This window comes from Urocitellus parryii, chromosome 7 (genome assembly GCF_045843805.1).
Source record: "Urocitellus parryii isolate mUroPar1 chromosome 7, mUroPar1.hap1, whole genome shotgun sequence".
NCBI classification, from domain to species: domain Eukaryota; kingdom Metazoa; phylum Chordata; class Mammalia; order Rodentia; family Sciuridae; genus Urocitellus; species Urocitellus parryii.
In genome coordinates, this window is record NC_135537.1 from 127,030,828 (window position 1) to 127,096,020 (window position 65,193).

General features: G+C 39.2%; 3 protein-coding genes across 7 annotated transcripts; 2 read left to right on the plus strand and 1 right to left on the minus strand.

Moving 5' to 3' along the window:
* The first annotated feature begins 14,629 nt into the window (after positions 1-14,629).
* On the plus strand, positions 14,630-29,156 carry Tmem220 (transmembrane protein 220). The gene is made up of 6 exons (XM_026390600.2): positions 14,630-14,731; positions 15,373-15,402; positions 19,967-20,027; positions 22,164-22,287; positions 23,860-23,919; positions 27,839-29,156. The coding sequence occupies exons 1-6, from the start codon at positions 14,639-14,641 to the stop codon at positions 27,972-27,974; spliced, it is 504 nt and encodes a 167-aa protein (XP_026246385.1). The 5' UTR covers positions 14,630-14,638; the 3' UTR covers positions 27,975-29,156.
* A 3,218-nt stretch (positions 29,157-32,374) lies between these two features.
* On the minus strand, positions 32,375-43,235 carry Adprm (ADP-ribose/CDP-alcohol diphosphatase, manganese dependent). Of its 5 annotated transcripts, none has more exons than XM_026390656.2 (5): positions 43,079-43,235; positions 36,448-37,074; positions 35,105-35,221; positions 32,892-32,961; positions 32,568-32,784 (listed from the first exon to the last, which is right to left on the minus strand). In XM_026390656.2, the coding sequence occupies exons 1-5, from the start codon at positions 43,233-43,235 to the stop codon at positions 32,661-32,663; spliced, it is 1,095 nt and encodes a 364-aa protein (XP_026246441.1). In that variant the 3' UTR covers positions 32,568-32,660. The 5 variants fall into 5 exon arrangements, with proteins under 5 accessions (XP_026246440.1, XP_026246442.1, XP_026246441.1 ...); XM_077800604.1 differs by lacking the exon at positions 32,568-32,784 and adding an exon at positions 33,731-33,837 and having other exon boundaries at positions 32,891-32,961; XM_026390655.1 differs by lacking the exon at positions 32,892-32,961 and having other exon boundaries at positions 32,375-32,784.
* Sco1 (synthesis of cytochrome C oxidase 1) lies at positions 43,234-57,142 on the plus strand. Its single transcript, XM_026390659.2, has 6 exons — positions 43,234-43,518; positions 44,475-44,565; positions 45,966-46,163; positions 46,822-46,914; positions 51,148-51,263; positions 56,261-57,142. Exons 1-6 carry the CDS (start codon positions 43,234-43,236, stop codon positions 56,393-56,395), a joined length of 918 nt encoding a protein of 305 aa, XP_026246444.2. The 3' UTR covers positions 56,396-57,142.
* Positions 57,143-65,193: the final 8,051 nt, after the last annotated feature.

Sequence of the window (65,193 nt, forward strand, 5' to 3'; positions counted from 1 at the left end):
CAACCAGCAGTTCCTGAGTTACACCCAGGATGAAACTGCCCACTGATGGCATTTACACCACACTCAGGTCTGCTCCTCTAATTCTGTCCATTTTTCTTCATAAAAGACCATTTTTATGGTTATCATCATTATTTTGTGGGTGTTTTTTTTTCTAGGCCAAAGCATAGAGTTAGGTGCTTTCCCACTTATTTATCCACCCAGCACATCTTTACTGTCAAGCTACGGGCTGGAGCCAGGCTCTGTTGTAGGTGTCAGGAGATAGCCAGGAGGAAAATATTCAAAGTCTTCTCTTGCCTTGGGGGCGTATGTTCAAGTAGAAAGAGACAGATAATTTTTAAAAATGAACAAATAAATACACAGAGGCAAGCAATGAGGAGCACCAAGAATGTAAAGAGAAGTTGACGATTGTAAACAGGGTAGTCAGGGACTGCCCCTCTGTCTTGGAGCAATTTGAGAAGAAATCTGAAGAAATGAGAGATTCAGCTCTGTCCATATCAGGAGAAGCACAGTCAGTCCCAGTGCAGCACATGGCCCTGAGGCAGAAGCTCTTCAGTCTGAGAAACAGCTGGGAAGTGAGAAGGAAGAACCAAGTGACCAGAGGGAAGAAGCAGAACAAGAGACCAGAGGTCATAGCGACAGGGGACAGACCGACATGAGTGGTGGGAATATGAGGTTAAAGGAGTAAGTCTGTAAACTGGCCCCACTGTCCTGACCCCCACATGCTTTCTTTTCTAAGAAGCAATTTATCTGCATCCTTGCCTGGCATAAGTGGGGCATGTTACATTCCTCAGCAAGCTACCTGTTATCTGCAGGATAAATGCAGGTCTGAAATTGTTGTAGGGACAGACAAAGCAAGGCACCAAACATAGCCATGTTTGGCTGCAACCGGGCTCAGAGGGCGCAGCTTTTGCTGTAATCCATCAATCCTCTGAACCCCAAGTTCAGGTAGTTTCAGAATTTTATACCCAGCATGTCAGGGGAGGGGCTCAGAAGTTCACAGTCTGCAGAAGTTCACATAAAAGCAGCTTCTTCTTTCACTGTTCTGGGCAAGTTAACCCTTCAAGGATAACAACTGAGTAGGGGAGAGCTTCTTCTCCCCTTTCTTTCCTCCCGCTGTCAGCTCTTACCATGGAGCCCAACGGGTAACTTATCTTAAAAATGTAGACACCTCTGTGAAGCCCAGCTCAAGGCCAGAGGCCTTTTTTACACATTTCTACAAACGACTACACTGGATACGTTTGTGAAAAACTAGTAAAGGGGGTGTCCAGCACTTGGAGTGCTGATTTGTTCCCTGCCAGTGGCCAAGTAAAACAAGGCAACATGAAAATTGGAGGTTTATCTACATAGTACTCTTTGGTAGAGACTCTTTTGCTGACAGTCCTAAAATCAGCCATGGTGAAGATTTCTGGAGAAGCCCAGTTAAGACCTTTCTGTGGAGAAAGGGGGTGCCACTATAAAATAATTCCAAAAAGAGGAACCTAAATTACCCTGAAGGGGGACTTGTGTGTTTCTTTCACAGACCAGATCCCAGAACTCAGGGAGATAAGGATAATTCCTTCTAACCATAAAGTCTGTATGAAGAGGTTTCAATTAAGATCTAATTAGAAGTTTGACTGACAGGAGGATGACATCAGATTTTCAAGTTTGGGCTGCCATGACCACTATAGGTCATTTTGGCCCATGCTGACCAGTTCTAATAGGATTCTTAACAAAAAATTCTTTCTTTCTTTCTTTCTTTTTTCTTTTTTTTTTTAAACCAGGGATTGGACTCAGGGATATTTAGCCATATCCCCAAACTTTTGTTTGTTTTGTTTTGTTTTTGTTTTGAGACAGGGCCTCACTACATGGCTGAGGCTGGCTTTGAACTAGCGATTCTCCTGCCTCAGCCTCCCAAGCAGCTGGGATTACAGGCAAGTGTCACCGTGTCCTGCCTAATCATAAATTCTTACAGATTTTATGGTTAGGAGGAATTATCCATATCTCCCTGATTTTCAGGATCTGGTCTGTGAAAAAGATCACAAAAGTCACCCCCTTCAGGGTAACTTGGGTGTGTGTGGTGCCATTTATGAACCCAAGAAGACTCATTGGAAGTGGATGTGGTTGGGGAAGGAACAAGAATTGGGCTTTGGACAGGTTAACATGCAATCAATCACTTAGGGGTAGGAGGTACAGAGAGCCAAGAGAGTGACTGGGAAGTAAAAATTCAGAAAAAGAAGCTGAACAGTCAGGCAGATCAGGAAAGGCTGAAGGGAGAGTGGGGGCCACAGGGCCAAAAGAAGCAAGTACAGCTGTCCCTCAGTTTCCACGTGGGATTTGTTCTAAGAACCACTGTGGATAGTGAACCAAGGTCTGAAAATATTAATCTATGTTTTGAGCACATTTGCATCACTTTTATTACAGTACATTGTTAATCCTGCAGATGCTCAAGTCCTTTATTTAAAATGGCAGAGTGACCAGGCATGGTGGTGCACACCTGTAATCCCAGCGGTTTGGGAGGCTGAGGCAGGAGGATGGTGAGTTCAAAGCCAGCCTCAGCAAAAAACTAAGGTGCCAAGCAACTCAGTGAGACTCCATCTCTAAATAAAACACAAAATAGGGCTGGGGATGTGGCTCAGTGCGAGTGCCCCTGAGTTCAGTCCCCGGTACCATAAAATGAAATGAAATAACATAGTGTTAACATAACCTACACACACGCCCATATACTTTAAATCTTCTCTAGGTTACTTCTAATACCTAATGCTATGTAAATGCTATGTGAATGTTTTCTCTGATATATGGATGCTAACCCCAAACAAGGGAGGGTAAGGATGGAAAGAATAGAAGTTCACTGAATTGGACAAAGGGTAATAAAGGGAAAGAAGGGGAAATGGGAATAGGAAAGACAGTAGAATGAATCAGACATCATTTCCTATGTCCATATATGAACACACCATCAGCGTAACTCCACATCGTGTACAACACAAGAATGGGATCCTAATTAGAATAAATTATACTCTATACACATACAATATGTCGAAATACATTCTACTGTCATGTAGACCTAAAAGGAACAATAGTTGTTGTACTGTATTGTTTAGAAAAGAAAAAGTCTGGACACGTTCATCTGGTGCAGACACGATTTTATTTTTCAAGTATTTCTAATTTATGGTTGGTTGAATGCACAGATGTGAAACCCTTGGATGCAGAAGGCTGTCTGTATTTCAAGGTAGAGGGCCTGATCATTTATGTCCAAACCCACTGGTAAATGCATCAATGGCAGACTGAGGTATGAGCTTGGATTTGATAAGGCACAGCTGATTCTCATACAGTCATAATTTGTAATCCTGATATCAACCCTGCCGGCTAAATATTATTGTCTCTATGTGACAGATAAGGCACCTGGGGCCAGGAAAGGTTCAGGAACACGCCCAGAGCCACATCACCAGTCAGTGTTGGGGACCAGATTAGAATGCACGTGTCTACCATTACAGCTACCACACCCTGGCCTGGCGGGCAGGGCCTGATGTTCCTGCCCACTGGGAAGTGTCCACCAGCAGATGATTTCACCAGGTGTGGTGGTGCACACCTGTAATCCCAGCCACTCAGGAGGCCCGAGAAGATTACAAGTTAGAGTCTTTCTGGGCAACTTAGTGAGACTCTTTCTCAAAATAATAAAATAAAACAGCTGGGGCATAGTTCAGAGGTAAAGAACTCTGGGTTAATCCTCGATGACCCACCCACTCCCCTTTTAAAAAAAAAAAAAGTCAGCTCTCTAACTGGATCATAGGAGGAACAAATTTTGAGAGTCAACTGTGCTGCCAGTAAAGCCAGAGGAGGCAAGTGTCTGCCCTCAACTGTCCCATATTCTGTAAATTCTCTGACCTGGAGGGGATCTCACCAGCAGCCTCTTCTTTCAGACCCTGCCAAGGGTCAGTCCCACCTGGTTCCCACACTCTGCCCCTTCTCTGAGTTCCTCCCTGATCATCAGCTCCTTTAAACTACAGTTAGCTACCACCCCTCACCCCCACCCATCTGTGTTTTGCTTCCTACAGTTTCAAGCAACCATAATGAACCACAGTCTGAAAATATTAATATCTATTTTGAGCACATTTGTATTATTTTATTTTTACTTTATACTTTTATTACAGTACATTGTTATTCCTGCTCTATTTTATTATTAGTTGCTGTTTGTTACTCTCTTGCTGTGCATATGTTATAAATCCAACTTCATCTTAGAGAATTCTACGTAGAGGAAAACAGTATTTATAGGGTTTGGTCCTATCTGTGGTTTCAGGCTTCCCTGGGGGTCTTGGGACGTATCTTCCATAGATAAGGGGGACTTATTATAATGTAAAACAACAGTAAGTAATTTCCTATCCATGTACCTTTAGACTGTCTTATTGATCACAATGAATGTTGGCGACTTTTTAAATATATGTTTCAGCTTGATGTGTTTCATTTTTTTCCCCCACATTTTATTATGGAAATTTCTAGACATAGAGCAAAGTTGGAAAGTATTGTGCAGTGCACACCTATTGCCCCCCTGCCCCCTTGAGTCTACAGGAACTCCTCACTCAATCTGTCACACATCTGTCCGTCCATTCCTCCCTCGGAGCACCATCAGTCATCTTACTTTTAAGCCACAGACTTCAGAACACGTCACCCCTAAACACTTCAGCCTGTGGATCATTAACTAGATTTCAGGATTGTTTTTTTAAGGGCTTATTTTTTTTGTGTGTGATAAACTATGCAAACAGAGAAATTCACAAATCTCATGCATGCAGATGCTGAGTGTGAGCAAATACACACACAGGTAGATAACTGACACCTCCTTCAAGAAACAGAACAACACTGTCACCTGGAATACTCCCTCGTGCTCCATCCCAGTGGCAACCACTGATCTGATGCATTTACCCCACATGGCTTTGCCTGTTCTAGAATTTCACATGAGTAGAATCATACATGTACTATTTCAAGTCTGGCTTCTCTAGGTCAGGATAACGTTACTGCAATCCATGACTATAATTGTGTGTTATTAGTAGCTCATTTCCTTTTGATGCCAGCAGTATTCCACTGTATGAATATATCATAGCTTACCCATTCTCTTGTTGATTGCAATGATTATTTCATAAAGAAAATTATTATTTGTTAACGAATTTCTAGTTAAGATATGCTCCTGACTTTCTGTTAAGAATTCTCTCATCATCTAAAGCAAACTGGAGTCTGAGTCATGGCTGTTAGGAGCCTCATCTTTGAAATCAGAAAGCTCTGGATTTCTATTCCAATTTCACCTGTTACTCACTGGGTGACCTGGGGCCAGATACCTCACCAATGCCCTTTCTCTGTCTATCATCTGGGAATAAAAATACGTGCAGACCCATAAATCAAAAGGATTTCTATACATCAGTGATGAATCCTCTGAAAGAGAAATTAGGGAAACTACCCCATTCACAATAGCCTCAAAATAAAATTAAATATTTGGGGATCAACTTAACAAAAGAGGTGAAAACAGAAATTACTTACTGTTGTTTTACATTTTAATAAGTCCCCCTTATTTATGGAGGGTATGTCCCAAGACCCCCAGGGAAGCCTGAAACCACATATAGGACCAAACCCTATAACTACTGTTTTCCCCTATATACACATATTTTCTACAATGAAAACTACAGAACATTGAGGAAAGAAATAGAAGAAGACCTTATAAGATGGAAAGATCTCCCTTGTTCTTGGATAGGCAAAATTAATATTGTCAAAATGGACAGACTACCCAAAGAACTATACAGATTCAATACAATTCCAATTAAAATTCCAACATCATTCCTTAGAACTAGAAAAAGAAATCATGAAATTCATTTGGAAAAATAAGAGACCCAGAAGAGCCAAAGCAATCCTTAGCAAGAAGAGTGAAGCAGGAGGCATCACACGGCAGGCCTTAAACTATACTACAAAATCTATAGTAGCAAAAACAGCATGGTATTGGCACCAAAATAGTAAACCAATGGTTACAGAACAGAAGACACAGAGACAAACCCACATAAATACAGTTATCTCATACTAGACAAGGAGCCAAAAACACACATTGGAGAAAAGATAGCCTCTTTAACAAATGGTGCTGCGAAAACTGGAAATCCATATGCAGCAAAATGAAACTAAAACACTCTCTCCTCATGCACAAAACTCAACACAAAGTGGATCAAGAACCTAGGAATTAGACCAGAGACCTGTGGCTAACAGAGGGAAAAAGTACACTCAAATCCTCATCATGTCTGATTAGGCCCTGACTTCCTTAACAAGACTCCTAAAGCTCAAGAAATAAAATCAAGAATTAATAAATGGGATGGATTCAAACTACAAGGCTTCTTCTCAGCAAAAGAATCAATGAGGTGAAGAGAGAGCCTACATTTGGGGAGCAAATTTTTGCCATACGCACATCAGATAGAGTACTAATCTCCAGGATATAATAAAGAACTCCAAAAACTTGACACCAAAAAAATAAAATAAAATAACCCAGACAGTAAATGGGCTAAGGAGCTGAACAGACACTTCTCAACAGAGGATATACAATCAATTAACAAATATATGAAAAACAAATATATATTTCTCTAGCAATTAGAGAAATGCAAATCAAAACTAGGATTTCATCTCACATGAGTCAAAATGGCACTTATCAAAAATACAAACAACAATAAGTTTTGGTGAGGATGTAGGGGAAAAGTCACTCTCATACACTGCTGGTGGGAACTGCAAATTGGTGCAACCTATATGGAAAGCAGTATGGAGAATCCTTAGAAAATTTGGAATGGAACCACCATTTGACCCAGCTATCCCACTCCTTGGTCTGTTCTCAACCCAAAGGACTTAAAATCTGCATACTACAGTGATACAATCACATCAATGTTTATAGCAGCTCAATTCACAATAGCTAAACTGTGGATCCAAACTAGATGCCATTCAATAGATGAACCGATAAAGAAATTGGGGTATATATACACAATGGATATTACTCAGGATTTAAAAAGAATAAATTATGGCATTTTCAGGTAAATGGATGGAGTTGGAGAATATCATGCTAAGCAAAGCAATTCAATCCCCAAAAGACAAAGATATTTTCTCTGATAAGTCAATGCTGATCCATAATGGGAGGGAGGGAATGGGTAATATGGAAGAACTTTAGGCAAAGGTGAGGGCAGAGAGGAAGGGAGTCTGGGGGCAGGAAAGATGGTGGGATGAGATGGACATCATTACCCTAGGTACATGTCTGACTACACATATGGTGTGACACTACATCATGTACAACCCAAGAAATGAAAAGTTGTGCAGCAATTGTGTACAATGAATTAAAATGCAATCTGCTGTCATATACACCTAATTAAAATAAATGAATACATTTTAAAAAATACCTAGAGATTTCCACATAGCAATGGCACCATACAATCTGACCATAAGGACTGGAAAGCTGTTGTGAATATAATGTCTATCATAGTCAAAAATAGTATTTTCCCTGTAGTTCTGAGTGATTTAAATGAGACTAAGCCTTCTGTACTTTGTCACAAAAAAAGTGGGTTTTTCCAGGTGACTATTTTGGTGAGTGTCAAAATAAGAATTTATGGTACTGCTGATTCATTTGGAATTTTATATATACACACACACACATATTAAAGGATGTGAGATGCTAGCTAGGATCAGAGTAGTTCATTCATTCCCTGTGCTCCTTCCTTTACAAATAGCACTGCTATGTTCTCGCTGTGCCAAACCTGGGAAAGCAACCGGAAGCTAAAAAAAAAAAAAATTGTGCTCCTGGGGTTTTCGGTGAGTTACACAGATGCCAAACCACTTCTAATTACACGATTCATTATTCAATCGCCATTGTGATCAGCCAAAGGGAGATGTGACAGATGCTAAGGGTGTGTGACGGGGTTGCTCAAGGAGGCTGAGCTCGGAAGATGAGGGGGAGTTAAGGAGGCGGTGGGGAGAAGGACCCAGTGACCAAGAGCTCTCTGTAGGAGGCAGTACGGCAGCTAACCTGAGGGCCAGGTGTGGGTACCTGTGAAGAGCAGGGAAAGAGGTGAGCAGGAGAGGGGTGCAGCTGACCAGGCCAGTCAGTGCTCCAACCAGGCAGGACTTTGGGGACTGTGTTCAAAATGTTGGTCTTTAACCTGGGAGCTCTGGGCAGCCAGGAAGGCTCATGGGAATGCCCCATGGCAGTTTTTTGTGCCATTGCTGCCAAATCCCTAGAGCTGTGCCCCAGGTCAGTTGGTGGAAGGGGAAGAAAAGGAATAAGGGAAGGGGTAGGGAAGCAGACAAGGAGGGAGGGTTAGCTTGAAGCAGAAGTCTGAGATGTCGGTCTTACTTGCATCACTGGCTTCAATGTGGGAGGAAGGCCAGGAGGTGGATCGCCTGCTCAGGCTGCCATAACAAAGTCCACAGACCCGGTGGCTTCAGGGGCAGACACTTGTTTTCTTATAGTTCTAGAAGCCGGAAGTTCAAGATTAAAGTGCCATCAGAGGCGATGTCTGGTGAGGGCTCCCTTCCTGGTTGCCTCCTCCTCAGAGTCCTCATAGGGTCTCTCCTTTGTACTCAGGAGGAAAGAGAAAGGTATTTTTGACATCTCTTCCTTTTCTCCTAAGGACACCTGTGCTCTCTGATTAGGTCCCACATTTAATGACCTCACTTATCCTTATGAAGTGGCACCCCCTTTCTCCACAGAAACGTCTTAACTGGGCTTCTCCAGAAATCTTCACCATGGCCGATTTGGGGACTATCAGCAAAAGAGTCTTTACAAAAGAGTTCAATGTAGGTAAACTTCCTATTTTCGTGTCGCCCTGTTTTACTTGGCCACTGGCTGGGAAGAAATCAGCACTCCAAGTACTGGACACCCCCTGACTAGCTTTTCAAAATCATGTATCCAGTATAGTAGTTGGTAGAAATGTACAAACAAGGCCTCTGGCCTTGAGCTTGGGCTTCACAAAAATGTCTACATTTCTAAGAGAAGTTACCAGTTGGGCTCCATGGTAACAGCTGGCAGGGGGAGGAAAGAAAGGGGAGAAGAAGCTCTCCCCTTCTCAGGTGCTGTCCTTGAAGGGTTAACTTGCCCAGAACAGTGAAAGAAAAAGCGGCTTTTACGTGAACTTCTGCAGACTGTGAACTTCTGAGCCCCTCCCCTGACATGCTGGGTATAAAACTCTGAAACTCCCTGAAATCAGGGTTTAGGGGGATTAATGGATCACAGCAAAAACTGTGCCCTCTGAACCTGGCTGCAGCCAAATAAAACTGTTTCCTGCTATGTTCGGTGCCTTGCCTCGTCTGTCCCTACAACATTTTGTTATCTCCTAAAAAGCCCTGTGTCTGAATATTCAACATATGAATCCCCCTGCTCCCCTCCCTCGACTGCACAATTCAACCCGTAACACCTTAACAGGGATGCTGGGGAAACGGGGGGATTCTGCAGTCTAGGAGTCATGATGGTGGCTTGGACTAACTGCTGGCAGTAAAGATGTAGGAGGCATTGAGCCACGGGGTGTATCAAAATCAAAGGTGGGTTGTCTGGGGCCTGGTGGGAAGGAAAAGGTGTCAAGGGTAGCTTCTAGCTTTCTACAATCAGCATAGTAGATCAAATAGTAGTCCCCCAAAAGATACGGCCCGTTTCCTAATCCCTGAAACCTGTAAACATGACCTTATTTATATATATAAAAAAAAAGGTCTTTAAAATGTAATTCAACTGAGGATCGAGAGATGGGATCATCCTGGATTATGTGGGTAGGTCTAAATCCAATGATGAGTCTCCTTATAAAAATCAGAGGAGGACAAGTCACCAGGACTCAGAAAAGGCAAAGTGAAGACAGGATGGTTGGAGTGGTGTGGTCCCAAGGAGCCACCGGAATCTGAAAAGGGCAAGAGAGGATTCAAAGCCTTTGGAAGGAGAGCAGTCCTGCTGACACCTTGACCTTGGAATTCTGGACCCCAGAACTGTGAATGAATCTCTCTACTTTTAAGCCAGCTAATTTGTGCTAATTTGCTAAAGCAACCCTAAGCAACTAATGAGAAAAGCACTTTTATAGGTATTCCAGCCATTCATGGAGAGCGGGAGACTAGAGGAACCCAGGTTTTTGTCAGATAAGAGGAAAAGCAGGAATTGAGATTTAGAAATGTAGAAATCGTGGTAGCTTTAGGATGTCCAAGAGATAAAGGGCAGTAGCCGGCTTATAGTATACACTCCACAATTGACAGCTATTATCATATAGACTTTTATATTAGAGGAAGTGATTGCTCTTCGCAAGCATATCTAATTTTCCTGGAATCTTGGGACTGCAAACAAGTTTTAAGTTCTGCTAACACCACAGCAAAGCTTAGCTTGTTCTTTGCAATACCTGTCTCTGAACGTTAAATTAAAAAAAAAAAAAAAAAAATCCTGGTACAAAGTTCTATTTGTACTTCTTCACCTCGGGCTGATAACAACTTCATATCCACCCGGAAAGTCTACATCACAAAAACTGGGAGAGCCAGGGAAAAGCAGAAGCCCGCCATTTCCTCCTCCTTGCTTCCCCACCCACAGGGCTCCATCCGCAGCAGACGTGCCCCATCTTGTGGACACACGTGATTCCAACAGCCCAACAGCCCGACCCTAAACCAGAAAGTCAAGACTGGAGAGGAGGTGGAGGCTTGGGTCGCTTAACGTTTTTTTTTCCTACCTGCAAATATAGTTTCATTTAACTGTATTTTTTCATTTAAAAAAAATGGCATGGGTGAATCCTGGTATTTAAAATAGCTGAAGGGTAAGAAAAATGATACCAAAGCAGACTCTCAGAGTATCACCCCCCAATATTGGCAAAATTGAGACTCTGGTCTATAGATGACCCCCAAAGTCTCTCCAGGTCATGGAAGGAAAGCAGCGGTTTAGAGAAATGCTTCATTCTCATGGGAGAGAAGGTCTGCTCTATGTACCACTTTCATCAACCCATAAGAGTCCTCTTCGTAGGTTTGGAGAGTCTGAATTCAGGCTCCACTTAGGTATTTAAAAGCCATTCTAACAGAGGAGGGAGTTCAGGAGGGATGTGGAAAGGCTGATCAGTTGTATTTAAGTAGGAGTAAGAAGTTCTAGTGTGTCATTGCACACTAGAGTGACTATAGTGTTCTTGTCTGTGTATCTCAAAAAGCCAGAAGAAATAATTGTTTTGATTTTTGTTACTGGGGATTGAACCACACTTAACCACAGAGCCACATCCCTAGCCTTTTTATTTATTTATTTGAAACAAGAACTTTTTAAGTTCCTGAAGCTGGCCTCAAACTTGCGATCCTCCTCCCTCAGCCTCCTGAGTCTCTGGGATTACAGGTGAGCACCACCAGGCCTGGCTCAAAAACTTCATTTTGTTACCCAAGACTGGACCTGTTTTCACGCGTGATCCTTTTGGGTTTATCTCCTCCGTGTTGCTCATCCGAGCTTCCTTCTCTCCAGGATCACTGCTACTCAACCAGCATCATCTCTTCCCTGGCCAAGAGACGGATGGCCAATCCCTGCTTCTCCTCAAGGGTCCCCACAGTGGTTCCTTCACACTGCCATGGAAGCATGCCTTCCATCATCCCAGCTCTTCAGTATACTCAGGACAAGATCCAACTCCTCACCTGCACCTGTCTCTGAATGCAGCCCTGGCTCACTGCCCAGCCCCGTGGGGATCTTCAGGACCTGGGGCTTTCTCACACATGCTTCTCTCTCCCTTGGGCACTGGTCCAAGTGGTCCTCACCTGCCTTCACCAACGCATCTTTCAGGGCACAACTGAACGTCCCCTTCTCAGGAGGTCAGATGCCTGGGTGGAAGCCCACCCTTTCCCTCCACTCCCCACCGTCGCCTGCTGTGATTGCTTGCTTCTTTGTGTCATGAGTGCTTAGTCTGTAGGTGCCACAAGGGCAAAACTATGTCTTCTTTTCTCGGGGAACCATCTTCATTGATCAGCATAGCACCTGATGCACGGGAGGTCCTGAATATCCAGTGGTTGGAGGAGCTACGTGGCCCAGGGAGTGCTTCACACCAGTGACAAGTACAGGATGAATATGCACCCTGTAGAGGGGGCGCTGAACTGGACTCCCTGTCCATTGGTGTAAGAGGACATTTGAAGAACGAGACAGGTGTCCTTCATTGTCCATCAATATGAGTGAGCGTAAATGCTGCTAAAAGTAGAGCCTGAGACCAGATGAGTTTTGCAGAAGCACATCAGTCCTTGGGGTGGTGAGGTGTGTGTCTGATTTCGGCCCTGAGTAGCCCCTTTCACGGTCCTCTTCCAAAACCTTCCCTCCCCCAATGTTTTCTTCGTCTGGGATCAGCCGGCTGGAGAGAACAGGACCTGGTGTGATGAACAGAGGACCATATTGGGCACAGGCAAGGATTCCTGATCCCTGTCATCCCTTCTTCCCAAGTGTCACCAGTACCCACACTCTGATACCCTGCAGGGAGAGGGTCCACGTACCCACGGTGACCCTGCTTTAGACTTTGCCCACCTAGCCCCACATTCCAGAGTGACTGACAACTTCTGGCAGGGAGGATAATGGATACAGCTATGAGGTAAAGGAGGCTACAGAGGAGAAAGGCCTTCTGTCTATACACACTTAGAAATACCGCTGGCTCCGTGAGCCTGTGGTGCAGGCAATAACATTCCGTCCATACACCCTGAGAAATACGTAGTTTGTTGGCCGGTGTTGGACCAGCAGGTCAATGCTGTCTCCACTCTTTTCAGAAGAGCTGAATGTAGGAAGCTACATTCTGTGGAATGTTCTAGAATTACAGTCATGAAGGGGCAGAGCTTGTGAAGTGTCTCTAAATCCGGGAATGGAGGGAGCAGGGTCAGCCCCATGTTTCACGATTATCATTACAGGGAAGCGGGGTCCTCCGGAATAACCAAGATGCCGATGCTGATCCTAGAAGAGGAATGAACCCTACACACAAAAAACAACCAGTGCCCACTATGGTGACCTGGAAAGTCCCACTGTCATCTGGGATAGCTCCAAGATGGTGTGTGGCACACAAAAGCCTAAATGCATCTTTATACCGTTCTTTCTCTGCAGGTCTATAATTATTCCCTGTATTAATTTGCAAGAGGTAGCATAACAAAGTACCGTAGATTCAGAGCTTAAACAACAGATTTTTTTTCCCTCCCTAATAACTGGGGAAGCTGGAAGTCCAAGATCAAGATGTGGGCAGGACTGGTTTCCTCTGAGACCTGTCTCCCTTTGGTGCTCTTTGGAGCCTTGAGTGTCTTCCTAATATTGTTCCTCTGTGAGTGTTTGGGTCCCACCCTCCTCTTCTTATGGGGACACTAGTTCATTGGAGCAGGATGCACTCTGGTGATTTTATTTTCACTTAATCATTTCTTTAAAGCTTCTTATTTCCATATAAAGCCACATTCTGAGGTGGGGGGATTAGAGTTCTGCATATAAATTTGGAAAGTTGATTCAATTCAGCCCATTACACTCCCTCTCTCCTTTATTTATCCATGTAAGAAACAGGACACTGAGGATGTGTGTGCCTTGTCCCCAATCCCAGGGCTGTTCTGTGGAACTCCAGAGGTGGTCCCTGCTGTCCCCACCACACTCTGATAATGTGTGTGCCCACTGACTAAGCCAGTCACCAGGCTCCCCCTCCTGAAGAGCACATTGTAAATCCACCTTTGTCTCAGCGCCTAGCACAAAGCCAGACACCCAGCAGATGATGCTCTTGAAATTATTTCTTGAAAGGGATGAAACAGAAAAGAAAAAAAAAGAAAAAAAAAATCCTTCTAAACAATTTTAAGAGATCTAACTAAAAGGGAAAGAGGATAGGCACACAAACTCATGATTTGAAGAGATAAAGACTCTTTAGAAGGCGAAAAATGATGAGCCCTATGGATGTGTAAATGAGCTCCAGGAAGAACTAATCAGAAGGGCAAATTACAAAACAGAAAAAGACTCAAACAAGTGAGGGGAGAACAGTGAATATTTCAGTGTCTTTCGTTCATAAGAAATTCATGAGCAACTTGTGCTGGAAATTTTGTTGGTTTTGGTGGTGGGAGAGAATTGTAAATATGTATAATATGTAAATACCTCTTATAATAAAAGCTCATGAAGATAAATGAGCCTGTCTGCCGTAGAGATGTGAGCCGTATAAGATGTTAATATAACTGCCGTCATTCTAGAAATTACCATAATGCTTACAGGACTTACAAAAAATGCATAAATACCAGAAAACACACGCACACAAGCCTCTTTTTTTTTTTGTATCTTTTTTCCTTTTTTTTTAATTTTAATTTTTTTTTTAATGAGAGAAAAATAACCTTCACTTCAGTGAAACCAGACGACTTTGGGAGTTGGACCTCTATGGGTTCATATATGATTTCTTTTCGCCACAAGTGGCGCGACCTTGGCAAGTCCTCCAGGCCTTCTGGGACTCACTTTCCCCATCTGTGAAATGGAGACAGGATGCCTCCACACGTTTGAGAAGGGCTGAACCGGGCAGCAGGTCCGGGCAGGGGCCGCGCTCCTTCTCTAGGCGCGTGTCAATCAACAGCCCCGCCCGGCGCCCGAAGACTGAGCCCGGGGGCGGGGCGGGGCACCGGGGGCGGGGCGGGGCACCGGGGGCGGGGCGGGGCGCCCGCCGCGACGGAAGGGAGGAGCGGGCCCCCGGGCTCTAGAGCAATGACGCCTGCGCCGGGGTCCGGGGCGCGCACCCTGTGGAGGGCCTGCAACTGGCTCATGGCCGCCTTCTTCTCCCTGGCGGCCCTCGTGCAGGTCAGGCTGGCGCTGGGCGGCGGGGAACGGGACCTGTCGGGCTCCGCGCTCCGCCCCCAGGCCCAGCCTGCAGTAGTGACCAACCAGTCCGCAGAGTTGCAGGACTGGTCAGTTTGTGGGGAGGACAGGAACTGAGATCGAAGCTTGGAGAACCCCAGGGTCTCCCCACCAAAGACGCGGATGTGTTCACATGTGCAAGCCACACACCAGAGAGCCTGACTGGTTCAAATGCTGGAAGGAGCGGGGTCAGCGCATGTCACTTTGAAAGGGACCTCGGGGAAGCTGCACTAGTGCTATTCGAGACATTCTTGGTAGGGGAGCCTGAACAGATCCAAGGGCTGGGGAGAGAAAGCAGAATAAAACTCCTTACAGCCTCAGGAAATCTGCTTTCGGATCCCCTTTATGAAAGGGATAGTTTGCCTCATTTCTTGAGACTGGAGGGTCCTTAGAAAATACCCATTCTAGGTTTGGTGCGTCCTCTTCAGAGTTCCCGAGCAGTTTCTTTTTAAAACCTGCTGTGTTCAGCCAGAAACCCCTTCAGCGGTCCTGATCAGCTAGACTAGCACATGAATAAAGGAGCAGACCAAACAGGAATAGACAGGGCGGTACATCTGCTAACGTGTCCTTGTTTTGCATTCTAGGTCAATGATCCAGACGCAGAACTGTGGGTGGTGAGTATGAGCCGCTTTCAAAATTTTCCTCCATTCAACAGGATTGTGTGGCTGCACAAAACACGCGCTCTTATCTCTTTGTCTCTCCTCTCTGCTTCACTTACTTAAAAACTTAGAAATCAAAACCTTTGTCAAGCTCTGTTTCCCTTGTATTTTTAGAGGGGGGAGAATCAGTGTGATAAGGTGTGGTGTGGTGGTGGGCGGGGCGGGGTTAGGGGTGGAGAATTCCAAACTCTGAGGACAGAGGTCTTTTCCACATCACCTTAATTATACTAGACTTAATAACAGTATGACTAGGTATCATTTGCCAAGTGCCAAGTTTTCTAGTCACTTTCCATGCATTATTGCTAACCTTTATGACAACCATCTAGAGGGTGTGTGTAGATTATAGGCAAACACCTGAGTATCCACAGATGTTTAGTATCCTGGGGCTGAGGGTAGGGGTGGTCCTAAAACCAATTTTCATGGATACCAAGGGACAGCTGTATTCCCTTTGAATAGATGGCCTGAAGACCCTGTTCTAGGGCCTAGAGGAGACCTCTCAGCATCCAGTAAACTAACTGTTCCTTATGAGTTACCATCCAGAAACTCTAGCAAGCATTGGAATGGGGAATGATAGGCTTTAGTTCTGTGGTTCTGTTAACTGAGTGAATTATTTTTATAGAAACTAATTAAACTCCACAAAACCTAGAGCATTCATTTAACCAGTGCTCCTGAAACATCTACTACATTTCCTGAAACATCTGAATTTTGCCCAGTGTCTTTGAATATAGAAGCACAAAGCTGTAGAGCATCACAGGGGAAATGATTCTTAGATTTTGGAATAATGTTGACCGTGTACAGAATGAGCAGCCAACGAGAGCTCTGGGAACTGTATGTAAAATTCTAGTCCTTTTTTAGTGCAGTAGAGAACCACCTTCTCATATTGCCTGTAATCCAATTTCACATTCCCCTGAATCAAATCAGATTGTCTCTTCCTTAGCACTTTGGTTCATATCCTAGGTTCCAAATATTATTTCCCTGCAGACAAATGTCAGATTTCAAACTTAATGTTGAATTTCTGAAAGATTGCAAGATATATCTGCCTGTATATCATGCTACTCCTCAAATATGCCGAAGCTCCTACCCATATCTTTCTCCCCAAAACTCATTCCTCCTCCTGACTTAGCCATGTCTATTAGCAGAATCATTCACTGAGTCATCCTTGACATCTCTGTGTTCCTTACCCACTATCTTTGAAATCCCCTCAACAAACAAAATAAAAAGCAGTTTAATGAAAATAATCTAGGTCCAATTGCTTACCTGTGTAGTGCCTGTACATTTTATCTTTCACTTCAAGTTTAGGATACATAATATGAAAAACAAATTTCATGTCCCCAAAAATCTCCCTCATTCCCAGTTCAGTCCTCCATTACTTCTTCTGTAGGCATTTTATTTATTTATTTATTTATTTATTTATTTATTTATTTTTGGCAGTACCTGGGATTGAATTTAGGGCCTTGCACATGCTACGCAAGTGTTCTACCACTGAGCTATATCCCCAGCCCCATTACCTCCTCTATGGACCCCTGGATTGACTTCCCAACTCTTCTGTTTACTTCTAATCTTCTATTCCTAGAATATTTCCTGTATGTCACTGTCTGCTCCAAAAACTTTTGTCATTTCTCCATCTAAGTCAAAACTCCCCAATTTGGATTTGAGGTCCATCATAGTACGGCTCAGCCACCTTCCAATCATGGTCCAGCAAGCATGATTACTGTACCTTGACCCTAGAATTTCTGTATGTCATATTCTACCCAAGCTTCAAGGACTGTCTGTCCTCCAAATGCTATTTCATCTGACAAAATCTGCCACCTTCCCAAAAGTTCTGACCATTCTTCCTTTGCACCCTATTACGGCACCAACACATTCAGTTTTGCATTACAGTTGGTTTTGTGTATCCCAGGAGGACAAGGGCAGTTCTTTCCTCTCCTTGGGACCCTTTAGGCAACCTAACATAGAGCCTCCATTATAGAAATTCTTTCTGCATTGATTGACCCTTAAATGGATGGGAGAATAAGTAGATGCACAGATGAACAATTACTAGGTCATTGTACCTGGCGGGCTGGTACTGTATCCAACTCATTTCCTCGTTCCCTAGGATGGAAAATCTGATTAGAATATCTCGCTTAAAAAGTCCGAAGATAGCTGATCAACAGTGTCATCAACAGTCTGAATTTTCTTCCATCCTCATGTTTAGAGAATGGCTGCTGCAACTCTGCAAACATCTCATCTCCAGAAAAGTGTATCCCAAGTAGGAAGAAGCAAAGCAGAGCCAAATAAGCTTTCTTCCTGTGCTTTCGTCACTTTTATGAGAGAGAAAAATGTTTTCCAACAAGTCCCTTGGACAGTTTGTACATATCAGTATTGCATATTGTCAGGGCTCCATTCTATTTGGGCAGCATCCATACATACTGGTTGCTAAATGCTTTTTGTATATTATTAGCCTTACCCCTGGAAGATGTCTCCTTATATTTCATTGCTGGAACATGAACACTCAGAGCCCTAAAAGAGACTGGGAAAATGGTTTTTGTAGGGACAGGTGGACAAAGGAGAGTGGTATTAGGAATGACTGCCATGGTAATAATTGTGTGTTGAATTAAACTAATTATTGCAAATGAATAACATGATACCCTTCATTATTTTTCTTAATTCCAGCAAAAATATAAAAGACCATTTCAAGTGGGTTCTACTGAGTTCATGATTACTTTTATTATGCAGTTTTAACTTGTGTACTGGAAACAGTTATTTTCAGTCTTTCTGCTCTCCATAATTTTTTATCTAATTCAAGACAGAGAAAAGCATCTAAATAAGGATTAATGTGTCACAACTGCCACGACAAACTGTTATTTAAAGGACTGTTTTGTTCCTATGTTTCCATACACTGAAATAAGGTTTTAGCCTGCTTAATCTATTTATGACAGATCTCCAATGAATTGAATGTCTCTAAGTGTGGTCCTTGGCAAAACAGCAGTAGCACCCATGGGACCTTGTTAGAGTAGCAGGATCCTGGGTCCTCCCCAAACCTGCAGAATTAGAATCTATAATTTTAAGAAGATCTCCAGATGATTCCTATGCACATTAAAGTTTGGACAGTGCTGTTCTAACCTTAAGTAGCGTGATCCTCCACCTTAAGAGATTACCTGATTTGCAAATATCACTATTAGGAAAGATGAACACAGGGTCTGTAATCCAAATGTTCTCTCTGCCCAAGCACAAGACAGACACTTTTATAATGAAAACAAATCACATAAAATGTACAGCTCTCACAACTTCCAAATAAACTAAAGGTTTGACATAAGCATTGCAGTTGATGTGGGTAAGCAACTACATTTCTAGGAAAGTTCCCATGCTTCTTATAAGACTACCTTTCCTACTTTTTCTGTGTCCACAACACAAATACACGGTAGAAAGTTTGGCCACAGTCTGCTTGCTACAAATGAGGCTTGGGAACAGGGCTTCTTTAGGGCCAGTCTTCTAATTTCCAAACAATTACCTGTTTCAAAAAGAACCTGATCTTAATGTTGGATACAATCCATAAATTTTTAGAATATTTGATGTGGCCTCACAGAGATGGTCTATTGGTTCATCCCAGCAGGGCCATCTAGCTAATCATGGCTGTCCCTGCTCTACTTTTCAAAGAACATTTCTTTTATACAAGTGGGGAAGGTCATTTGTGCCAGGTTTCTGTTTGAGACTAAAAGGCTCAGGGGTCACTCCAGGAAAATTGGGTTAACTGGGCTGTGCAAAATAACTACACAAGAGACACAAATACCTTTTTCTTTGGGGTCGCTGTGACGGCTCCTCTGACTTTAAGGGTCCGCAGGAAGAGAGAGAAAGAGGACATGCACTAACCTCATATTTTATAGAGGAGAAGCTATTCAAATGAGGCAAGGGGTCAGGTTTCAGGGTGCTGAGTGTATCTTCACGATGTCCACTGTCAGCAGGTTGACTGACACCTGGGTAGGCCACACCCAAGGGCACAGTAAGAGAAGGGGACACACATACAAGGCACTTCATGGAAGATTCTATCCTAAACAGGGCAAGGGGTTATATTACAAAGGAACAGGTGAGCATAGCTCCACCTATGGGGCTATAGGAAGACATGCCCAGGCACGAAGACAGTCACTTGAACCATAGAAGAGCAGGGCAGTGTAGCAGCATGGGTGCCTGACGCCACGTCGCCCAGCAGGAGAATTAACTCAGTCACGTGCGTGCGAGGTTGAGGTTGGTCTCCCACACATTTGGGCCTCAGATTTTCTTAGAAGACACTGGGGAGTCCACGTGTCTTAAGATCCAGATTTTATGCTCAATGATAGAGCTTGAAGATGAATGAGCCTTTCCTGAAATAGCTGAGGGTAAAATTACAACCCAACACGGTCATCAGGTTATACAAGCAATTCATTCTGAAACCTAGAGGTGAATAACGGCTGATTTCATCTTTGTTTTTATTCTAGATACATCTGAACATCTCATATGCTGGGCATACATCTTAACCCATATATCTCCTCTTTTTTGCTAACAGGTGGTATATGCTGTACCTGCAGTACTGACCCTGCTTGTAGGAGTTAACCCTCTTGTCACAGGTATGACCGCTGGATTCTGAATAGAGATTCAGCAAATCAGATTTTCTTGTAACAGTGCTAAACTACCTGCTAATCTCCCAGGAAAAGCACAGGACTCTCTAGGGATTTCTTCTCATTTCTGATAACAAGAAGGGGCTAATGCTAATCTAGATCATCCTTACCAGTCTTAGGAAAACTTCACAAGGACTCGAAATAGTAAGCTATTCTTTATCAATTTGAACCCAAGACTTCTCATGCTGACATAGAATAGTGGTTATGTCGTTTAGCCCATAAGAGAGAAGAATTGCAATCACTGCATTGATTTCTTAAGCCACCACACTAATATAAAACCAGCACAGACATAAATGCTTATCCTGTGTTCTCATACTCAGTGGCAGTCAATGCCTACTATATGTTTATTATTTATAACCCTTTGTGAACTCATTTTCCTTACAAGTTCTTTGTAGGGTAATATCACTCCCATGAATTTTTTTTTACTTTGAATTTATTTAAAATCTATATGTATGAGGTGCCGCTTATGAATAAATTGTTTATAATGTGTATCATAAATCTCTATGTATATCATTTCTAATCTCCTTAAATATCATCATAGTACCTGTAGCAATGTATTGTACATTTTTATATTTCTTCCTACCACACTTCTTAAAAGTAGGTTTATATCATATGCTTTTGCATAAACCTAAATGTATACAAGTCTTAATCCTTTCAGGTTGCTATACCAAAAGTATCAAAGACTAGGCAGTTTATAAGCAATAGAAATTTATTTTCCCAGTTCCGGAGGCTGGAAAGTCCAAGATTAAAGCACCAGCAAATTTGGTGTCTGATGAGAGTCCTCCCTCCATGGTAGAAGGGACAAAGAAAACTTCTAAGATCTGTTTTTATAAGGGCACAAATCCCAGTCATGAGAGCTGTACCTTTATGAACTGATTACTTCCCAAACGCCCATCTCCTAATACTACCATCTTAAGGGTTAGGATTCCAATGTATGAATTTGAGGGAGACACAAGTATTCAGTCCTTACTTATATGGCCAGGCATACAGAAGGTACTCAATGGTTGCTGAATAAAAGAATGACTGTAAAGCAGAGCTTTGTCATATATTTATTCTGGAACCAGCTTCTTAAGATTCTCTCTCTCTCTCTCTCTCTCTCTCTCTCTCTCTATATATATATATATATATATATATATATATATATATATATATAGAGAGAGAGAGAGAGAGATGGGTATATCCCGGGGGTGTATATATGTAAAAAATGAACTTAAAATAACTGGTTTATTTTAATAACTGGTTTGTATTGCCTATAGACTACCTAACTCAATGCAACAGTATCTTATAATGAAAAAAAAATGTGTGTGCGTGTTTTTTTTTTTATTCTTTACTTTCTCTACAACAGCTTCTAACTAGTAGGGCTCAGATACTTTTAGAATAAAGACTAATGATTGCCATGTTGAAAAAGTCTAACTCCTTGGAAGCTCTGGGCTCCTCCTATAGGCCCTTAGATCTGTGTCTGCATCTTTAAGGTGAATTGGTTAGGGCTCCTTTAGTGATAAGCCAGAAGGAACAGAACTCTCAAGTGTTATGACCCAAGAAGAAACATACTGGTACAGTTTGCTGGAAAGGCTGCAGATGGTGGTGGACCCAGAACTTCTCTCCATCTCCCTTTCCACCACCTGCAGATCTGACCTCACTCCTGGGCTCCACTTGGTAGCTCTGCAGCTCCCCGGTCACTACATCAGCACACTAAGTCCAACAGAATAGATGTTCTGTTTCTGCACCCTACAAACATCTCAGAATTGTGTTATTGGCCCTGATGCGTCATCTGTTTATCCTGAACCAAATCACTGTGCCTAAGGGAGTGAATGCTTTGGTGGACCTATCTAAGGTCCAGTTTGCTGGCACACATGGACTAGGGGTTGAAAAGGATGGATCCCCAAACAAAATAAGGGTTGGCATCATAGGAAGGAGAGATGCTAGGCAACCAACCAAGAAAAGTCCATTGATGTTTACAATTAATGCTCTAACCTATGTTGTCCCTCAAAAAGAAAGTGTTTTGTTGTTGTTTCTGAATGCCTTTCTTGAAAGCAGATTATGACAATACAAGCACAAACAGGTCATCAAGATATGAATTTTTAGGTCACTTTATTTGGAAGAGTGTCTCTGCAGTCCACATATCGTTTTGCCTGGTGTGGGCCGCTGGCTTGGCGTACCACTTCTTACTTCACACCCAACATAACATCTTACATGAAGAGGAAGGCAGGTGAGTAGGGACTTTGGCTCTTTGGAGGGGTGGAGCAGAACTGAGAGATCTTTTATTCTTTTACAATGCCACCTTATCTATGCACAGTGATGATTTCATTCCCCCCACCACTATACCATAAGGAGCAGGGAAGGTATTATATCCTCCAGAAGCTAATGAAACTGAGGAAGTGGTGTAGCCAGGATTTAAACCCAGCACTCCTATGAGACTCCATGATCACCATTACCCATAGTCATTACCTAATCCATTATATAACTGTCAGGTAGTTGACCTTGATCTCCTTATAAAGAGCAAGGTTACAATACAATAACAGTCTAATCTGATAAGGTGATAACTGCTAGTATTCTGACTCAATTCTGATGAAGTCAAAATCATGTCTACAATTGTGAGCAGCCACCTCAGAGGACAATATTTTAAATCAGCCTCTGCTAGCCCTGCCCTGCTGTGTCTTGTGTCATTTTCTTCCTTTTGTCATAACCATTTGTTCCTATTTTAGCAACAGTTCCTTCACATCCTTCCACCCTTGATTCTCAGTCATATTAAGAGCCCCTTTATTTTATTTTCTACACCCTGTTGGCATCTGCCAACATTGACCCTCAAAGACCTGTAAGGCATCCCTGATATGGTGTGGCTTTGCCATGGTAACTTTATTTAGGATCTCTTACTGGAAAACTGGAGAGCAAATCCAGCTTGGTCTGTCAACCAAATGGGTTAAATTGCTTCCAACTTGAAGCCCAGGAGTTATGCTGAACTCAAGGTGGGGCTTCCAATGTACTATGGCTAAATGATTTTATTTAGTACTCTTTGTAAAAAGTATGTGCTTATAATATTACATATCTAGAAGCATATATCCACCCCCAAATTGTTAGTGTGATTCATTCTAAAACCCATTCCTCTGCCATAAGAAGTGTCCCAGTCTCCTGCAGTATGTATTATAAATTATGCATTGGTTTGAGCTCATCCACTGAAAGCTCTAAAACATGTAAAAATAATGATTAATCAAATATGAGATTACTTTCTGCATTTTACTGTCCTTCCAGTAACCTAGAGTAAGAATCTGAGTGTTTTCTTGTTGTTTGGTACTGGGGACTGAACCCAGGGGTACTTTACCACTGAGCTATATCCCTAGTCTCTTTATTTTTTTTATTATGAGACAGGGTCTCATTAAGTTGCTTAGGGCCTTGCTAAGTTGCCGAAGCTGCCCTTGAACTTGTGATCCTCTTACTTCAGCCTCCTGTGTTGCTGGGATCCACAGACATGAGCCATTATGCCCAACTCTGAGTGGGTTTTTAGATACTTAATTCTGGAGGGCACACTTTATAAATTTAGGCAACAATCATGGATCTCATATCTGCCCCTTTATTTGAAACATATCTTCATATAGGCTTTAAATTCTGAAATAAAGTAATTTATGAATCATGAGCATATTTGAAAATATCCTATAGATGCTTTATATTTTGAGGGAAAGTTACCTAATCAGAATGCACTATCAAGTGGTCATGGAGACAATGTGCTAATACGTTTCTCACTTGCAGCCACTTCAAAAATTTGAAATATATGCTATTTTTACAGGGAGCTGTCTGGTCTGGTGATTATCACAGCATGGATGAGCCTCTGCCACAGTTCATCAAAGTAAGTTTTCAAGTCATTAAAGTCAGATACCCCTAGGGTTGATAAAATCAGGTAGTAAGTGAAACTTCACCAATCAATGAAAAAAGGAATCTTCTGAAAGAAATTACTCCTTTTCCTAAGGAAAACTGATCAATAATCAAATAATAGTTGATTCAAATGTTCATAATAATTCATATGATCATGAAAACCATAGTTTCCTATGTACCCAGTTGCCAGACTAAAGAGCATTCTTTAAGAAGGAAAATGACCTCTGAAGGAAGCTTGAAGATTCAGGAAAGCTTTAATAGTATCTGCATCACCTTTTAATCATGGCAAAATCTCTAGTGTCTGTGACTTCAACATAGCTGATTTATCTTACAATACAAAATAGCAAATTTTTGTTGGGTTTGGAGATAGAATCCAAGGGCACTTTACCACTGAATACATCCCCAAGGCTTCTTTGTTTTGTGACAAGGTCTCATTAAATTGCTGAAGGCCTTGCTAAGTTGCTGAGGCTGGCCTCTAACTTCCTCTAATCTTCCTGCCTCAGCTTCCCATACAAAATAGCACTTTAATAACAATTCTCAAAATAACAAGTATGGCTACTGAAAACAGGTTTTGTGTTTGTTTTTGTCATTAGGGTATATCTCACTAACAGATACATTCAAATTATCAGGATAGTTCAGGGATAGTGGCTCTGTGTATTGATGCCACCAAAGTGAATACATAGATTGATTTATTTCTGGGGATAATTTTACTAAAAATTTATTGATTTTTCTAATTATGTAAAATACCCACATGGTTCCAAAGCTAAATCTACAAAATAAGATATATTCAAAGAATATAGCTTCTCTATCCCCCTGACCCTATATATCCCATGGTTTTACAAGTGTAGCAAATTATGTGCATTTATTTGTATTCCTACTCATCTCAGTTGCATCCCCTTTGCTTTCTCACTTACTACATCTTGGAGCTCATCCTATAGTATCACATAAAGAATATTCCTTTGAGAGATACCTGGATTATTCACCCAGCTTTTTCCTTTAGATGATACTCAGTATTTTGCTATTGAAAAATAGTGCTGCACTGTGATACAAAGAAAGCATTCAATAATTACTACTTTTAAAAAAATAAAAACTAATATCTTTATTCTTGTATCTAACATATTTTTACTGTCATGTCTTTGGAATGAATTCCTGGAAGTGGGACTGCTGGGTTCCAGTACAACTGCAGAGTTAATATTTCAGTGTGCTCTTGAATTCTCCTCCATTGGAGCTGTTCCATTTTGTATCCCCCCACCACGCCCCAGCCAAGGGTGAAAGTGCCTGATCCTCAGAAGCTTCTCCAAAAGAGAATGCTATCAAATTTTTAAATCATTACTAATTAGATAATTAAGAAAGGTATCATTTTAACTTGTATTTCTCTTATGAAGAGCAAAGGTGGGAACATTTTCATATGGTTAATATGTTAAATAAAGATGTTATATACTTCTATCACAATATACATAGCACCTATGTGTATTTTTAAAACAAATTTGAATTTTCTATGAAATGTTAGTTTATCTCTGGGAGATACAGGATTAACCTGAGTCTTCCTCAAGTTATTAGTCTTCTCTATTTTTAGAAGCTTTTTATATATTATAGCTAGTGAACTTTTTCTCTAAGTTAAAAAAATATATATATATATATATTGTATTTTCTATTGCACTTTATTTTGTTTCTGAAAAGTAGCATAAAAAGCTTGTTGTTGTTGTTTTAGTAAAACCAAATTTATCCACTGTTTTCCTTATTAATTCTGCATTTGGAGCCATAGTTAAGAAAATATACCTCCCTCTCAAGTTGTAAAGCAACTTCCATACATCTTCTTCTAATTCAGATGTGGTTTCACTTTTGTATTTAAGTCTTTAGAATTTATCCTGGTGTAATGAGATAAAGAATGGGACCAACATTTTCTTTTTGCATATAGTTTTCTGTTTATCTCAGCACCATTTATTAAAAATTGGCTTTAAGATGCCAAAGCACTTTTTAATGACAAAAGTTTCCCCTCATCAAGGCAAACAGAAAAGGAGAAAACAATTAAATGAAAACTTGACCTAAAAAAAAAAGAGAGAATTAACAAGGCCAAATTTATAGATTCTCTAAAATGATTTATAACATTGATCTGCCCTGGCAAGACGAAAATGAAAATAAAAAATCAAGAGGAGGCACAAATAACAAATACCAGGGATGAAAGAAAGAACAGTATGACATATCTAACAGATATTTTAAAATTTATAAGAGGATATAATGAACTACTTTATGCCAGTAAATTTGAAAATAAAGATTAAGAAAACAAATTCCTTAAAAGTACAATTGACCAAAACGTTTACAGAAGAAATACAAATCCCATAACTATGAAATAAATTGAATACAGAATTTATATTTTTTCCTAAAAGAAAACTCCAAACCTGGATGGCATAGCTGGAAAAATCTAACATTCTTGGAGAAATCATACCCACAATCAACAAAGACTTCCAGAAAAAGTAAAAGAAGAAATGCTTTCCATCTCATTTTATGAGAGAAACTAGTAATCTTGAAACCACATCTTGCCAAGAACATTATAAGACAAAGAGAATTTTACAGTACTCTTACCCATGACCACAGATGGAAAAATCTTGAAAAAAAAATAACCAAATCCTACAATATAGAACCCAACCAACAAGTTGGCTTTATTCTAGTAATTATAATTAACACTACAAAACCTACCAATGTTTTCTACATTGATAGAGTAAGAAAGTGAAGTATCTTGAACTATACAGAAAGAGCATTTGATAAAACTCAGTATTCAATCATGATAAAAGCTCTTACAATATAGGTTTAGAAGGGAAGTTAATCTGATAAACAGTATCTACACCAATGTATGATAGTTGATGAACAGTAAACTTTTCCTGTGAAATCAGGAATGAGATAAATTAGTTATTTCTGCGATTTCTCAACACTGTTTTAGCTATTGTAGCCCATACATTAAGGCAAGAAAAGGAAATAAAAGGCTCAAGGATTGAAAACAAACTTATTTGTTGGTGATATTACTGCATATAAAGAAAAAAGGATCTAAGAGATTATTAAAATTAATAAGTGAGTTTAGCATGATGCCAGGTTTCTAAGTAAATATACAAAAACAAACTACATTTCCATCAGCAATTAGCAGAAGGTGGTAAAAATGAAAAGTTACTATTTATAAGAACATCAAAGTAATAAACCTCCTAGTAATAAATTTAGGAGAGATACAAAAACATTGCATGCAAAATTATAAAGAAAACCTGAAGAACTAGAGGGATAAACTACTACTGGCAAAAGGATACATAAACAAACTAATGCAACAGAGTAGAATCTAGAAACAGATCCATATGTATGTAGACCATTGACTTATGGCAAAAGTAGTACTACAGTGTAGCCAAGAAAGGCAGACTTCAATAAATAATGCCTGGACCATGAATGAAATTCCAATATGGAAAAAAAAAAAAAAACGAAACAACTTTTACCTCACAACTTTCCTAAAAATCAATCCCAGGTGGGTTATAAAGAGGAAAAACAATAAAGCTTCTAGAGAAGATAAAAATATGTTCAAGACCTTTCTAGAGAAGATAATATCTTCAAGACCTTGAGGATCTTAAGCAGGACATAAAAATCATTAGGAAAAGATCAATTTAACATTATCTAATTAATTAATGTTCTTCAAAAGAAACCATTGAGTGGAAGAACAAGGTATTTTGAACATATATAAATAAGGATTTGGTTTAACTATAAAGAATTTCTACAAATCATTGAGTGCATTATATTTTAAAATTTGAGAAGAGACCAATTAAAATGTAACTTTAACCAATTCAATCCTTACACTTGTTTCCTAAAGAATGTATAACTTTGATTGAAATTTTTAATAAAAATTTTATGTGTCTTTATAGGAATCCAGTTGGTGGAAGAATTCAGTTGGTTGTTGCTACTGCAATTGCTCTTTTCCCACTTATCTCCTGGGTCTATGTATATATAAACAAGGAAATTCGGTCTTCCTGGCCAACGCACTGCAAGACAGTATTTTAAATGAACCCAAGAATTGTATTTTAAATGAGAAATTTTAAATGAGAATTTTCAACTTTATTTTATAAACATTGGGGGAACAGGACAATTTCCCAGTTTATTTCAGGTAATTTGTGCTAATACTGAAGATGATGTTTTAAAAGTCTTTAAGAATTTTCTAAGATTGCTTACAGTACAAGGTAAGATTGGATGAAACAGTAAGAATGGGGATTCTCCGGATGCCTTTTGTAAAGGGTGTTCTTCCATAATATAATGAAAAGGCACTAGAACAAAAGTTGTGAACCATGAGTTCTTCCAGGCATCATGATGCATGCTTGTGGTCCCCACTAATCAGGAAGCTGAGGCAGGAGGATTACTTGAGGCCAGGAGTTTGAGGCCAGCCTAGGCAACACAGCAAGATTCCATCCTTCCAAAAATAATAAAGTAAATTCAGTATCTAAGTGACTTGGGCAAATATATATAGGAAATTTCCTTATCTATAAAATAGAATTAATATGTGATGGGGCCCTACTTATACAGTTGCTATCATCAAACTATGAAAATATTAACTATTTATGGATTACAAAGGGCTATCCATGAGTAAAATAGAGGAGAGCAGAGTTTGGGTAATACATTGAAGTAGAGGTTGTTCAAGAGAGGCCTATAGCCCTGAACTAATCACAGGAGAGTAAACTGGTACTGTGGTACGAAATAAATGAGGACTCAAGAAGCCAATGAACAGGCATAACTTGAAAAGAAAATGAATGAGGATTAAAAAGGAATTTGGGACCAATCAAGAAAAAAAGCAGGATATTAATTATTCATAATTACTCATTATTCTAAATGAAAAATTTATACTACTTTTTAAAAGGAATATTCAAAGTAACCCCAAGGAGAGGATTTTAGAGCTACACTCTCCCAACATGGCAGCCACTAATCACATGTTGCTACTGAGCATTTCAGATGCAGTTAGGGTAACCAAGAAAGTAAGTTTCTAATTTTTTTCTACTTACTTTTAATTTAAAAATTGACATCCAATTATTGGAAAACTGTGAAAAGGTTTTAGAACAACTTGGGCATGGGAATCTTTTTCAACTATCAATTTGGTCTGTATTTGATATCTAAATGCAGATCAAGCATTCCCAACAAAACTTTAGTATCCAAATGTAAAGTACACAGTAGATTTTAAAGACATTGTACAAAACGAGAGGATGTAAAATATTTTTATATTAATGTTAAAAAGATAATATTTTATGATAATCGGGTTAAATAAAATATGTTAATTTTACTTTTTTAAATGTGTCTATACAGTGTGTTGAATTTTGTGGTTCACCTTGCATTTCATTTGGACAGTGCTATGAATATCTGGATGGCAACTTTTTAGCTTATGCTAGCATAAAATTTGGATTTCATCTGATTAGTCAGATACTCAGTTTCATGAGATTTAGGAAATACTTTACTCAAAAATAATTAGTGGGAAGAATTAGTACCTACTTGTCAGAAAAACAAAAATGAATCTGATAGTTTTTCTTTTTATAGTCTTAAATACAACAGTAAGTATTCTATAAATATCTGTTAAATGAGGTAGGCAATTTTTTGCACGGGGGAGGGGTCGCGATGTTTTTGATACAGTGGCCACTAAACAGACATAAATTCTTCATCAACGAAAAATTAATCAAGTTGGTATTAAAGCAGCTAAAATGCAAAAGTGTAATTTATTTTAAAGGTCAATAAAATGCATATAGTACATTGGGTTTTTTTCCAGTGTCTATTTAGCTTACATGTTATTTATGACTTTTATACCTCCTTTCAAATAAGCTATTAAAGACACACACAAAGGAATGGACTCTTCGTAAACTCTCTGTATGTCCTGCTACTCCAAGTTATGCTTGATTCCTGTGCTTAAATGTTAGCAATATCCAAGATATAGTTTCATAGCATTTGCATTTCCCTAATTAGACTATGAATTCTGCAAATATTCATAGTAATGTTTGCATCTCAAATTAAGTATATAAAAGACAATAATTTAGCCAGATGAACACCAGTAATCCCAACTATTCCAGAGGCCGGGCAGGAATAATGCAAGTTCAAGGCCAGCCCGGGCAATTTAGTGAGAACCTGTCTCAAAATGAAAAGGAGAAAGGGCTGGGGATATAGCTCAGAAGTACAGCATTTATATACTCTGCAGGAGGTCCTGGGTTCAATCCCCAGTACTGGAAAAAAAACAGAAAAAGAAAGAAAGCAAGCCCCAACACTAACTTTTGGTGGAGTGCTCATTTTGAAAAAAGAGCCTGTATTAATGAACTCATTTTTAAGCTCTATTTTCCTACTGAATTTATGAATTATTTTTAATTCAGCATTAAGAGAATAAAATCATGGCATTTACAGGTAAATAGATGGAGTTGGAGAATATAATGCTAAGTGAAATTAGCCAATCCCAAAAAAAACAAATGCCGAGTGATTTCTCTGATTTAAGGATGCTGATCCATAATATGCTGCAGGCAGGGCAGGGATGGGGGGGGGATATTAAATGAACTCTAGATAGAGTGAAGGGAAAAAAGGGGAGGGAGAGGACATAGGGGTAGGAAAGATGAGGAATGTGATGGTCATCATTACCCTAAGTACATGTCAGAAGACAAGAAGAATGTGACTCTACTTTGTGTACAACCAGAGATATGAAAAATTGTGCTCTAAATGTGTAATATAAATTGTAATGCATTCTGCTGTCATATAACAAATTAAAATTTTAAAAATCTGTCTTCCCAAACCTGTCTTCTTCCCATTGTCCCTCTTATATACCAGATTCTTTTTTTACTGACAAATAGATGTAATTATGTTTTTCTCAGCTCAGAAACCCAATAACCTTTCACTGAGTCCAACAAGAGGTAAATTATCATTCTTGGCTCATCATTCAAGGGTCTTCACAATATAGCCTGGTCTGTCCTCCTTTATTTCTTACCAAACCCCTGAGCATCTATGGGTGAGTCCTCATAGCATTACTTGCCTCTTCTAAACTCAATCTTTTGATGCCTCTGCTTATATTTTTTCCCACTTTTTCAAACCATTTTTCTTCCTTTTTTTCATGACATTTCTAATCCCTTCAAATGAAATTAGTATTTTTCCTCCACATTCCTAGTCTTTTCTTTATATGACAACCAGTTTCACATATTCATATTTATGGATGCCTTTCACTCCCAATAAAGGTCAGTGAATACAAGAGCACATTATAGTCACCTGTGTGGCAAGCTGAATAACAGGCCTCAAAAGACATCTAGGTCCAAATTCCTGGAACCTGTTAGCTTGTATTGCAAAGTAATATGTGAAGATACTGGGAGGGGGAGATTATCTGGATTATCCAGATCCAGATGGGCCTTAAGTATAATCATAAATGTTCTTATGGCAGAGAGATGTGATTACACAGAAGAAGGTGATGTGACAACCAGAAACTGGCTTTGAAGGTAGAGGAAGGGGCCATGAGTCAAGGAATTCAAAGGTGCTGCTTGAGACTGGAAAAAAAATTCTGCCCAGAGCCTCCTGAGGGGATGTAGCTAGCCAATACCTTGACTTCAGCATGGTGAAAATTATTTTAGACTTCTGACCTCCAGAACTTCAGAGAACAAATGCATGTGGTAAGTCACCAAGTGTGTAGGAATTTGTAATAGAAGCTGTAGAAAGCAAATACACCTCTACAGTACTACAGTACCTAGGTACTCAATAAGCACACAGTAACAGTTGACTAGTATTTCTTGTTTTTGGTCCTCAAACCTTTTCTATACTTAGAACAGTTTCCATTTTCTATTTAGTACGGGTTTCTGCAAGTAAGCCTTGTCACAACTGATTCAAACATTGCCCGTTTGTTCAGAAAGTCCTAAGTAAGGGTGAATCGACTGACCAGCCCGAGTGTGGCCTCACTGAGTACTAGTGGGTGGGACACAGTAGCACTGGCACTTGGCTTTGCTTTGGTTAGAATCATAAAAGGGCCCCAGGACTTCTCTGTACACCCCTCTTGGGGATGGAGATGCCATACCAACTGTAAAATAACGACCAAAGGGGCTTTGTTCACAAAACAGGATTACAAGCCTATAAAGTATAGGTATTCTGAGCTAAAACTGTCCAGAGTTCACTCACACTGCAAGGTGAAAGGAAAAGTTATCCTGAGCTTTATTTATTTTTATTATAAATTTTAAGTTCTGTAGTTAACACATGAATATACTCACCTTGTAAAATGAATTTAAAAATATGGTAAGGTCAAATAAAGTCCCTTATCAGTACCAGATGTCCCCACCATCAGCCCCTCCCTGGTTTATTCTCTTTCTGACTTTCGGCACTAGAAATATTATCCAAAAATACACTTCTGAATATTTTATCAACTAACACACTGAAGCCAAGTATACATTTTGTTATGTAAGCAGAATACAGAACAATGGGATTGAGAATTTTTATTTTGTTTTCCTTTTTGTATAGTAGGGACAAATACAAGCAAAGTCACTCTCTTCCTTCAAAGGCAAATAAAACAAGTCAGACTAAAAGTTGAGGGCTTTTTCCTTCTTATAATTCATAATTCGGTCTGGAACTCTGCCTCTCCCTTTCAACACCATTTTGTCAGGATAGACGTGAACTGTGCCAAAGGCTTGGCTGACTGGAGCTGTTTCAATAACTCCTTCTAGGTTGACATGGTGCACACCAAAATGATCCTCACAGTAGCCACCATCATGAGTGTGACCAGCAAAGAAACACACTACACACTTGTGAGACCAGATGACTGCCAGAGCATCTCTGTAGTTCCAGGCCAGGCACACATTGTCGGAGGCCTCTGGGTAAATGGGAAGATGGCCTGTTAATTTAAAAAAAAAAAAAAAAAAAAAAAAATTGTGAGCCAATTAAGAAATGTTTTACATTAAAAAAATAATAGTACTTACAAAAAAAAAAGTGTATTGCTACCTCATCCAAATGGACTGAGACCACAGAAAGTCCACATATGTGAAGTAGTAGGCTATCAACACCCGGATCTCTGGAGCATAGAAAGGAGGGTAAAAGTTTGCAAATGAGGTGGGAAAAGCTACTGAACAGGCAAAATCTTGAGATCGCTGAGGCCTATATATAGTATCAAGTTGCACAAACACCAAGGAAGATCAAGGGCACTTATGCCAAGAAAGTTTGCAAAAGCAGCCAGAAATCAGGCAGATGCTGTGCAGGAATTCAATTTTATTGAATTTCTTCAACACAAATGTTATATATACAGAAAGATATAGTACTAATAAAAGAACAGTTTAGGGACTGACTATGGATTATGTGTCATTTAAATAAACAATGCCACAGAACTGAATCACAAGACTTTGAATACCCCCATGAGATCAGGTGGCCATATCTAATTCACAGATAAGAAAACTGATTAAAGCAGGGAGGATTATATCGGGCCCCACAGGAGATATGTGGAAGTAGAGCCAGGAGAATTTGAATCCCTAATGTCAACACATCTGTAAGTCTAGACCACACAATCAGGCCACAGTTTCACTTTGAAGTTCAGATATCATGGCTCATTGATCTCTGCTTCTTCCCAGTAAATCGTTTCTTTGTCCTGCTACTGTTCATTTTTATTCTGAAATTTAAACATGCTTTTGCTTATTATGTACTTATAATACAAGTAAAGGGGGTGAGGGTAACAGAACCCTAAAGCAGTTAAGAACACATGGGTGCGAGCACATGCCCATCCACACACACAGTAACTGTGTTAAGGTCTAAGAGGCCAAAGAGGCTGTGTAGAAGCCACACTGACTTACCTATCAAATTACACAATTGGTTGCCCCCTTCTCCTAGAAGTACTCAGTTCCCCAGTATCCTGTCAGGAGTGTCCAAATGCTTAGTCCTTGAAGTTCTTTATCTATACCTAATGCATTGGTGATCTTTCATTGATTTATATAGCTTTAAAAATCATCTATAATCTTTCAACTCCCACATTTATATGATAGATAGCTTAAGCCTCTGTGCTGAATTTCAGACTCTGAGGTCTAAATTACCCACTCAGTATGTTCACTAATGTATGACATGCATATTATATCTAATAGACATCTCAAACAGTGGTTCCAAACAGGCCCCTGGCCCTCTCCACCCAAACCTCCTTGTCCTGCAGTGTCTCCCATCTCAGCTAATGGCAATTCTGTCCTTCCAAGTGAATGGCCAAAACTCAAAATAACTTCTGAGTACCCACAATAAATTTAAAAGCACATAAAAACAAAAGGAAATTTCTACTAAACTTAACTAAAGAGAGCCTAAGGTGCTCAGTTATTAAATGTTTACGTAACCAGTTTCTAAACTTACAGCAATGGTGAAGAAATTTAAGAGACTACAGATGTAGGTGCACTGCCATCAATAAAAAGAAATGGAAAGAATATGAGACAGAGGGGAAAGGGGACTGGGATTTTAAAAAAGTCTCAATTCTTTCAGCAGCTATGTGACTTTAGCTATGCAATTTCATCTCTTGGGGCTTCAGTATATCTTTAAAATTAAAGGGTTTGGCAACAAGATCTGTAGGTCTCTTCCAGCTCCCATACTCTTAGCCTAGCAGTGGAAGAACAAAAGAGTAGATACAATTCAAGTACTGCAGTTTCTGAGACTAATTATTACTGAGCCAAATGGTGGTGTGTCACAGCCATAACCTGTGAGGGAACTTCATCTTTTCCAAACTTTGATGCTTGACAACCAAATGGCAGCACAAACATCCCCGTACCATCTACATGTTTTTAACTACATCTAAAAGATCAACATGTTAAAAATAGAATTGTAATTTCTATTTTATAGAAATTAGGAGCCAGGGCTCCCAAGGCTAAAATATGAAATGGGACCTGACATGAATTTCTCATTTAAAAATTAATACGTGAACTGATCCCACTTGGGGAAATTCTGCTTTGAAACCTAAAATGGCAACTCACATACTCTAATATATGGAAATATATTTTTGTTATTTTACAATTCCTTCCTGACTCATTTGCAAATATTAATCTCAGGTTCAGGCTTTATTTTAATTTAAAACATTGACTAAGCACCCATCTTATAGGAAGAGGACATCAGAACACAAATATCATTAGTATTCTTAAACGCTAGCTTTTCAATCTCTAAAATGCTACTGCAACCAGATAAACAATTTAAATACTTACTCACAATCACCACCTTTTCTTGGTTTGTGTCAGAGAACGCAAGAACTTCATTCAACCAGTTCAGCTGTTCTTGGCTGAATCCTCCATTAAACTGGACAAACTGGGGCTCAGAAAGTCCTAAATAAATTCAGTAAGTTAGACCCCGAAAATGTCATTTCTCCCTCATTTGGGTTTTAAATTTACCTACTGCAGGGACATTTGCTTTTTTCTGTAGGAATATTTATTAGCAGTAATTGACTTAAAATAGGCAAAGAATTTATTCTTGAGTGCTATATTAATAGTTCCTGTATCTTACTCCTAGTCTTCACATTCCTCTGCTGGTTTCACTGGCTTTCCATTACACTAGAAAGAAAATAGAACCTCCTTTCCCTGTCCACTGACCCTACTACACACTCCTGTGCCTGTTTACTTTCCAAAATCATCTCACACCTCACTGGCCCCTTCCTGGGTTACTCAATACTGCCACTTATTCCATTTAATGCCTTCACATTTGCTTTCCCTCTACTAGCTCCCTACCCTTGTTCTTCCAAGTATAACTCCTTCCTGTCATATAGATATTAGCTTAAATGTTTCTCTCCTTGGATCATCTAATCTAAAATAGTACTCCTAGTCCTTTTCTATAACACCATACTCTTATTTTCTTGGTAGTACTTTGTGGAAATAATCTTATTGGTTTCGTTGGTGGCTCTAGTTTAGATCTGAAATATCTTCTTTCCAAAGACCCATGTGTTAAAGTCTTAGCCACCAGCTCACAGCACTACTGGGAGGTGGTGAAACCTTTAAGAAGTGGGTTCTAGTGGGAGGGAGTTAGGTCGGGGGGGGGGGAAGTGCCCTTGACAGGAATACTGGGGTACCAGACCTGCTTCTTTCTCTTTGCTTCTTCTTTTTCTTATGCTCCCTGCCATAAAGTGCTACCTTGCCACAGGCCCCAAAGCAACAAGGCCAAGTGACTATGGGATGAACTCTCTGAAGGCATGGACCAAAATAAACCTCTCCCCCTTATAAGATGATTACATCAGGTACTTTGTAACAATGAAGGAAAACTAATACATGATTGTTTGTCCTGCCCACCTCCTACCCCGATTCCCTTGATTTCATCCATTTAAAAAAGACATCTTGCAAAGTGATCTGCCCAGAATGGGCATTCAAATATTTGTTAAATCAATGAAGCTTCAATCATGTTGTAACCAATCCATGTGACATCAAAGCTTGGGAGAAATCCTGACCCTGAACAACAGCGACAATATACTTTTACCTTAATCATCCATCTTCCTGCGGAATAAAAGGTAGCTGAAGAATTTAAAGACAATGTATTAGATTCTCAGCTCAAAGGAATAATTCACCTTGAGGACTATTCAATTCCGTATTTGGATTGTGCTCCCTCAGTATCTTCATACACTGCTGGTATTTTGGAGAAGACTGATCCACACCTAAGACACTCAAGTCATAAGCATCAAGTAAAATGAACCGGAATTTAGGGAATGGCACAAAGTGGTAAGCATAATAATTCTCTGAGGGTATGGTCTCAGGATGATCTACAATCCGGTCTTCTAGAAACCTTGTGTTAAGTTTAGAGCGTGTTAAATAATCTCTACTGAAGTTGTAGAATTCATGATTTCCCCATGTATGATGAACTGGGACTTTAAGCATTTTGAATGTGTTCATAACAACTTCCAGGGACTCTTCTGATGTTTTATACTGTGCGTTAAAGCCATCGATAATGTCTCCAAGCTGCAGGACACAACAGGGCATGCTGCTTTCTTTATTCCAGTCTTCAATGGCACCCTGTAAGTGAACGAGACTATGTCTATAGTACCTCCGCCGGCTTCCTTGGAAATTGTATCCATCTTCTAAGTCGGCATACTGAATATCTGTTATTACTCCAAAGGAGAAGAGTCTTTCTGAATTGTCAGTGAGGGTTCCAGGATTGGCCTTATCAGCCATAACCTCCAAACAGGTTTCTAGATAAACTGAAGAAAGTAAAAAAAGACAACTAAGTTAAAAACATCTTAATTTTCTGATTGGACTAAAGAAAATGACAAAATGGACATTAAACTTAGTTAATTCACAAGACAACTTGAAAAAGAAAGCATCCATCAGCTTTAGAACTGACAGTCTTAACTCTAAAATACTAAGCCTCTGAAACGGTTCAGTTTCTTAATACAGACAATTTTATCCTCTGGAAGAGGAATAATTTACAAACAGGCACTATTCCTTAATGAACAGGCATTCTAATTCTAATAAAGTCAAATTTAAATATGGAATAATTTCTAATTTACAATAAATACTGACTCACCTAAAAAAACACACCATACATCCTTCCCCACAAACATCAAATAATTTCATCTGTGAAGGTTGTTTGAAAAGGTATACATATATTACACTCATTGTAATGTATACATCAGATTCCCATTATGGGTTATTTTGTGTCAGTCTGAGTCTTTCTCTTTGCTGATAGGTTGGTCATCTGAAATAAGTGTCTCATAGTTTATATCTAAAGTAACTGGAGGAGGCAGTAAAGACATGAAAGGAGAGGAATAATTTTAAAAAATGACAAAAAAAAAATATCCAGCACCAAAACTAACTGACACTGATGGGATTGTCATTTTAAAAAAAGACAAAAATCAAAGGCCAAGATCCTCAATTACCAACTACTTTTGTTACAAAGTCTATCGTAATTAACTTGTGGTAGTGTCTGCATTTATTAAAACCTAGCTGTTTCTAAAAATTCATTTGGCTAAAATTACTTTCAGACTCCCAGTCTCCAGTCATCTGCCTGATATATCTATGGAGTTCCTATTTAATTGTCTACAGACATGTAAATCCGTTGTAAAAGCACTCCTAACAGATGGAGGATACAACTCTATAATTGGAATAGGAGTCAGACTTCAGACTTATTTAAACGAAGGAGCATTTTTCAAATCAAAACTGTTGTCACTAATGCTACATTCCTTACTTAATCCATCCAGTTAGGAGCTTCAGCTACTTTCCTTTCTTCCTCAATCTCATTGGTTGTAAGTACTCCTAAAACAGGTAAAACTGTACCAGGGAGAGAGAGAGAGAGGGAAGGGGAGAGGAGGAGAGGAGAGGGGAGGAGAGGGGAGGGGAGAGGAGGGGAAGAAATTCTGAAAAATGGTCTGGTGTTTTCATGGGGTTTTTTTGTTTTTAATTTGCTCATTTCTTCCAGCAGTCCCCATTTGAAACGGTTCAGTTAGCAAATCAATAAATATGCTGACTTGTCAATAAATACGCTGACTTGTCAATAAGTCTGCATGCTGTGGTGGTATCTTCTTTCTATAAATTAAAGAAAGTCTGACTTTTCAGGTGGAGAACAATTACAAGAAATCAAAACTCATCTAAGTTAGCTGAAAATCACATCTTATTAGTTTCAAATATTTGTGATTCCAAGTACAGATTAATAGAAAGATAATTTAGCAAGTATGTCCCATGAACATTATTAGCAAAGCTTAACAGAAAACTGTTTCTGGGAATGTTCTTATCCCCTGCCAGATGAGATTATTTGTTTTTATATTTAAACTCAAAGCCTTTAAGGTGATAATATGTTCATGGATCAGTTAGAGAGGATTTAGTCCTGATTAATTTGATCTTCTCTTCAGTAAACAGCTGTTATTTTTACATGACCAGAAGTCACTTCATTTTCTTTGAGTAAGAGCACCCCAATTTTCCTTGGATAGATAGGTATCTACCCAATTCCCTACTCTTAGCATTTGCTGTTTGACCTTTACTCTCTGACTGGGAAAGGGAATGGCAGACAGATAGATAAACCAGGTCTGGCCTATAAAAGCCCAATTTCCTCTGGACCAGTTTAGGAGTAAGCATATAACACAAGCTTGCTCAATATGCATCAGCCCAGAGACATATTAGCAAATACTACAACTTGAACTTAAGGAGAAAAGTTAACTGAGAAATAATTCAATATGAAGGAAGCAAATCTGAATGATACAAAGTACATTCCTGGAACCAGCAGTTAAATACCTGCATCTACCTGTCTCTACTAGAATTATCCTTGGCCATTTAGTTACATGAGCCAATAAATTCCCCCAAGTTAAAAGCCAAATCAAATTATTTTTTTGCCATTAATACCAAAAACATCTTTCATTGGATCCACAGTTTCAATTTACGGAACTTGAAGGACACCCCAAGATTTGGCAACCTTTTAAAGAAAGTTAAAGGAAGGTGGCAAAACTTATCAAGGGGCACACACTGCATACTGCAAGTCTGTTCTGGGGTAGAAGAGACCAAAATGTTAAATGCAGCTTTTAAAAATAAGGTCAAAAGTAGGGAGGCAACATACTTCTATTAAAGAAAATATTCTGAAAAACAGAAACTTAAATTTGCAATGGGGCCTGCTAAGTGCAAGAGGGAGGACAAAGTCACATCCAGAGACAGAGAGAAAAGCTCAGAAGTAAAAAGAACCAGAGGGCAAAAAATGACTTCTCTGGCTTTTTTTTTTTTAATGGTTCAGGAAGATGCCCAGGGAACTCAGGAAGACTGGTTCAGTAAACATCTCACCAGAGGGAATAGGTTTTTCTGATCATCAATCCTGTAAAAATTTAGCCAGCTTTGAGAAAGACAGAGGGGAGCTTTCTGTCTTAAATCTCCGTCTTCCTGTGGGTGCAATGGGGCATGCCAGTGATCCCAGCTACTCAGGAGACTGAGGTAGGAGGATTGCAATTTCAAGGCCAGCCTCAGCAACTTAGGGAGACCCTGTCTCAAAAAATTAAAAAAGGGTTGAGGACGTAGCCCAGTAGCCCAGTGGTAGGGCAGTTGACCTCCAGCACTCAAAAACAAAACAAAACAAAACAAAACAAAAAAAAACCTTCCTCTTTAGGAACTGGAGTGGTGATTAGAGATAGGGATACAGATAGCTTTTACAAGAGAAGGCAGAGTAGGATAAAAGGAAGAAAACATACATACGTAGATTTAGCTAGATTATGTTAATCAGAAATTTCTCAGTCTCACCCAGCTCTGGTCAGGCTAGGGGGTGCAGCCCTTCAGTCTCTACTCAGTATAAGGAAATCTATGAAGTTTTTCAAGAGCTTCTGAAGTAGAGAGACAATACAATGTGTAAGAATTGGACCTAAGAATTAGGAATGTATTTTGCTTTTGAAGAGAAAGGAGAATGGCAAGTTTTTAGTGAACTTTATTCTTAAAGTTTTGTCTGCACCACATATCATCTGCTAAATTATTTAAGCTTTAGTTTTTAAAAAAGGTATAATCATGAGCTGCTGAAAGCTTCAGAACTTAAAACCGTCCCTCATAAGGTTGTTGTGAGATGCAACTAAGTTATAATGCACAGCAACTACTCTTTAAACAAGAAAATGATTTTTAAATTTTATATCTAAGAGTATATCTGTTTACTGAGTCTCAAGTTAATTAAAACTAGAATAAAACAGAATAACAACAGTATTTTCTAAAAAAAAAAAAAAAAAAAAAAGGCTACCAGTTTTGGTGCAATATACAGGCAGCATTTTGTGAAGAACCTAAGTGATTTTTAAAAATAAGTAAGATACATCCAAGGATTCTTAACTGCAGAAAATTTACTACAATACCAATAAAACTTCTATAACACCTAAGAGTCAGAAGGCTGAAGTTCCTTGTAATAAGCCCCAAAGCTTCTAAGAGGAACTTGTGAAAGAAGACAGCCCTGAACTGAAAAGTATGTTTTATACCATTGTCAAAGCAAAAGAAAGTGTTGAAGGTTCCAGCATCACTAAGATCCTGTTAAAGAACCACGTATGTCTCAAGAAGGGGGCCAGTTGGCAAAGATTTTATATGCAGAGACTTTGAAAACACCAGAGAGGGAGGGGATCTTGAAACCTATGTTATATGCTACCATAACAGGAAAGTTGAGGCAGAAATGTTCCTGGCTAGGCAAACATGGGGCAGTGGTTTGCACCTAAGATGAAGCCAACATATTACAGTGCCAGGAACTTCACAAAATGTTTAGGCTTAGCTACCCTAGTCAAACTAGCCTTAAAGTTTTATCAAGAACAAAATTTAATAAGCCCTGACACTACTACTAGAACAAATATAAATGGTATTTATTCATGCCCTTCTTTCTCAAAGAAAGTATATAAATAGGAAAAAAAAAACAAAGCAAAAACTTCATTTGGTGATCTCAGTGGTTTACAGTAGTGATACAAGTGATAGACTCACACTAGATAACACTTTGTATACCTTTTAGCAAGGGTCCATCAGACTCAAAGGTGTTATTAGCATTTGTCCAAAGTAGATCTAAAATACCTGCTTTAAACTGATTTAGATGCTGCAATTTCATCTAAAAGTATAAACTTAATGTGAAGAACTTGTAAAATTGCTCTGATAAATAGAATCACTTTGGAAATAAAATTTAATATACCAGCTAAAAAACATCAAATTCAATAAAATCTATGTTTGCTCATTAACTCACAATGGAGGATTTGAAGAAATGAACAATAATTCTGCCTTAATAAGAAAGCTGCTTTTGTGCCCTTTTTCGATTACATGAAAAAACTTCTCCCTGGGCAAACAAATACATAGCAATAAGAGGAGGAAAATCTTACCACAGGCAACTAAGATAGAAAAGTTAGTTTTAACAAACAATGATCTGAAATGCTAAGGAAACATTTAGCAACTCTTCTAATTTTGAGCATAAATTTCAGAAATTTCCAGCTGAACTTTAGGAAGAAAAAACAAATCCTACTGAACTACAACTTACTGGGTTGGGGAGCAGCACCCCGGGTAAAGTGGGTCAAATCACAGGGAAAACAAAATTCTTTGCAAAAATCCAGTAATCAGTGGAACAATAGCTGCTTCTGCTCTGAGTAAGTCCTCTTGAACCAGAGCTCCCAAATGCCAAGGAAATAAAGACTGACATATATTCAGGCTAGCTAAATATATATTCATATTACCAGTGATGTTACAAAATGTATTTCCTGCCTTTTGTCTCTCTTTGCCTCCTTTTCTCTTACAAAAGCTTTCTGCACCCCTGAGTCCTTGAAGTTGGAGATTTGGGACAGAAAGGTCTCCTCTGTCTTACTCAAAGTCAGCTTTGAATAAACCTAATTTCCTCTCAACTGGTCCCTGGAATTTCTATGGGGCACCATGAGGGTAAAGCCTTTCTCTCACTATTACACCTTGAAGAAAATATCACACAAGAGTGGGAATCATGTAAATAAGGAGATAGGAGGTTTTGGGTTTAGGTTTTTTCCTCCCCCCTTGCATTTTTGGAAATGCCCCACACCGAAGTGGTGGGGTGGTGATGAAGATTGCAGCTACTGAGACTTAACAAAAGCAAATGAAATCAATGCTCTCTGCAACAACAAAAATAAATAAATAAACTTATATAGACCTTAGTCTCATTAATATGTGCCTGTATCCAAGTAACAGAAAAGGTCTCAGATGAGGAAGCCATCAGCAACTTTTTAAATCAAAAAACTGAAGGGGGCAGGGAGCAGTGAGAGTATTTTAAGAGACTGGAGCCCCTGTCGACTGAATTAAGGAGGGTTAACGCAGTTTATACTCGATACAGCACTGTGCTTTATAATCAGTTTACGATGTAATGGATCCTTAGAAGTGCTGGGCATTTTGGTTACACTTAACTCGCTTTTACCACCCTAACCGCACAAATTTTAAAAAATTGTTTATAATATTTTTTAAATCAAAGGATTATTTCAAGCGCAACAGGTCCACTTATACTTTGCAAGTGTGAAGAATCAACCACTCCGTAGTTTCCCCTGGCTGGCGTCCAAACTGGGCTGGACCAGGGCGAGATGGATAACCAACAAAGTGGAGGGAAAGGGGATGCCCAGCCCTGCCAGACTGCTGCCAGGGTTTTCTTTCTTCTGAGCAGGACTCAGTACCGCCCCGGCCTGGTCTAGCTGGGACCTCTGAGAGCGTCCCCTCTCCACCGCCCTGCTGTCCCCGCCCCCTCGGCCCGCTCCAGGGCCCGCTTTCCCAGGAACCACCTACCGCGCGCCGGCTCCTCGGCAAAGGCTTCAAGACTATCAGCTAGGGCAACACCACCGAGCAGAGCGGAAAGAGCGGCTTCTTGCGACTTCCGGAGGAAGCGGAAGCGGTACCGGAAGTGGTGGGGCGGGGCAAAGGAGGTGCGGTACCGAAAGCTCATGGCGGCGCTGATATTAGGGTTCGGCCGGGTTATCCGGTCCCCAGGTGGCCAACTTTGGCGTCTCCTTCCTAGCGGAATCGAGCGTTGGGTGCTGGCGCAGAGGACTGCGAGAGTCTTGTTGACGCAGTGCTGCGCGCGGCATGAGGCGCTGCGGCTGGCCTCCAAGCTCCCCTGCAGTTGCCTGAGAAGCTGGCCCTTAAGTACCGCGGTGCCGCCGCCCCCGGGGTCGTCAGGTCCCGAGTCGAAGGGCAACAGAGACCCCACGCGCCCCTCCAAACCTGGGGTGAGTGTACGCCTGGAGCCCTTCCGGCTCCTGTCGCCGCTGTCCGCAGCCGTTCCATTTGGTCAAACCTCAGAAACTACTCGGTCAGGCCTGAAAGTGTCCTCAGCTTGGCGGTTTTACCTGCCTAATGGAATGTCATCCCGTTTCCCCTGGTTTATCAGTAGCCCGTGTTTACGAGAACTTGAAAACCAACACCTTCTCTGCGGGGATAGATACTTGGGCTTGGACTTAACACATAGATTCCAGTTTTTCCTTAAGGTTCTCAAACCACTATAATTGAAGAGCCAGAGCACGTCTATAATTTCTGTCTGTTGAATCCCCCTTCTGAAATTGAAACAAAGGTGATTTTAGATGTGTGCATACACCTATTTCTTGGGTCCCTCTCCCCCACCCCCCAGTTCTAGTTCTGACCCCAAAAGAATTGAGAGCTACTACCCTCTAGTGACAGGTGAGAGAACTGGGTTTTCGGAGCTGTGGAAAGGGTTAATGAGCTCCGCCTAGGTGGCAAACATCTTATTTTGAAACTTGAAAGAGCCTGGAAGTAATATGATGCAGTTTGCAAAATTTCACTTATTTTATGTGCATTTTCAGTTTTCAGCACAGGCTGGTAATTGTTTTTTTTTAAATCAACAGTTGGAGCAAAGTTCACGCATACTAATAGTCATGGTACTTGACCCTCTTTGGGTTGATTTTCCACATGAACAGAAAATGACTTGGGGGGGGCTTTCCCCTGGAATGAGTACCTTTGTAATTGACTATATTCAGAACTCAGCTATAATTGCCTTCGCAGAAACTTTCAGTATTTTATCATCCTATTGTAACCTGAAACGTTTTGCATATTTAACAAGATCATGACCTGAGTATATGCATATTAAAAACTCCTGAAATTAATTTCAGCATGGTTAAATGTTTGTGACTTACTAGAATTTTTATTTTTTAAATATTTGCCCCAGTAGCCTGTTTCTTGGAAGTCTTTAGCATTCACATTTGCTATTGGAGGAGCTTTATTGGCTGGAATGAAGTACTTCAAGAAAGAAAAGACAGAGAGTAAGTAGATATCATCAGGTCATGTCTGAATAAAATCCTAACTCTGGACTAGCATTTTTTTCATTGTTGTTTTAAAAACTTTGTTTTGAAATAATTTTAGATTCACAGAAGAGTTGCAAAGATGAATAGAAAGTTCCCAGTGTACTTTCACTGAGTTTCTTATATAACCATGGCACATTTATCAAAACCAAACAATTGAAAGTTAGAACAATTAACCACTACAGAATATTTTAATATCACATGTTCAGTCAATGTCTTTTACTTTTCCAAATCAATTCACAATCCCACTTTCCAACAATATTAAAAGACTTATTGCAAATAGATTTGAATGTGTACTGTATGAAGTCCAGAGAATACAAAGATGACTAAAGTGCTATCCAGTCTTTTAGGTGCACATGACAGGGAAACAGACACAGGAAGAAAGGGTTTCACTAGGTTAGATTCTGGCAAACCAGAAGGAAACTCCAGGTGCTGTTAGGGCCCAAAGGAAGGCGCAACTTTGGGGTGAGAGAAGGTTGCCTGAGAGTAGATCCTACAAACCAGTGAGTAGCACCAGAGGCTGACCATGGTTGAGGGAGAGCCAGGCATTGTTGTGTATTAGCATCCTTAATTGTTTAGGGAGAAAAAAAAAAAAAGAATTTTATATTTTAGTGAATATTTCAGGATTTTAAGATTTGGATTGGAAATGTTAATTAAATCTTTAAAATATTGCTTAAATCTGATTCAGCTCTTAACTTTAGAGCCTGTTTTAGTGGCCATTATACAAAGAATAATGTTTAAATCTGGGAATGAGAATTCATAGACTGTAGAATCTTGGTTCTGTAGAATTTTAGTATAGAATATACGTTTGTATTGATATTGATAAAGATGACTGTTTTGCATTATGATCAGTATTTTATTGATGTGGAAAGCAAGGAAAATAAGTGACAAATTTAAATATGCAAGCTTTTGATTTTGGTTTGTGATTTCATTTTACAATAGTGTTTGTTGTCCTTAGAAAATTTACTACGAGGTAACCTTAAGTATTTCTAAATTATTTGATGGTATTTGTTGACATGATGCCTTATCATCTCCAAATACTTTCACTATTTCCTTCAAACAAGAAAATTCTCCAGTGTAATCACAGTATAACTTTAAGAACCAGAAAAATAACATCCATATGTTACTGGCTGAATTGTTCCAGAAGAGGATGAAATAGTTTTGCTACTTTCTAATAGTGCTTATTACATATCAAGGCATTTAATTTGGTTTTATTGTTTTGTGTTTATTTTTCTGAAAAGATTACAAACAATTTGTTCACATTTTGTGCCTCGCCCATGGTCTATTAATATAGTGCTAACCATGTATCAAGTATATTTGGTTAGAATGACTTTTTGATGTTGTGTATGTATCTTTTTAAGAGCTGGAGAAGGAAAGGCAGCGAAGCATTGGAAAGCCTTTACTTGGGGGACCATTTTCCCTCACAACTCATGAAGGAGAACCCAAAACTGACAAGGATTACCTGGGTCAATGGGTATTGATTTATTTTGGTTTCACTCATTGCCCTGATATCTGTCCAGAAGAACTGGAAAAAATGATTCATGTCGTGGATGAAATAGGTAAGAAAGCCATTGCCAACTCTACACCATTTATGATTACTGTTTTTTTCATTTCCTGCATTATGTTAGGTGGGGCAGTATGAATATTTAGTTTGTAAGAACATAAAATCTCAGCATTCAGCTTGTTTCTTGCTCTGATTCTGTAACCTTCCTGTCTACCAAAAGAAACTTGTTTTGATAGTAAATGTTAGATCACTTAAAATCGTCACTGTGGCCTTTCGACGTCCCTGAACTGTGTTTTTGTATAGTGCCTTCTCCCCTGTGATGATTAGATTTGGAAATCTGAAATGATCTGTAGTTAGTAGTATTTTTATTAATACCATTTAGAAGGAAGGGTGCTTTCTCCTTCAAATGAAGAGCTTTGGGATATTTAATCCTTATTAATATTTATTTTGCTCTTGAGATATGGTAGGGGAAAAAACTGTAAACACTGGATCAGATTAGAAAGTAAGATGGCCACATGATGGGATCCAGAGTAACAGTGTTTCCATAACAGCACATGTATTTGATAGGATATTTTACCTGGTTCCACACAACAGACAATAAATATATGGACCTACTCCCGTCCCTGTCCTCTCCACTCCAGTGTTAGATGTCCCTTTGTTTCCTTAACAGTTTGCTGTAACACTTGTGAATACTAATTGGAACTTTCTTCCAGATAGTATTCCATCTCTGCCAAATTTAACTCCACTTTTCATCACCATTGACCCAGAGAGAGATACAAAAGAAGCCATTGCAAATTATGTGAAAGGTATGTTTGTTTATAATAATTTATATCTACTTAGTTCTTACAGTTTTTGAAATACCAACTCATTTAAAGCTTACAGTGCCTCTTAAAATAGGACAAACAGCATTATCACCAATTTTACAGGCAAATAAAAAGGTGAAACTCAGTGGTAACCTGGCTAGTTAAGAAATGAGAAGCAGGTTTCTCAATTCCTGGTGCAGCACTCTTTGTATTTTATCAAGAGGAAGCATTTGGCTTGACCTTCATATATGAACTAAAAAGAGCCTTGAATTGAGAGCAAGGACAAATTTCCTCTAGTTCTAGTTTACCTCATTTCCTTTCTTGTAAAATTAGGAGAAACGTGTATTCTGGGAATGTGTACATTGGAAAATTAAAGATGAGTTGTTAAATTTGTATTTTGAACTCATAACACATGTTCAGTTGTTAGTATAAGCAAGTTGTTTAATTTCTCTGGGTTCAAGTTTCTTCAGTATAGGAACTCAAAAATTAGGAATGTACAGTTTAGTTATTGTGCATTTGATTTAATTCCTAGTCAAAACAACCTAGTATGCACATTCTCTAAAACTCCAAGTTATGTAAACATTTTTTTGTGAAGTTCCTGCTATTTATCTTATTACTTTTAACAGATGTATTGAGGTATAATTGACATACAGTTGTGTGCATATTTAAAATGTATAGTTGGTTACCTACTGGTGGGTAGAGTCTGCATAAACTGTAGGCCTCATCAATTTCTTCTTAACTGGTTTACTGGTTCTTGACTCATCAATTTACCTTTTTTTTTTTTTTTTTTTGGTGATGGTTCTGGGAATTGAACCCAAGACCTTATGAATGCTAGGCAAGCACTCTACCAACTGAGCTACATGTCCAGCCCTGTCTCATGAATTCAAAGAATGAAACCCACTGAAGAGGAAGAGTGAGTGTAAAAGAGTAGGATTTGTTTGAGTGGGAAGCAAAGATACAGCTCTGGCAAGGCAAGAAGGAACTGGATAGGGGTTGCCACTTAAGTGTGCTAGTCTAGGGGTTTTTGTAGCACTTGGATCATCATTGTTGGTCCAAATTAATGCTAATCAGGGTTTGAAAAATATTAATGCTATTGATTGGTCCTGTGATCCCTATTTGGGTTTGCCCCACTTTCATTTTCCTTCTGATCTGTGAGGTTGATAGATCATGATCCTGGGCTCCAGGCTGAGGCTGTATGTGGAGCGGGTGTCTGCACCAGGCCGTAATCAGACTGCTTGGGTATGACAGGCCGTAGTGCCCTAGCTTGCCACAGCCCATGCTTACCACCTGCTGTATAGCCTACCTCAGCTACCTCTGCTTTTCATGGAGTTTAGTGAGTTGGCTATGCTACTAGGTGGCTGGGGAGCATGTCACTTTCACCATAATCAAACAATGAACATCTCCATGACCCATAAAAGTTTCCTTTTCCTTTGTTAATCCTCCCATCTCCATGCAATCACAAAACTGCTTTCTATTATTACAGTTACATAATAGTTGCCTTTGTTAGTGGCTTTTATAAATGTAATTATAGGGGCTGGGTTATGGCTCAGTGGTACAGCACTTGCCTAGCATGTGTGAGGCACCAGGTTTGATTCTCAGTACCACATATAAATAAATAAAATAAAGGTCCATTTTTAAAAAATGTAATTATACAATATGTACTCTCTTTGAATGCCTTCCTTCAGCATTGTTATTTTGAGATTCCCCTATGTTATGACATGTATCATAATCCATTCCTTTTATTATTTAAGTAGACACTGATGTACAGTTTTTTTTTCCAGTTTTACTTATGATAAGTAATAACTTTTAAGTATAAGTCTTTGCATGGACACATGCTTTCATCTGTCTTGAGTAAACAACTAGGTATAGAATGACCAGATCAGATGGAGTATATTTTACTTTTTAAGAAACTAGGGGCTAGGTTGTGGCTCAGTAGCTCAGTAGCAGAGCACTTGCCTCACACATGAAGCACTGGGTTCAATCCTTAGCACCACATGAAAAACAAACAAAAATAAAGATATCATGTCCACCTATAGCTAAAAAAATTTTTAAAATTTATGAAAAAAAGAAACTAACAAACTTTTCCAATTTGATTGTATACTTTTACATTTCTGCCAGCAGCAAATGAGAGTTCCAACTTCATATTTATACCACCCTTTGTATGGCAATGTTTTTAATTGTAGCTACTCTAATGGTAGTATCTTATTGTGCTTTTAATATCATTTCTGTAATGACTATTAGCATTTTTTAATTTCTTATTTGCTACCTGTGAAGTGTCTGTTCACATCTTTTGTCTATTGTTTTTGCATGTGTGTATGTATGATTGTATATATGAGTATATTAGTTTTACTCTGGATACAAGTCCTTTATCAAGTATTTGATTTGCTAATATTTTTTCCCAGTTCTATGGCTTGTCATTTCAATCTTTTAACAGTGTCTTTTGAAAAACAGTTTTATTTCTGATTAAGTCCAAGGGTATCAGTTTATTCTTTTATATGTAGATTCTTTTGTTTGGTGTATAAGAAGTCTTTGCCTAACTCAAATTGACAGATATTTATGTTTTCTTCTTAATGTTCATAGTGTTTGTTGGGCACAATGGTGCATGCCTATAATCCCAACTACTTGGGAGGCTGAGGCAGGAGGATTGTAAGCTGGGCAACTACCCTGCCTAAAAATAAAAAGGTCAGGGAATGTGACTCAGTGATATATTCCACCCAGGCTCGATCCCAGTACCCCCTGCCAAAAGGGAGAAAAGAATAGAAAAAAATTAAAGTTTTTTGTTGTTGTTTTATACATTTAAGCCAAATTTATGTAACTTGTAAGATTTTCAGAAATTTAGCCAATAGCATAGTTTTGTCCAAAAGCAATTAAAAGCAGCTATTTATAAATTAACTCGTGGGGTAATACACAATCTCTAATTTAAATGTGTTTATTAGCAGTTATTCTTATCACATATTACTAAAGCATAATATTCTCAGATGAATAGATTCCTGAGTTGCTGTAACTAACTGAAACACCAACTTTGTGGTAATTTTCTTCCACAACACATACACACATTTATTGCTAGTTACATTTGGAAATGAAATAGATTAAAATTTTTTAAGTTAGTGTTTTTGAAAATTTGCAGTTTCAGAGGTTCAACTTTTAAAAAGTTTGGATATGCAGCTAACTAGGCTTTGTTCACCTTTCTCATTATTTACTCAAAGAGTAAAAAAGAAAAATAAGCCAACTTGCTTTTTCAGTACCCCAGTCATTCCTCAATTTAGAATGGATTAGTCCAAGGAACAAACATGGGCTTGTGTACCATTGGACCAAATGTTCGATTGGTATTTCAGTAGTCTGATGAATCCAGTGTTTTAAACTTCCATTAGCTCATTTACATACATTTCAAAAACTTTAACAGCATGTGCATGCTATGGTTTACCCTGATCCCTGAGTTTACTATAATTGGTCCTTGAAATGATGGATATCAATTGTTCAGCTCTTTATCAGAAATTAAGAGTAGCACCTAATATCCATTTTAAGATATTGGAAAATAAGATGCAGATTTTTTTTTTTTAGAGAGAGAGAGAGAATTTTTTTAATATTTATTTTTCAATTTTTGGTGGACACAACATGTTTATTTTATTTTTTTATGCAGTGCTGAGGATCAAACCCAGAGCCCTGCACATTCCAGGCGAGCGCGTTACTGCTTGAGCCACATACCCAGCCCCAGATGCAGATATTTTAATATGATCTTAAATGTTTTTTTCTCATATAAGCAATTAAAAACTAGTACTTAATACATGGGAATATTTTTAAACTTCATTGTATTTCAACTATATATTTTATAAAAGCACATTAAAGTGTCATTTAAATTATTGGAATGTATTCCCTCTGGATCTTTCCTAATCAGTCATAAAAAGATTTGAATTTCTATATGTAGTTCAGAGGAGAATTTCATTTGTTCTATGTGAATTTTGAAAATGGACTGGGGTCGTGGCTTAGTGGTAGAGCACTTGCCTAGCATGGTTAAGGCACTGGGTTCCATCCCCAGCACCACAGCAAAACAACCAAACACAACAACCAAATAAAACTTTCAGCATATGAATCATGAAAAAGTGTTTGGGGATTCACAGGGGGAAAAGTAGCAATGGCACTGTTTTATAACTGATGTTATTTTATTTTATTTTTTTGAGGTAGCAATGTTTATTTTGTTTGCTTCTCATTTTTTACTGTCTTTCTTGTTTTATTTAGAATTTTCTCCCAAACTTGTTGGTTTGACTGGCACAAAAGAAGAGATTGATCAAGTGGCCAGAGCATATAGAGTATATTATAGTCCTGGCCCCAAAGATGAAGATGAAGACTACATAGTAAGTCAGTGTTCTGCTTTTAACCCACAGGCTAGCTCCTAGATCTTGAATATTTATAAAGCATGACTGACTGGCTTCCAAGATGAAAGAAAGCTTGAGATTATGGCAAATTCCTTGGGATATTTAAAAGAATAGAATTATTTATATATGTGTGTGTGTTACTGGAAATTGAACCCACAGATGCTCTGCCACTGAACTTCTTCCGCAGTTCATTTTATTCATTGTTTTGGAAGTTACCCAGGTTGGCCTTGAACTTGCAATCCTCCTTCTTCAGCCTCCTGAGTAGCTGGGATCATAAGTGTACACCACTGCACCCAGCAAGAAGCATATGTTTTAAAAATGACTTTAGTTTATATTTGGTGTTTTTATAATTTAATTGGATATCTATCCTTTCTAGTGGCACATAAATCTATGAGGCAATATAAAATCAGATACTTTGGTACTATGTTACAAATGAAGAGGAGCCATTTTGTGGAGGCAAGGCTTACTTTAGTTTTAGTTTAAAAAACATTTTATTGGTTTTCTTTGTGTCCTTAATGAAGAGGAGTAAGAAATAAGCTTCTTTATAGAAGCAGTTGTAGGTCATGATGAATTGCATTTTGGGTTAGGTGAGTGTTCTGAAAAGCAGGAGAAAAAAATGAAAGCTGATGAAAGGTAGATTTTCTGTGAAGTTTATTTGCATATCAACTATGTGCCTTGCACAGTTTGATTTAATGTATGTTTTTTAATGAGGAACAGAAATTCTAGTAAGTTCTTCATATAAGCTCTTGCATTAAAGAGCTGCCTTCATGTGCACCAGCACTCATGGTGCTGCAGCATCAATGGACATAGCACTGCCCCCACTCCTACCCACTGTTTTCTTCTCAGTACAGTTTTTCCTATCACATTTGCATTGACACTGTATTGATATATTATCACAGATTTTCTTTCAATTGTTATACTCTGGTTTTTCTGTATTAGTTGAGCAAAGTGATTAATCATAAGAGCCTTTCCAGCTACAAAGCTGATTTGGGGTGTGTGGAGGGGCAACACCTTGATTCATTGATCCTCCCGCTCTACGTGGTGTATCCTTAGAGCCACGGGCAGAAGGGATCTCTCATTGCAGTACTTTGTCTCTACTGCCCACTGTGGTTTCTGCATCGTCTGAACCTGGAACACACTGTGCGCCCCTATAGTTTGTAGCCTAAATTAAAAGCAGGCTTTTGACCCTTCTGTCTTAATCAAGCCCACAGAGTTATTGTGTGCACCTTCTAGGTCCGGTTCTTCATAGTGTTAGGGAAACTTGGGTTCATGGGAGAAGAGGACAAGAGAAAATCAACATTTTTTCTTAAGCCCTGAGTTTAAGGGAAGTGGACAGACCTTCCTGTGGTTTCCTCTTAAGCACTGGAGACATAAAAAGAAAGAAGAGCAAAGGGGTCCCGGGGCCAAGATAGGAAGTCATGGGCAAAGGGACTTTTTACACTTCTGTGCTTTTTCTATACAGAGTTATTTTAACTGGTTTTGAGTTTAACTAATATGACAGTGGGAGCAGAGGAGCCTTATACAAACTTTTTTATAAGTATGTACAACCTAAGCTTGGTAATTCTCCTTAGGCTTGTCTTACAGTTCTAATTATGTCAACAGAAATTTTACAAATGAAACTTGATAGCTTGTGAAATTTAAATTTATAATATCCAGTTAAAATATCAAGAGATCTCTTGCTAAAACCAAAATGCTGCTTACCACAGAAGTGGGGTTTGGGTCAAACTGCTATCAGATATCCAACTGTACTCTAGCTGCCCCTCTACGATTTTCTTTGATTGTGTAGTTGCCTTCATTGATTGGTCTTGATGCAGCGAGGATACATCATTTTCATGTTTAAAGCTAGTAGTATATAGCTAGGTGCCAGCAAGATCAGAAAACAAAGCAAACACGGGTTCGGATCCTGAAATTTGATTTCATAATGCAGCTAATCCAGAATGAGGATATTGATTTTTTAATATTAAAAATTAAAATGTAAATATATGTCTTATGGAGACTTCTTTGAGCCTTTAGAATGTGTCTTTGATTCTATTTTGAGATATGCTTGGTCTACTGAGGTAGAATTTGATCTTTTGATAAGCATCAGAGTTCATTGCTATACTTTTGCTAAATCAACCAATAGGGGGAGACACTCTCCAGCTTCTTAGGTTTTTCATTAGTATAACTTATATCCCCTGAAGTTACAGATTTTCACACACAAGATGGTATGGGAGACAAGAAGGATCTAGAGGCCTACACCAGGCAAGGTGGTGTACACCTATAGTCCTAGCTACTCAGGAGGCTGAGAACAGATTGCCAGCCTGGGCAACTTATTGAAACCCTTTCGCAAAATAAAAATTTTTAAAGGGCTGGGAGTACAACTCAGTGGTAGAGTGCCCCTGGGTTCCATCTCTAGAAGCACCAAAAAAAAAAGAAAGGACCTATGAGGAGTAAGGGAGTAAAGATCAACCTGAGGTGGAATTGAGATTTTCCTAATGTCAGACAACAGTAATAAAAGGTAAGCTTCTGAATTTTGAATGGACTCTTTAGACTGAGAGTATATGTAAATTGGGCATGGCAAACACTCGGGATTCCTTTTAAGCTAAGTCTGTATTATATATTAAAGTTTTGCTTTATTTTATGAGCATTAGTTGGGAAATACTTTTGAGTGAAAAAAAGAACACAGATTGCTTTCAAACCTAGGAAAAATTCAATTTCATAATAAAAGAAATGAGTTTTTTTATGTAATGCCATTTTTTATCCTATTACTTCAGCACTGGTCAGAAAGTTTGAAAATGTATTGTCAATATATTGTTAAAATTGGAAATACACTGTTGGAATGTATCTGGAACAACAGGCACTTCCATGCATTATTGATAGGAATTAAAACTGATACACTCATCAAGGGGGCTTTTTGGCAGTATATATCAATATCTAAAGTCAAATGCTTTCTTTAGCTCAGAGATTCTACTTTTGGGAATTTATCCTATGCACTGTAGCATTGTTTGTAAAGAGAAAGGACTGAAAACCAAGCAACCATTATTTTAAAAGCTATTATATACGTATTGATACAGAACAATGATCTGAATATTGTTAAGTGAGAAGAAAGAATGGTATGTTACTGATGTATAAAAATGAATATGGGGCAGAAAATTTCTCTGAAAGAATGCAGTGGTTCCTTCTGAGAACTGAGGGATTCAGAACAGGAAGAAGACTTTAAAATATATAAATTTATTGAATTTTTATGTGCATGCATTTACCTTTTGGAAAAAAGTGTGCGTGTGTGTGTGTGTGTGTGTGTGTGTACACAAGTTGGCATTAAAAGATATTAGTTGCTGTTGCCCAGTAGAATTAGAGATTAGCAGCATGATGATTAAAAAAAAATATTGTGGACTTTAGAATCAGGAGGATGCTTGAGTTTCAGGTGAGGGTTGGCATTCTCTAACTTACCCTCCCCAGCATGTGCACCATTTGTACAAGAAAATGCCTATCTCAGGAGTGGAAACAACATGTGAAAGAATGTGTCAGTTACAGCTAGTTTCATTCTTCTACTAGGAACTACTAGAACTTTTAACAGATGTCAATTTTGCCCTGCCCACAACTCAGATGAAATATTGAGAAGTGACCACTGACAAGTGTGACAGATATGGATCAAAGAATGTATTGGAAAGTAGTTTATATTGAGAACACTCAGAGAATAAGTCCAGCATAACTGCAATTATGGTTTTTAAGAGTGAGAGAATATAGGAAAAATAATAGAAAAAGGAAGACATGGGATAAAGAGATGCATAAGCAACAGAGTAAGGTTTGACTAGAGAACTGGAGACTTAATTCTAATTTCTCTGTCAAATATGTAGAGAAATGTTAAGCCCCTGTCTTGGTCCTGCAGTAAATTCTTCCATAGCACTTGAAGTCACCAGCTGTTTGAGCTCTCCTGCATGCATTCTTTCCTTATGGGGTAGGCAAGTGGCTCTTTCCATTTGCTATGTCTTTATGAATGTATTATATAAAAAATAATAATCTCACAGACATATAATGTGTTTGGGGATATATTTGGGGAGTGCTCCAGTTGGTATGTGTGAGCACATTCCTGTCTTCCTGTCTCGCCAAATAGCAATCAAGCCTGCGATAAATCCCAAGGACTTATAGTGCCAAATCTGCTCTTTAAAATTGGATTTTGTGGAAACAGCTAGCTAAAAAGATTGATGACTAATCTGAACTTAAGTTAGAGGGACACTTTAAGAACTTAATCAGAAAAATAGATGCTAGATTTTAGTAGACTCCTTGGGGATATAGTATTTATAGCTCCTGAGGCACTTCCAGGTGATTTGCTTCAGATGGTGTTCATGATATATAAAAATGTGGTAGGGGAGAGAAACATGCCTTCCTGTTTCTATTTGAATTACTAATATCAGGACTAAATATTGTATTAGGACATTAGACAAGGGAATAGTTTTCTGAGTTCTCATAAAATATGGTAAGCAGAATTTGGACAATAATGAGTTCTATCTAGAACATAAAGGAATACACCCAAGAACTTGAAAGGAAAGTAATTTTTTACCAACACTTAATTTCACGGGGCATCTCTATTACCCTGGTTAAGGGGTTAGCTGAGATACTTTACTCAAAAATATAAGGTATTTTCAAAGTAGAATTGCTCTTCTACAAGCACTTATGATCTTATGAAGCCTGCAACAGCCATTTTTACCAGGTGGGTTCTTTCTTAGAGATTAGATATATGGGGGTGTTAAGAATTTAATCAAAAGAACTCTGGGTGCTAGCTGACGTTACAGGCAATAGCTGGTAAAGATTTTTGGAACACAGAGTTTAGACAATCCATTGCTATGAATTTACTATATATAAAGAGTCCATTCCATAAAAATAGATGCATTGCAATGGTTATTAGTTCTCTTATTCTGTAGTATTTATTCAGTAAAATAAGTGGTCTCTTTTGTTGATCTTTTTGTCATCTCTCTCCCTCTACCTTTCCTCTGCAGGTGGATCATACGATAATAATGTACTTGATTGGACCAGATGGTGGGTTTCTAGATTATTTTGGACAGAATAAGAAGAATGCAGAGATAGCTGGCTCAATTGCTGCACACATGAGGGCACACATGAAAAAGAGGTAGCCAGAGCAGCATCGTGGATGTTGTTCTCTTGCCAAAGAGGACGGAAGCTTTGTCTCCCATAGGAGCCAATGTACATAATATGCAGCCTACACGAGAACATCTATGTGCTATATGAGATGTTCCCCTTGGATTCAGCCAAGATTCTTGAACTGTGAGGATCACAACCCACAGTTTCCCATGTAGCCACCATGCGTCCAGAGGACCAAGTTAAAATGAAGGCAGTGGAGAGCAGAGCTCCCAGAAAGACACCTCAGGGAGAGGCACCGGCATGCCCTTGAACAGGGCCCTTGGAGCAATATTGCCACTTCCCCTGTGTGTTGGACCCTTCCTTGCTCACACAGATTGTGGGACTGAGTTTTACAGAAAGAAGTGTAATTCCATAGTGCTCTCGCTGTTTTTGCCTTGAACTCCTGATAGCTGGTAACAGTTGTGTTCAGCACTCGCCATTCAGGGCTAAATTTTATACTTGAAAGCAAAAGCTTAGTCTTCCTTGTTAACGAACATCACGGTCAGTCTTGCCTTCACTTCTCTGGCAGCAGATGCTGATTTGACTAATGAAGACGAATAATCTGTCATTTGGACTAAACTGTTAGTTCATTTCCTCTAGGGGTCTTTTTTATGATTTTTTTTTTTTAAGCTAAATGATTTGCCAGGTTTTCAGTGATATGCCAAATGAAAATCAGGGGACATAGATACTAGGGGTGACGCAGACTATGTGTGTGTTCCACATTGCACTGAGTTTAAAATAAAGATATATTTAGCTTTCCAACTTGGACAAGCATGACTTTTCTTCTGGGTAGAGCGTGGGTGTGTAATGGCAGCACACATCTCTCAGGGCAGAGACCCATAAACTCGGGTGGGTGGGTGGGTGCATGTTAAAACACAGGGTTCCAGGGCTGGAGCTTCATTCTGAACAGACATCCCCGCTGAACAAGATGCTGGTGATCTGGCGACCACACCTGCAGTCAGAGTTTAATAGAGAAATAATGATAAGCCATCCTTTGGTTGGATGTCTGTTGGCCATTCAAGAAAATGATCCTTGAGTGAAGAAATGAATTTTGGCTTTTGTTCCTAATTTTGACTTCCCTGGTCCCAGGTTGGACCATTACCATTTTCTATTTGAAGCTTCTGCTCTAGGCCAAGTTCTCTGAATGTTTTCATTCAATCCTAAGCTACTACAAGTATAATGCCTAGTTGAAAAACATTCTTTTTACACATCAATTGTGTTTTACGTACACATGAGGTAGGCCTATCTTTTGGCTTTTAAATTCTTAATACTTAATGTTAAACAATAGAAGTATTTTTATCAAAGTGAAAGAAAATTTTAAAAAACTATAGTTAAAACTGAAGCATGTTCTCTAAGATTCCTGTGTCATAATCAAACCACCGAACTTCCAAATGTGATTGTATTTGGAGATAGTAATTAAAGAGGTGATTAAAATGAGACCATTAGGGTAGGTCCTCCCTTAGCCAATATTACTGATTTCCTTAATAAGAGCTAGGGACACATGCACAGCAAGACCCTGTCAGAGAGAGAGGTCTCCAGAAGAAACCAACCTGCCGACACCTTGTTCTTAGAATACCAAGCTCCAGAATGGTGAGAAGATACAAGTTGAAACTACTGGCACTTCGTTAGGGCAGGCCTAGGAAACCAGTGCAGTAGCCCATTCCTTAAACAGCTACAAGATGTTCACTTACCTCATCGGTAGTTGGTTTGGAATGACTTTCTCAGTAATCTTATCAAGAAAGCAAGGAGGAACTTATTAAAAGACTAGTCTTGGGTAACAAGACAGATATTAAATATCTGAAATGCCAACCATTTAAAAAGATGGTCTGTTTTAAGTCCCAAGCCATTTGTGTGGCTCACTTTGCAGTAAGCTTGCTCTTGGATAAAATGTGGCCTTCATTCTCAGCTGTTGCCAGATAGAGCTTGTGAAATGATCCAGAAAGGGAACAGCAACTTTTGAAGAAATGTTTTATTTGCTCTTCATTCCAGTGTCGAGTTTAAAGGCTTAGAGTCAGGATGATAGAAGCAGGAAAGGGGGCCCCTGAAATTTTTATTCATGAAGTATCCACTTCTAGATAATAAAGGTGTAAAACTCAGGTCCCAATTTATATTCTGGTCCCTGCATGTTCCATGGCTATGGTGTGCATATGGTGATCACATAAATTAAGCCCAAACTGGGGGTTCCAGGCTGCCTTTCAATGGATTCTCACTTGAAGATCTTTATCTGAGTAGGTTAGAGTGTTTTCACTGGGCTCTTAAATAGAATTAATATTTTTTAAAATGCTTTTTGTTTATTTGAAAAATATAAGAGCCCTGTCAATGGAACAGGCATGAAAGTACTTACTTGTACATGGGTTTGTGAGGCAACTGATGCCTGGGGTAGAAGAGCTGAGATTTATTGAGTCGGGAGGCTCATAGGAACCCAGGAATATGATATGAAATTGTAATGTGTCTACATAGGATTTAAGTATCTCATTTTTGAACATAAGGTTAAAATAAAATTTTCAACCATAACCTCCCAAACAACTTTATTTTTTTACATATAAAAAATTAAATCGTGTGTACATGAATTGCTTTTGAAAGATCAGTTGTTCATGTAAGCATTTTTCATCCGTTTGGTTTATACTTTGTAATGCTAGTTATGAGTGACATGACTGATGATATGGGTATTCATTCCTGTTACTAATGAGGTGCAAGTAATAACCTCTGTAGCCATGTCTTCATTAATAACATTTTTTAAAGTTAGGAGGTAATTATTTTGTTTATTTTCTAAGTGTATTTAAAGCTCTTTCATTCTGCTTTCATAATTATACCATGTCCTCAATAGAGAAAGTTTGGATTGTGCAGAAAACTTGAAGGAAGAACACTTAAAATCATTGTTGTTCCACTGTGAAAAAAATGCTATTTGGATGCATTTCCTTTCAATCTTCAGCATTTTTGTATAAATCTTTTTTTGTACCAGAAATTCACAAAAGCATTCCTTTAAGACAATTAGACATGATAGATGGAGCTCAAGTCTCTGTCTCCCCCATCCTTGACCCCTCCTCACAAGTAACTACTGTTTTGTGTTCTGTGTGAATCTTCTCAGAATGTTTAGAATCCACTTAGGCTGGATTCCCAGGATCAATTTTTATACTAAGACTTAGTAAAAAGTGTTATTATCCTGACACACTGATACTACTCAATTTTTATAATTACTGGTTTTGGTGAGTATTGAAGGTCCCCCTCTCCCTTGCCAAGGCTAGATAGTGGGTTGTCAAGAGGAAAAAGTAGTTGGCAAGGTAAATTTTTAATTTTCCCCTCACCCCAACATGCACACATACCCACTGGAGTGTGCTTGGGATGATGCTCAAGGAACAGCAGGAAGCCCAGCATGACTCAAGTCATGGGAGATCATCATTCAGTTTTAGCTGTAGTTCTTGTTTTCTTTGATAAAAATACTTATTTAGGTTTAACGTAAGTATTGAGAATTCAAAAGACAAAAGGGAGTCAGAACCATGAGAATGAGAAGATCAGAGAAGAGTCCAGGAGCCACAATCCAGAGGATTCTGGGAATCAACGGACTTTGGTTTTATTTTTAAGTGTTGGGAGAAGCCCTAGAACCACTGAGAACAGGAGCCTAACCCAGTCCATCAATCCAAGGACTTTTATGGTTTGGATGTGAAGTGTCCACCAAAGCGCATGTGAGACAATGTAACTTGAGGGTTTTTTTATTTGGAAATTTTCCAACCTATTCAAAGAATAGAATGATCAACTTGACACACCATCACCAATACTTAATCAACACAGTGATTTATCTTGTTTCATCTACCCTCCCCCATAGTTCAATTGCAGCCTGTATCTCTAAAAGTGACTAGTTCTGTCATTTAAAAACACAACCACAATCCCAATGCCAAAAATCTGCTTTGTATTAGTTATTAGTATTTGTGTTAGTATTTCCTTATTCTCGTTTTCTGTTGCTGTAACAAAATACTTCAGGAAATAAAAGGAGAAAAGTTTTATTTGTGATTATGGTTCCAGAGGTTGCAGTCCCTGGTCTCTTGGCTCCATTGTGTCTGGGCCTCTGTTGAGGCACAACGTCATGGCAGGGAGAACATGGTGGAACCAAACAGCTCACCTCCCAGCAGTCCCAAGCAAAGGGTACATTCCCTTCTTCCTAACTTCTCCCATTTGTTCCCACTTCTTACAGGTGATACCATTTCCCAGTATTGCTACAGGCTGGTGACCAAACCTTAAGCACATGGCCTTTGGGGTCATTTAAATCCAAACCATAGAATTACTTAATACCATCAGCTATCCAATCAATAAGAACATGAGTTATTGGACTTTAAGAACATCTTGGACTTGAAGGAGCCATGACACTGTTCATCATGGAGGTGTGTTCTGTTCATGTCGACATGTGACTTTATGTCCTCGTTTACACCCAGGCCAAGGAGGACATGAGGGGGTTAGAAAGCGAATCCCCCAGACCTCCCCTTCCATTCCCAATCATGGGGGGTGGTATTCAGTTTGGGCCTGGTTAGAAAAACCAACCTACTTGTGTTTGGGGTTTTTTTTATTATTGTTGTTTGTTGTTTTGTGGGGGTTTTTTGTTTGTTTGTTTTGTTTTTCTTTTTGTATAAAACAGGGATAACTCTGTTATGATGAAATAAGATGCTGGGAGAACAGGGAAGACTAACCTCCAGAAATAGAAGTCAAAATAGAACTTGGCTGAGGCAGAGTTGGATGGTTATTGATTGAAAAGTGTCCAACCGAATCTTCCAGAGCAATGGAAATATTCTAAATAGCTTGATCCATGTGATGACTTACATACTTAAAAGTGTATTAAGCTTTAAACATAAGATTTATGAACTTCACTCTGTAAAATCTATACCTCCAAAAAAAAAAATGGAGGGGAAGATGAGTTCCTGTGACAGGCAGACTTGAAAGGAAACAGGTCTGTGGTATGAAGAAAGCATTAGTAACACTCAGCAACTTGCGAGTTTGGACAGTGATGCGAGCTCCTGCCCAGATTGCCCATGGAGGAGAGGGAGTGAATGGAGATGCACAGAAGGTGGAACCTTCAGCAAGCTCTGAGGAAATCAGAGGAATGCAGACAGAAAAGTAGGACTGAGGTGTGATGAGGCAGTCGCGGCACAGTAAGCTGTACTTAAGATCTTTCTTCTCACCCCACTGTCAGGTACAGGAAATCCATAGCTTCAGTGCCCGCCCACCCTACCCCCCCCCCCATGTGCAGGATAGCCACTAAAGCTGGCCCTACTTTGAGAGGCAGAGAAGTTTTCTCCTGAGACTTTTGCAGGCTTTCAGGGACCCAGGATACTGAGGTAAGAACAAGCCGGGGGAGAACAGGCCCGTTCCCTGTTACCTGCTGTAGTGAGCAGCGGTGCTTGTCGGTCAAGTTGAGATGACTCCAGTGATTCTTGTGCCCACTAGAGTCCCACTTTATGAAGCAAAAACACCGCCAAGTGTAGGGTACATCACCCTCGTACCTGAGCCATCTCAAGTATTCCCAGGCAGGTCCATAGTGGTGGTCCATTGTCCGTTTTCCATTCAAGGATGACACAAAGGTAAGGGACCCAGGCTGAGCTTTGTAGAGGCGTGAGAGCTTTCCAGTCTCTAGAGGAAGAGGTACTGAGTCTTGACCTCTGCATCTGCTGGGCTCCAAGATCTTGTGATGAACTTGAGGTGATTCTGCCATCATGGTATTGGGTGTGTCCAAACCCACCCTGCTGGGCAGGGGAAGAAGGGCCCAAATAGGACTTGGCTGCAAGTTTGGAGTGAAGCAAATATGGCCTTGCTGGACCTGCAGGATCACAGCACCTGGGAGCTCACTGAACATGCAGTCTCCGCCTCCATTGCTGAGCTCTTTAATCAGAATCTGGATTTTTAACAAGATCTCCAAGTAATTCCTATGCACATCAATTCCTACTCCCCCGCCACCTCCCACCCAGACTTAGATAATAAAGTAATTAATCATTTCTCAATCAGGAAGCTCTTTAATCAATTTCTCTTCCACAAAACAATTTGGAGAGTCTTTCAAGTAAACAAAATCCATTTTCTGATCATTACTTTATCACTCCATTTAAAAATTTTTAATCAATCCTGTCTGTCACTCCTTGTCAGAAATTCTCTTCAGCCCAAGATAACAAGTTTCTCCACTGAGTTGATACAATTTCTGCAAAAAGGGAAGAGAGATGCTGTTTGGTCAGTCTCAGAAAGCTTATCAGGCCTCAATGCCCTATTTCCAATTAGGCATTTTGAAACACTCAATTAAAACCAAATGGAGGACCATTTGATCCCAGGGTCAGCTCAGGCTCTGGTAAGACACAATTTGTTACAGAAGAAAGAGGGGCCATGGTGCCCTGCAAGAGTCAAATCCCTTTCTGAATAGGAACAGGCAAGTCTTCAGTGTGAAAATCAGGGAAGGCTTTTCTTTGGATGGCTTGCTTGGCTGTCTGCTGGCCTTGAGGCTCTCTTGTGGGCCCATGCACATGCAGAAGGCACCAAACCCCATGCAGAAAGCCCTGACTAGAAAGGAGGGCTCAGCATGTGGGCAGTCGTTCATTAATCATTGATTCAGGCTACAATTTGGGAGCATCTAAGTCAGGTTAAATACTTGGAATGTACAGATAGACTCTGTCCTTGGAGAATGCCACTGGAATAAAATAACCATATAAGATATAAACAAAGAATAGGATGGTGTTTAGATATTCTGCCCCCGTCAGTTTGCCAACCAGTATACCTAATGTTAAATTCTTTTTGGGGTGTTTTATGTATCTAATCAGCATCTAATAATAAGTTTGCAAAAATCAACAAGGTTACTATACACTATGAAAGCCACATAGTAAATGAAATGAAAAGATTATTAAATTCACAATAGCCATGCAGAACTTATAATAAACATAATAAATATAATCATGATTCAGGATCCATAAGAAAATTATAAAATTTGGGGAAAATATAAGATATTAATGAATAAAGATGTAGCATTATTTTCCTTGATGAGAAGACTCAGTAATATAAATAGGTTAATTTTCTCCTATTAAATCTTTAACACAATTTCAATAATATTATAATGGCAAGTGGTTGCCAGGGGCACAAGGGAATTTAGGGAGGCGATGAACAAGACCTATGTCTGTGTGTGACTGTACATATCTGATAGGACTCATCCACCTGTATTCTTTGGAGGTGAATTTTAATTTATATTTAAACAAGGTTTGCATTAAAAAAAAATCTGCAGTGGCATTTTGGGTAAGCGCAACAAAAAGATTCTGAAATCAATCTGGAAAAATAAACACAATAAAAATAGTTACGGAAAAGATATGGAAGAAAAAGGAAGTTAGTGAAAATAAGGGCAAGTAGAAAGGACTGGCTTTATTGATATTGTATGTTACTAAGCCTGGATTTTTTTTAATATAGCACTTAGCATTTAATAGGAAGAACAAATTAGACACAGCAGTATGGAAACAGAGCCATGTTATATGAAGTTCCTGCTTATTTGTCTTTGGCACTCGGAGGTAGAACCCAGGAGTACTCGACCACTTAGCTACATCCTCAGCATTTTTTGTTGCTAAGTTGCTGAGGGTGGCCTGGAACTTTCAATTCTCCTTCTTCAGGCTTCTGACTTGCTGGGATGATAGGAGTGTGCCACCATGCCCAGTTCCTGTGTATGCATCCAGTTTTAGATCCCATCAACCTTATTACAACACTTTTCCTCCCCCTTCTTTCTCTGGAGGCTCATTCAGAACCTTCTTTCAACCATAAAATTCAGACTGAAATAGTAGGGAATATTTTTGTAAACCCGACATTAAAGGCGGAAAGTAAGTCTTTGCTAGGCTCCATCAAAATGATATATAACAAAGAATTAATAGCCCCAATAAATAAGGATTATTTACAGACCCATAGGAAATAAAAGATGAACCCCTAATAAACTGGATATCACACAGAACTGGTAGATAAAGTGTGGCTGCCATTCTAGATGGAATTTGTCAATATAGAGCAAGACAACTATACCATCTTTGTGTGTTTATCCATGGGGGGACATTAAAATGCACAAAGATTTGTTTGCCGCAACATTTTGTAATACAGCTAATGGATATAGCAACTAGATGCCCAGCTATAGCAGATAAATAGTGGTTCATGAATGGCGTACCATGAGCCCATTAAAAGGGAAATGTTGGTTTAATATTTACTTATATAGAAAGCTATTTCAGTGAGTAAATAAACTGCAGAAGTTTAATCCCACTTTTTTTTATAATCCCATGTTAACAGTGGTTAACAATGGCAATATGCTCATAAATATTTTTTATTTTCTTGTTTTTGAGTTATTTTCTAAACCCGCGTAAATGAACATATATTCTTTTGTAAGAGTCACTATTAGGAAAAAAAATAGCTGAGTGACAGGAAGACAAATAGTTTATCCCTGTATTTATTTAAATTGTTAGTTGCTTTCTACAAAACAATGCTAAGCAGGATTACGAAAGCTGCAGCCAGGCTCAGGTGGTGTGTGCTATGATCCACTGTGTCTGAAAGGGTTGGTGGAAGCGGCAATGGTTACCTTGATCTAGTCCTCTCCAGCCATAAAACTGAGCCACTGGAGTTCTTGTTGCCCTAGGTCTTTGGTTGCTTTTAATTGCATGGAGGCAGCATGAGGCATCAAGCTCCTCACTCACAGTCCAGGAAAGGACAGGAAGGAAATGCCTTTGGTGACATACTGTTGCAGACATCTGCCCTGGAGAATGTCAGACATGGGGATGGATCAGCCAGCTGCCTCCCCCACCCACCTTCAACA

Bases quoted from the DNA above. Each gene is read 5' to 3' on its own strand.
- Adprm (XM_026390655.1), bottom strand. From the start codon at position 43,235: ATGAGCTTTCGGTACCGCACCTCCTTTGCCCCGCCCCACCACTTCCGG. The intron at 35,222-36,447 runs GTGAATTATTCC...GAATTTATTTAG, and splicing joins GGAATTGAATAGTCCTCAAG to GACTTTCTGAGCCCCAGTTT. The intron at 32,785-35,104 runs GTAAGTATTTAA...TTAAATTAACAG, and splicing joins AGAAAAGGTGGTGATTGTGA to GCCATCTTCCCATTTACCCA.
- Sco1 (XM_026390659.2), top strand. From the start codon at position 43,234: ATGGCGGCGCTGATATTAGGGTTCGGCCGGGTTATCCGGTCCCCAGGT. The intron at 46,164-46,821 runs GTAAGAAAGCCA...ACTTTCTTCCAG, and splicing joins TCATGTCGTGGATGAAATAG to ATAGTATTCCATCTCTGCCA. The intron at 51,264-56,260 runs GTAAGTCAGTGT...TTTCCTCTGCAG, and splicing joins ATGAAGATGAAGACTACATA to GTGGATCATACGATAATAAT.
- Tmem220 (XM_026390600.2), top strand. From the start codon at position 14,639: ATGACGCCTGCGCCGGGGTCCGGGGCGCGCACCCTGTGGAGGGCCTGC. The intron at 14,732-15,372 runs GTCAGGCTGGCG...TTTGCATTCTAG, and splicing joins CCCTGGCGGCCCTCGTGCAG to GTCAATGATCCAGACGCAGA. The intron at 15,403-19,966 runs GTGAGTATGAGC...TTTTGCTAACAG, and splicing joins CAGACGCAGAACTGTGGGTG to GTGGTATATGCTGTACCTGC.